Source organism: Suncus etruscus, chromosome 1 (genome assembly GCF_024139225.1).
Source record: "Suncus etruscus isolate mSunEtr1 chromosome 1, mSunEtr1.pri.cur, whole genome shotgun sequence".
Lineage (NCBI taxonomy): Eukaryota > Metazoa > Chordata > Mammalia > Eulipotyphla > Soricidae > Suncus > Suncus etruscus.
The window spans coordinates 77741445-77813533 of record NC_064848.1 but is presented as its reverse complement, the minus strand read 5'-3'; the positions used below and the strand labels follow the sequence as shown (position 1 = coordinate 77813533).

The 72089-nt window shown below is 38.6% G+C and overlaps 1 protein-coding gene across 1 annotated transcript; it reads right to left on the bottom strand.

Moving 5' to 3' along the window:
- Positions 1–25058: 25058 nt before the first annotated feature.
- Positions 25059–65405, bottom strand: TMEM38B (transmembrane protein 38B). The gene is made up of 6 exons (XM_049770897.1): positions 65235–65405; positions 55390–55546; positions 43213–43397; positions 41635–41722; positions 38543–38660; positions 25059–26098 (listed from the first exon to the last, which is right to left on the bottom strand). The coding sequence occupies exons 1-6, from the start codon at positions 65344–65346 to the stop codon at positions 25868–25870; spliced, it is 891 nt and encodes a 296-aa protein (XP_049626854.1). The 5' UTR covers positions 65347–65405; the 3' UTR covers positions 25059–25867.
- Between the last annotated feature and the right edge of the window lie 6684 nt (positions 65406–72089).

The following is a 72089-nucleotide window of genomic DNA, read 5'->3' as shown; positions in this document are numbered from 1 at the left end:
GGAGGCACAATACTACTGAATGTGAGATTGCTTTGTATAAAGGATGTGCCTCATTCTTTCCTCACATTCTTCTACCTGTCTCCTGTGGCCAACTTCAAGGTCATTTACTTGTGTAAACTCAAAAATCTCTGGTTTTAGTTATATTAAAAAGGAGGAGCTCAGAATTCAGACTATGTAAACCTGTTAACTTACTTCTCTTCCTGACTCCTGCCAGGAAGACACTCTAAGAAAACAATCTGCCACCAATAGGGTTGCAGAGGTCTCAGAACTCTCTAGGAGTCAGTATCTAAGATAACTCTTAGCTCACTTTCAGTATAATCTGAATCTTCTAGAAAAAACTTCAGGTCATCAGCACAAATGACTTTTCAATTTTGTCTAAATGTTGTTTTTAAGTTAGAGAAGAGGATTTCGAGGATTTCTTATTTCTAGAAATAAACACACACACACACACACACACACACACACACACACACACACATGCAGAGTAAGGAAATTGGCTGCCAGTAACCTGAGGTCAACTTATTGCTATTCATTGGGTTCCTGTGTCCTGAAAGGCAAGTGCCTGTTGCTAACTTAGGCAAGAAGGAATGCAGCAATACTGCTGGAAAGGATAAAAGAAAGATCACAGGCCAGCTCTGTTCCCACACCAGGCTGTGTGTGTTTCAACCATGTTTCAACCAAAGGCGGTCAAGAGCCAAGCAGCTAGCTCAGCTGGGTCACTGGCTTGGCTGCCCCTTCCCTCTGAGTGAGAATGACCCCAGGCTCTGGCAAGCTGTAAGGGGGTTTCGTGCTGCTGAAGAGCAGCTCTTCAGAAGGGATGTAAGATGAAGGTCGTTCCCACTTCGTTTAGCTCTGGCCTCACTGCAGCATTGAGGATCCTTGGCCTAGGGCCAGCTTGGATAATTGCATTTCACCTGCTCAAACTCTCCGGTGGCTTCCCCTTGTGAGACATATTCCTCTTCGATGGCTGCCATGATCCAGAACATAAATACTCTCTCAAAGGCAGTATTCTATGCTTGGGCAGCTGAGATTTTGTTCCTTAAAAGGAAAATCCTCCTGTAAAAGAGCACTTATTCTCATTCCTTCATTCCTTCAGCAAACATTTATTAAGCAACTACTTAATGAGTACTTAAGCACTATGCTGAGTCCTGGAGAAGCAAAGATGAATTAAAACAATACATTTGGGGGGCTTTAAGAAGCTCACAGTTTAGTAGAAATTCTTTCAAAAGAAGCAGTTAAAAAATGCCTTTTAAAATGGAGTATGACGGGAATGAAAATTTAGCGTTTATATCTCCTTAAAAGAATCGAGGAAAGTTCCAGGATTCAGTGATGTTTGAGCTGAGCTAATAAAACAAATGTCAATCATCACCACATAATAAAGCAGAGTGTGCACAGCAGGGCAAACACATATGCAAAAGAAGGGGATATCAAAGAGCTCAGAATTGATAGAATTAAAGACCGCAAGAGACAGGAGGAGTAAATGGTACAAAAGGGACTGGGAGAAAGGGAGGCTGGTCCTCCTTGGTTAGGCTGTGAAGAGCCAGGATTCTACAATAATGACTTTTTCTAGAGTATTGGAAGACTTTAAGCAATTGACTCACCAACTCAGACATGTTTTTGTAAAGTCAGTCTACAGCAGTTTGGATTAAAACCAAGGTCAGGAACAACAAAAATGTGACACTACCATCCTGACCTATCAAGAGATGTGGAAGAGGAGATTTGAATGGAAGGAGAAGTGGAGAAGGGAGAAGAAAAAGATTAGCATTTGGAAATGGAAGTCAGCACCTTCTTAGCAACTGACATGGATAAAAAATAAGAGTTGAAAAGTAGGCAATTGAAAGATGGTGGATGGAGGAACCACTAACCAACATGATAACCAGCTAACCAACTACTAACCAACCAAGAAAAGAAACCAGATTGGGAGGCACAAGGTTCAAGTGAACATTAGCAAAAATGCTAGAAAGAAATATCTGGGCTCATTCACTTCCAAAAGCTTGCTGAAAGACTGAAGGGAAAAACTATAAATTTGTCCCTATCATCTTATATACTAGTTATCCTCACATTGGAATTTAAGAATAACCTACATGATAAAGCAGATTGATGCACCCTAATGATTCTTATTTACTAAGTCTGTGGCATCCAGTCCAAAGATGTGTATTTCAAACAAATTCCCTGTGATGTTGATCAGCCTGACCTCTGCTCTAGACATCTATTTGGGCCATTTCCCTAATTTGTTTAAGGGTTTTCTCTGAGTAAGTGAAAAAGGCTGATACCGGTGGAAATGATCAAAAATGTTCTTTTTTTTTTTTTTTTTTTTGGCTGCAGTTTTGGGTGAATATATTTGGCCACATCTGGAAGTGCTCAAGTTTTACTCCTTGCTCTGTGCTCAGAGATCACTTCTGCCAGTTTTCAGGAGACCATATGCATTACAGGGGTTCAAACTGTTGTTGCATCATGCAATGCCTTAATCTCTGGATTATGGCCCCAAAGTGTTCCCTTTTACCAACAGAATTTCAATGATTCCATTTTAACCATTAAAAGCAAGTGTTAGGATTTGGTAGTTGATTAATATCCCATTTTTATTAATCAAATTAAAAAAATAAGACTTTAGGGGCAGTACAGGTATTAAGGCCTTTAGCTTGCATGGGGCCAATTCAGATTTAATTCCTGGTACCACATATGATTCCTTAGTAACCTCAAGGAGTGAATCTTGAGTATAGAGCCGTGAGCAAATCTTGAACACTATCAGGGGTAAACCCTAAACAAACAAAAATAAAACAAAACAAGCAAACTTTAGTCTATAATAAATAACATATCTCTTGAGATTACTATATGTGCTAAGTATTTTCCATATACTGTCTCATGTGGATCCAGCAATAGACATTATTTTATTGAATATTAACCCTTGGATTATCTCCCAGGTCCAGTCAAAGATTAATTTCATGGGAGTGTTCTGAAGGCAAAGGGGAAATTATATTTTAATAATAATATCTTTTTTTAATAAATATCTTTATTTGAATTTTGGGGGGTCACACCCAGCAGCACTCAGGGGTTCCTCCTGGCTCTACGCTCAGAAATTCTCCTGGCAGGCTCAGGGGACCATATGGGATGCTGGCATTCGAACCACCGTCCTTCTGCATGCAAGGCCAATGCCTTACCTCCATGCTATCTCTCCAGCCCCAAATATCTTTATTTGAGCACCATGATTACAAACATGTTTGTAGTTGAGTTTCAATCATAAAAATGAACACCCCCTTTTTAAGTGGGTGCTGTTGGGGCAGAAATAAACACACAGTAGTAGGGCATTTGCCTTGCATGCATGGCTGACCTAGGATGGATCCAGGTTCAATTTCCAGCACCCAAGCCTGCCAGGAGAAATTTTTTTGAGGGGGTGGGAATTTGGGCCACACCCAATGGCGCTCAAGGGTTATTCCTGGATATGTGCTCAGAAATCACTCCTGGCTTGGGGGACCATATGGGATGCCAGGGGATCAAACCATGGTCCATCCTAGGTCAGCCACATGCAAGTCAGATGCCTTACCACTTGCACCACCACTCCGGCTCCTGCCAGGAGCAATTTCTGAGCATAGAGCCAGGAGTAACCCCTCAGCACCACTGGGTGTGGCCCAAAAATCAAAATAAAATGAAGTAAAATAAAGTAGATACTGAAATAATGCTTATTTCTCAGATAAGGAAATTAAGACACTGAAATTGTTCAGATTAGCCCAAAGGCCAAATTGCCATTTGATGCAGATTCTCTGTAGACTCTCTTCAAATCCATCATGATTTCCTGAATCCTGTTTTTAAAACTCTGCCAGTACATAACTAGAAACCATCATCAAACATAATCATCATCTTTCAGCTTCTTAATAACCCTTGGGCATTGATCAAAAGAATGGAAGGGTCAAGTGAAAGACAATGCCCTGTAGTGCTATGAATGGGTTTGAGGATTCTCTGCAGTAACGCTTGGGGGATACATGAGAATTGTCGGCATATTAGCGAGTAAGAGCCTCCTCACAACATCTGTTCCAACAACATCTCTAGACAGTACATGCAGTATCATCCTTAAAAGACAATTTTCAGAAAGCCCTAAACAATTGTTAAGATTGTTGGCCACTCTCAAAGAGAAAAAAAAAAAACAAACAAAGCAAGTAATTCATGTTTTAGCTCCCAATACAGGATTTATTGGTAGTTATTTAGCCCCTAGGTTACATGCCTATAGTATGAGACAGAATGTGTCCTATGAGACCACAGGACAACAGAAAAGTGTGGCCTGGATCCCAGAATTATTTTAATGCAAATTCCTAAAAGCTGGAGAGTCTTAAGAGGCTGTGGAGGGAAAAAAATAAAACCAGGATCCCTCTCTTTATTGAATTGTAAAACTGGATCCTTGTCATAGCAGAGTGTCCTTCTTGTAAAGGGCAATGCTAAAGAAATTTTAAGGAGGGCAGGAGAGACAATACAATGGTAAGTCACTTACTTTGCATGTGGCCAATCTGGGTAAGATTTCTGAGCCTGGGGCCAGAGAGATAGCTTGAAGATAAGGCGTTTGCCTTTCATGCAGAAGGACTGTGGTTCGAATCCCTGCATCCCATATGGCCCTGTGCCTGCCAGGGGCGATTTCTGAGCATAGAGCCAGGAGTAATCCCTGAGTGCTGCCAGGTATGGCCTAACCCCCCCCCCCCAAAAAAAAAAAAAAAAAAAAAAAAACAGTGATTTCTGAGCCTTACAAGAGCAAACCCTAAGTGCAGAGCCAGGAGTAAGCCCTGAGCATCACCAAATGTGGCCCCCAAACAAAAAATAAAATAGAAAATTTGGAAATTTTTTCAAACTACCCAAGAATCATGGCTTACTCCAAATATCTCCAGGGGAGACTTGGAATTCATTTGCTGTCATAAGCAACACATTTCCAAAGCAAACCCAGACATGTACCTTTTGTGCAAAATTTCTCTCCATATTATTTGGCTTTCATCACCAACTCAGCAGCTTCTAGAATCCAACCCTTCTTGATTTATTTGGAAACACTCTTTGCCCAAGAGCTTATTTTAACTATCCCTAACACTGCCTTTATGCCTGAAGCTAGCTACCATCTCATTCGGAACTGGGCAGAGGTGTAAAATCACCCCATATCTCCAAACCCAGGTGAACAAGTCTGAATCAGGGCCGTGCATGAAATAATCCAGACCAGGCAGAGGGTGAAACACAGATAGTCTGGCCATCTCTACCTAGTATCTCCATCAAGCTGCCTGCCAGAACTGTTGGAGTTTTGTTTGTTTGTTTGTTTTTGAGTACAGGGACCACCACCAGGTAGGGTAGCTATCCTGAGCCTGCCCCACATATAAGACAATTTTTGTTTTGGGTGAAACCAAGTTGTAAACAAACAGATGCAAAGAAACCAAGGATGATCTTTGTTTGGGGTAAAATAAGATGTAACCTGACAACTGCTCTTTCTTTGTTCAAAAAATTGAGAAGGGTACATATGTAGTGTTATATTGTTCTCTGAGAGAGGCAGGAAACCCAGATCAGAACTTAACAACAGTGGTTGTATTTTACATAGGCACAGTAAAAATTGGCGTAATAGCTTTAAAGTTTAGACTGTATACATTATTCTCAGAACAATCAGCTTTTTACATATCTTTGTCTTATACATCTCACAACACTTTTTCATAGACTTCTCTAAACAAAAACATTAGAACCTTTCTGTAGAAACACATAATTGGAAAATTTTTAAACATTCTTACATCAAGCACTGTAATACAAATTTAAAACCTCTGAGTTCCTTTTCATAAACTTCGTTAAACAAAATCACAAGAACATTTCTGCATATATATACATATACAGTTTGAAAATAAATTTGCTAAAACATTCTTATAATGAGCACTGTTAGTAAGTCTATAGTATCCAAGTTTCTTTTCCATCAACTTCTTGTGGACAAAGAGATTAGAACATTTTTGCAGACATAATTTGAGAATAATTTGCTACATAATATACACAATCAAACATTATAGCAATTGGAAAACATTCATTAGGATAACTGAGAACTTTTAAAACTCTAACAACATTATACGTTTCTTCAGAATTATGCAAACTAATATTAAAGCCCTAATGTTGGATACAAAATTTTCTGTTTGCAGTGGGGCATAAAACAAAACAATAAAATCTATACAGATAAAACTCAATTTAACCAGCAAGAGATTAACCTAGTAGAAAGTTACAAGAGGTTCTAAAATCAGCTTTTCCTCCAATGGCTTCAGCTGGGCTTGGATCCTCCATCTTCTGTGGTGGCTGCTGGGGTCTCCTTGATAAACTGCTGCAGGTCGGGGGCTACGGTCCTATCAAAAGGTGCTTCTGATAGAGGAAAGATGGTAGACTTTGGCTTCTGGGACTCTGCCCAGAGTCTTCAACTCTTTCCCCTTCACTGCCTGTTTCTGTATCACCTGAGGGAGTCTCTACCACCAAAGGTGATGGGGCAGCTGAGTGAGGCCTGGGGCATGAATCTACAGAGCCTATGTCAATTGGGAGCATATCTGCTACTTTTCACTGGCATTCTGCCAGGTCTGGATACAATAGCAGTTTTTGTTCCCTCTCTCCTTTCAAAACATCAAACTCTACAGTCACCAATGCTACACAGAAACTTTCTATGATTGTTTCTATTAATATCTGTCCTGTGAACAAAGACATCTTCTTCAGTATTATTTCTGTTGATAAATCCAGAATCATTCCAGACATTGAACCATTTGACAGTGCCCAGGAGTTGAATTGGCAGCACCAGCTTGTCTACCTGACTCAGTACTTGGGGTGCGGGGTTATTTCAGACTCTGTGTCTGCAGAAATGGTAGCTAGCTCATCATTCTTGGGAGATGGGGTCTCTCTGTCTAGTGACAGTAGTCAACGATAAATTCTCAGCCCTAGGGAGACCTTTAGATCAAGAACTCGTCACCACTGGAAAGGTACTCTTCCCCTCTTGTGGCATGTGTACAGGAGAATCTCTAGGGAGCCTGGCAAGTACAGTCCAGAATGGAAAATGCAGCTAGATGGACTAGAGCAACATAAGGTCATTCAGAACAGGAGCCATGTTCACTGTTGTTCCAGTGAAAGGCACAGCACATTCAGTCCAGCTCGTGGGGCTGTCATGTTGATAATCCACCAGAGGGTCAAGTCACTCACCATCATTGGGATTTTGGGGGTCCACAAGTCACTGTTCAAGAGCCAGTTGTAAAATCACCCTACATGCCATATCTCCAACCCCAAGTGAACAAATCTGAATCAGGGTTGGGCATGAAATAATCTGACCAAGCTCAAGCTGAAACATGGATTGTCTTGCCATCTTCTACCTCATCTCTCCACCAGCTGCCTGCCAGAACTGCCATTATTATTGAGTACAGAAACCACCCCTGGGGCCTGGAGAGATAGCACAGCAGCGTTTGCTTTGCTTTGCAAGCAGCCCATCCAGGACCAAAGGTGGTTGGTTCGAATCCCGGTGTCCCATATGGTCCCCCGTGCCTGCCAGGAGCTATTTCTGAGCAGACAGCCAGAAGTAACCCCTGAGCATCGCCGGGTGTGGCCCAAAAAAAACAAAAAAAAGAAACCACCCCTGGCTGGGGCAGTAAGATAACTCAGACTATCCTTAGTCAGTTTACCTAGGCTTACAAGTAAGACAATCTCTGTTTTGGCATAAATCCAAGTTGTAAACAAACATACAAAGGAACCAGAGATGATCTTTGGAGTTTTTTTTGTTTTTCTGTTTTGTTTTGTTTTGTTCTTGCTTTGGGGTCACACCCGGCAGCACTCAGGGGTTACTCCTGGCTCTACACTCAGAAATCACTCCTGGCAGGCTCAGGGGACCATATGAGATGCCGGGATGTGAACCATCGTCCTTCTGCGTCTAAGGCAAACACCCTACAGCTGTGCTATCTGTTCGGCCCCAGGGATGATCTTTGTTTTAGGTAAAATAAGGTATAACCTTATACCTAACAGGGTGTCTTCTATTTAGCTCCTGTAACCTTATTCTAAAAATCACATAAATGTCTATTGGACATAGATGTTGTGTCCAATTTTGCTGATCCTCATAAATTCATTCATTTCGTCCTCTTCTTAAGTTTATAGCCCAGACGTTTTTGCAGTTAAGGTCTGGTGATGCAATATAGTACCATCAATGGCAAATAAAATTGGTATTCCATACCTCATCTATAATAAATTCTTAGAATTTTCTGTTACCTTCAGGTGGCTAGGTGTTAATTTTGAATAAAAGTTTCAACATATATTCAAAATGGCAATCTGTCTGAAAAAGGAATCCAAATTCACTGCTGGTGAATGCCACTTGGAACAGTTTCTATAGAAAACAATATAGAAATTTCTCAAAACAGGAATGGAACTCACATTTTGAGTCAACTATACCAATGTTGGGTATCTGACCACAACACACAAAAACATTAATTTGAAAAGATCAATACACACCCATGGACACTGCAACTCTTAGTCAATTACCAGGATATGAAAACAACCAAAATATCTAGAAACAAATGAATAAAGTAGTATAGATACATAGTGGAATACTATGCAACCACAAGTAAAAATAAAGGCATGCATTTACAGCTTGGATGGAACTAGAGGGTCTAATTCTGAGCAAAATAAGTCAGGAAAAAGAAAATACAGGATTTCACTCATATGTGGTATATACAACAAATTGAGGATCTGAGCAATATCAGCTGATAGTAAACTTCAGACATTGCAATACAGATCTAAAACTTCCAGTTCTGGGCTGTGGGTAAGGAGAAGAATGAGCTGATTGGTTGGAATTAACTCAGGAATATATGTGAATGGTCTGGAGCACATGTTGTGCTAAGGAAGTACATCATACATCAAAACCATAGATGTCCATCAACAAAGAATAGAGGAATGGGTTGGAGGAAAAGAAAGTCAGTAATCTACAAGGTTGCCTGGCTTTTGCAGGTTGCTATAATGAACTGCGAGTCTGCCTTCTACAAGGCTGCAGAGGCCCAAGGCTACCAGGGTCTGGTGCTGCTATGCTCACAGGGGCTCATGGGGCCCAGCTGCCAGCTGGGGCCTCGTGCCCACTTAGGGATGCCAATTTGTGGCAACTGCCACTGGGACTTGGGGTTGGGGGGGAAACAAGTCTCATTTTATTCCTCTGTAGTCTGAAGCCTGCCTCTGCCATCTGAGGGTTTCTTAGAGGGAGAGATAGATAGAAATTTACTGGTCAGAGGTGGTCAGAGAAGACGCTGATTCAAGAAAGAAAGAGAGCGGGATAGATCCAAAGCAGGAAGCATCTCACCGATGCTCTATCTCTGCCACTGTGAGCCAGCAGGCACTGCTCTGGTCACTATCCTGCCACCACCACCACCTCCCCCTTGCAACAGTCTAAGTTTTTCCTTTTATACCCGGCATAACAAAGGGGCATGTCCATGTGCCCAGCTTCAACTGTCATTATAGTTGGGGTATCCAAGGGCATGTCCAAGTCCAACTGCCAAGTAGGGGTATTCAAGGGGCATATCCAAGTCCAACTGCCATTACATCAACAGAATAGATGACATGGGGATAGGGAGAGGATGATAAGCACTTGATGGCAATTGTGTATGGTAGCCTGGGACACCAATACCATAAATTTGAACACTATTGTAACCTAAACTACAATAATAAGTTAAATTTAAAAAAAAAATAGAAGTCTATCAATCTGAAACCCTACTTACCTTGCAGAGTATAGCTTCCATACTAACTGGGAATGCCTTCAATTGTTTATGTGATTGGAATGTCTATGAGCCACAGTACCTTCTGGAATTTGCCTTACTGCAGTTGGATGGCCAATTTATTACAAGTGGATCAAGTCTCAATTCACTAATACCAAGAATCCTCCACAAGGATCCTCTTCATTGATGTGTTAACCTCCCTAGATTTGCACTTAGTTCGAGCTTACTAGTTTCTGATGCATGGCAAACATCCCAGCCAAACAACCCATCTTATCCACCAGTCTCATCCAAGTAATGACAGAGCTGTCTAGATATATGGTAGAATTACACAAGGAGTTGAGAGAATATGTATATACCATATTTGCCGGCGTATAAGACAACCCCCTAATTTTGCAGTTAAAACATAGATTTAGGCTGTATCAGACAGAACGTTCCTATGCTGCAACTGTATGTACCACAGTGAGCCAATCACAACAAGCAAAGGTTCAAAGGTTATACTGTAATAGACTTCCTCTCTGACTCTGGCCAATCTGAACAGCTTTTTACAGTGTAGATTCAGGTCCAGAACATTGTCTAATTTGCATGCATAAAAGCCTGCTTGGATTGGCTGAGTTAGAGAGGTGATCGGTGCAGCCTTGCAGTGATTGGTGCAGAATCGAGTTGGAAAATTCGTTTTGTGGCAATATTCAGACAATTTTCGTTTAGCAGCATATTGAAACATTTTTCAGGATATACTCGGAGTATAAGACGACCCCCGATTTTTGCTTGACTTTTTTTTGTTTCCAAAGTCGTCTTATATGCCAGAAAATACGGTACATAGTCCAGAATTCTCCTCTGTTTTACTAAGGCATTCCTTAGTAAGAAGGAATATAAGCCTGTTAACTTAAGTGTCACTATGTTGGAGAAGATCCAAAAGAATGTCAACATATTTTTTATGTCCCTTAACTTTTCTAGAATATATATATATATATTTAATTGGTTCTAAAAATAGAATATGTAAGAATTGTCTTTTTTTTTTAGGTTAGGGGGAGCTTTTGAAATCAGATGGACCTTCTCAATCCAATTTAAAAGCATTGTTTGTGGTCCAGGGATATGGCATAATTGGAAGAATACATGCCTCAAGTCTGTGAGTCTCTGGGTTTGATTACCAACACCAAATGCCCCACCATACTGCCAGGTATTTGATCCTGGCAGTGCCAGCCTCCTAAGTATTGCTGGCATGATACCCATAATTAATAGCTTAATTGAGTAATTTAATTATAGATAAAAAAATTGGGTCTTTATCATATGTGAATTTTCTGATGTGAATGCTTATGAGAGGTTTATGAGCCTGACTCCCTGAGCCAGCAGAGACACCAGAGTAACAATGGGGGTATGGTAAGACCAATGAATTATTATGAGCATAACCCCTTTATTATATTTTCCCTTGATCAGAAGCAATGCTATGAAATACCATGGTAGTATCTGATTGATTCTTTAAATCCATGGATGATGGTTTATAAAGAAACATTATTTTCTTTTTGTAAGTACTTTTCCTGGACTCTGACCTATGTACTTTTCTCCTGGCTGATTTTAACACATTGTTTCTCTTTAATAAACAATACCATGAATAAAAACACATATGTTTTAAGACACTGTGGTTTACAAAGCTGCTCATAATAGTTTCAGGTATAAAATGACCCAACACCAATTCAACAATCAGTGTGATCTTCCCTTTATTAATGCCCCCAGGTTCTCTCTCACCAGTCTATTCCCTTGGCAGATAGATGTGTTTGTTTTGTTTTGTTGTTTGGCCACACCCAGTCGTTCCTCCTGAATCTGTGCTTAGGGGTCATTCCTGGGGACCATAATCAGGGATGCTGAGGATCAAACCCAGGCCAGCTATGTACAGGACAAAAGCCCTACCTGCTGTGCTATCACTTCAGTCCCACCAGGCACACTTTTAAGTTTAGTTACTGTAAGCTTTATCTCCTTTGAGTAATGTTGTTAGCTCTGTGGCTTGATATATTTATTTATCTCTATACTACTTATGTGCTAGGGGCCCTAGCCACTGCCTCTATTATCTCCCATCTTGATACGCCTTTCTTATTCCCCATTTTGATTTCTTTTCTTTACTGTCCTCACTTATGTAATCTATAGTCCAAGTAATGTAGGTATTATTTTTGTTTTTGTTTTGTTTTGGGGACAAACCTGGCTGTGTTCAGGGGTTATTTCTGGCTCTGCACTCAAGAATCACTCCCAGCAGTGCTCTGGGAACCATGAGATACCAAGATTAGAATCTGAGCCAATTATATGCAAAGAAAGCATCCTATCCATTATACTTTCACTTATAGTTTCTCCCTTTGATACCTTGCATTCCCATAATATCCTCTAGCTCCATCCAAGTTGCAGTGAAATGCATGATTTCATTGTTCCTTACAGATGTATAGTATTCCATTGCAGATTATTCATTTGCAGCATCTTCATTATCCACTCACCTGACAGTGAACACTGGGTTAATTCCAAATCTTAACTATTGTGCTAAGTGCTATTAATAACATTGTGCATATGTCCTCTTAAATGAGTTTTTGTGTCTTGGGGTAAGACACCAAGAAGTGCATATCAGCTCTATTTTCACTTTTCTGAGAAATTTCCATACTGTTTTCTATGGGAGATGAACCAGACAACAATAGGAGTCATATCCCTGCCAACACAGATCGTTTCTGGGTTTGACATGTGCCATAGTTACTGGAATGAGACATTTTAATTATCTTGATTTGGATTTCCCTAATATAGCGATGAGCACTTTCTCAGATGCCCATCAGCCATTATACTGTCTCTGTTCATTTCCTCTCCCTATTTTTCAATAGGGCTTTTTATTTTTTAACTTTTTTCTTGCCGATCTTCATGCATGCTATCTAAATATATACATATATTTATATCTTGGGTTTAACCCTTTATCTCATAATGAATGTGAATATTCTCTCCCACTTGGTGGGTATCCTTTTGGTCCCTTTCCTTTTTCATGCAAAACCTCTTTACTTCAATGTAGTTCCATTTATTTAAGAAGTGTTATCTTCAAGAAACTCAAATCTGTGTGAAAATATCTAAGAATAAAGCACTTCCTCTTTCATGATAAAAGCTAACATGTGCCATTTTAGAGGACTAAGAGTGGGTCTCTACTGCCAGCAGATTGGGCTGTCAGCAGAGCTATAGCAACATCAGTCACGGTGAATAAACACGCATATGAATGAGCTCATATGTAATTTTCACGTGAATTCAAGACCAGCCTTTCCTGTTCTGCAAAAAATAGTGATTGCACCAAATCTAGAGATCATTCTGGGACATCTCCCCATCATCGATCTTTTTGTCTCTTATTACAACTTTGGACTTAAAATCATTTGATAAAAGTATAGCTATCTTTAATTTCTTTATATTTCCATTTGGATAGGTTATCCTTTATTTTCTTTTCACTTCAGGCGTTATATATATTTAAAACTTGAATTTCTTGCAGGAAGCATATAGTTATATCTTATTTTTCTTTTTATTTGTACAGCACTCTGATTTTTTCAATAAAGAATTTAACCCATCTGTATCCAAAATCTCTATTGATAGAAATGGGTTTATATATGACATTATTATTTTCTGACCTTCAATTATACCTTTCTCTCTTTCCTGTGTCCTTCATTTGTGAACTTACAGTTTTCACTGGTACATACTGATTTTCTTTTCCTTTATCTTTTATGAATCTAAAATAGGTTTTTGCTTTAGGCCTAATATAGACTATAGGTGTAAACACCTATTTTATGCTAAGAATTTCTCTTTAATCACATTTTTAAAACCACTCTATTATTTTTATATTAGGTTTTACATATTTTTGCTTGTTTTGAGTCCACACCTACCACTGCTCAGGTCTTAGGTCTTATTTCTGGCTTTGTGCTCCTGGAAAGCTCAAAAGACTGACCATATGTGATATGAGGGATCCAGGGATGCCAGGTGAGCCATATGCAAGGCAAATGCCCTGCCCACTGTACTATTACTAAAGTGCTACTAGCTTATATATTTTAATGAGGGATCATATTCTTACAAATGGGCATCAGCCAGATGGAGAATGCATCTTTGCCTGCAGATTAAATAATTTCTGGGCTCACAAGAATCACACATTTGCATGATAGCTTTCTGTCTCACAACTCACAGCATACATATCTCCTACAATGAACCTACAGACTCAGGAAGAGCATTGGTTTTGTCTAGGGGCAGTTTTTTACTCCTAGCTTCATTCACTAATTCCATAGGATAAAGAAAAATATCTCACAATAAAAAAGAAATCATAGAGCCCTAAACTGCAGCCAGAGGAAAGGTAGAGCCAGTGAAATTTAACGTATCCCTGTTACTGATGCCCAGAATTCAAAACAGCCATCAAAAATTTGTTGAGTTAGGCACAGTAAGGCAGGAAAAAGAGTAACACTCATCTGAACCCTTTAGGAACATGCCAGGGGGAAAGAAGCAAGCTAAAAAGATTCACCCTCATACCGCAGCAGATATATAAAAGAAAAGCTATGCAGAAATGCACCAAGCTTAATGAATAAGAATAATAGTCCAGGAAAACCGGCAAGCCTTTGCAAAAGCCGGCTCCCTGTGTGTGACACCAGGCGGGGAAAATCCACGAAAGTACACTGGCCCAGTGGGGCCCAACTGTGAAAAACTGTGAGTGTGACCTGTATATGTCTGTCTACTATCCTCTTGCATGAAACTCTTGCGAGTGGGGCAAAAAGAGGCTCCAGCGGAGCACGGCCGCGTAGCGAAGTGGAGCGGCCGTGCACTCTTTCTAGGGAAAGAACACCATTGCAACAAGAAGGAAAAATCACACTAAGAATGGCGCTATATCACAGAAGCAAACATTTCTCTCCGGACTGTCTTCTCTGTTGCATGCTCGGGCCTAAGATTTGACCCAGTGTGAGGCTTCATCCACGGAGGACTCCCCTCCCTTAGAGGCAAGTCAGCCCATCCAGAAAGGGAGGAGCCAGAGGAGTGTGCTGCCTGCACCATATAGACAATGAATACCACCACAACACGTAGAAAAACCCACAATACAAGTGTGACAATGGGGAAACAACGCAGGCCAGCATCAGACATAGAGAATGAAGATGACAATTCTGAGGACCAGATAATGACCAACCAACTAATCAATCTCTCAGATAAGGACTTTAGACTAGCAATATGGAAGATGCTCAAAGAACTCTAAGAAACCATGGATCGAGTTGAACAGAACACTAATAAGAACCAAGAAAATATGAAGACAGAAATCACATAACTTTAAACTGAAATAACATGTCAACTAACAGGACTGAAAAAGTCAGTAAACGAAGTGAATGACAAAATGGATAAACTCTGGGACAGGGTATCAGAAGCTGAGAATAGACTTGGTGCTGTGGAAGATGAGATACATAACAATTCCATACAGCAGGAGAGATTGGACAAAAAACTTAAAGCAAATGAGCAGACAATGGAAAAATTAGTCAAAGAATGGGAACAGATGAAAATAGAAGTCTATGATAAGATCAACAGAAACAACTTAAGAATCATTGGAGTCCCAGAGACCCAGGAAGAAAATTTCCAGGAAGAATCAACGGTCAAGAACATCATTAAAGAGAAACTTCCAGAACTAAAAAATATATGTGATCAAATCCTGCATGCCCGAAGAGTACCAACCAAAAGAGACCCCAGAAAAACCAACCCAAGACACATCCTAGTCACAATGACAAATCCCACAGATAGAGACAGAATTCTGAAAACAGCAAGATCAAAAGGGGAAATCACGTTCAAGCAAGCTTCCCTGAGATTTACAGCAGACCTGTCACCAGAAACACTCAATGCCAGAAAGCAGTGGTGGGATATTGTGACAAGACTGAATGAAATGAATGCTTCACCCAGAATACTATACCCAGCAAAACTCACTTTCCGGTTTGACGGAAGAATACATGGTTTCACAGACAAAAAACAGCTCAGAAACTTCACAGACACAAAACCAGTCTTAAGAGAAAAACTGAAAGACCTAATCTAAGACAAGACTACCCAAAAGACACACCAAATTTCGAAGTAAAGATGGTGTTAAATCCCAGGACAATTCTTTCTCTCAATGTCAATGGACTAAGTGCTCCAGTTAAGAGACACAGAGTGGCTAAATGGATCAAAAAACTCAATCCAACCTTCTGCTGCCTACAAGAAACGCACCTGAATAGTCAGAACAAACATAGACTCAAAATAAATGGCTGGAGAAAAATTATACAAGCAAACAACACCCATAAAAAAGCTGGAGTGGCCATACTAATATCAGATAATGCAAACTTTATACTCAGGAAGGTTGTAAGGGACAAAGATGGTCATTTTATATTAATCAAGGGGTACGTAGAGCAGGAAGAATTCACTCTCCTAAACATATATGCACCGAATGAGGGGCCAGCAAAATATTTAATACAACTGTTGACAAATCTGAAAAATAATATCAACAACAACACAATAATTGTGGGGGACCTTAACACGGCTTTGTCAACACTGGACAGGTCAACCAGACTGAAACCCAACAAGAATATACTAGACCTGAGGAGAGAAATGGAAGAAAGAGGCCTAGTAGATATATATAGGACACTCCATCCCCAGAAACCTGGATACACATTCTTCTCCAATGTACATGGGACATTCTCCAGGATAGACTACATGCTGGCACATAAAACATACCTCCATAAGATCAAGAGGATAGAAATTTTGCAGACTACCTTCGCTGACCACAAGGCTCTGAAATTATTTGTGAACTCCAAAGGGACTCAGAAGAAACACTTTAACACCTGGAAGTTAAACAGCCTCATGCTCAATAACCAGTGGGTCCGAGATGAAATCAAGGAGGAAATCAAAAGGTTCCTGGAAACAAATGACAATAAAGACACAAACTATCAGAACTTATGGGACACAGCAAAAGCAGTACTGAGAGGAAAATTTATAGCTTTGCAAGCACACATCAGGAAGGAAGAAGGAGCTTACCTGAGTAGCTTAATGACACAGCTAATAGTACTAGAAAATGCTCAACAAAAGGACCCAAGAATAGGGAGATAGAAGGAAATAAGAAAGCTGAGAGCAGAAATCATCGAAGTGGAAACCCAAAAAACAATCCGAAAGATCAACGAAAGCAGAAGTTGGTTCTTTGAAAAAATAAACAAGATTGATAGACCACTGGCAAACCTAACAAAGAAAGAGAGAGAGAGAAACTTGATAACTCGTATCAGGAATGAAAAAGGAGAGATCGCTACTGATATGACAGAGATTCAAAGGGTAATCAGAAACTACTTTGAAAAACTCTACGCCACTAAAAATGAGAACCTGGAAGAAATAGATAAATTCTTGGACTCTTATAATCTTCCACGGTTGAAGGAAGAGGATGTAGCATATCTAAACACCCCCATCACCATTGATGAAATTAAAACAGTAATAAAATGTCTGCCGAAAAACAAAAGCCCAGGTCCAGATGGATTCACTAATGAATTCTATCAAACTTTCCAAGAGGAACTACTGCCAATCATGGCAAGACTCTTTCATGAAATTGAACAAACAGAAACACTTCCAAATAGCTTTTATGAAGCCAACATCACCTTGATACCTAAACCAGACAGAGATGCTACAAAAAAAAAAAAAAATTACAGACCAATATCGCTGATGAATGCAGATGCAAAGATCCTCAACAAAATCCTGGCAAATAGGATTCAATACCTCATTAAGAAGATCATCCACTACGATCAAGTAGGTTTCATCCCAGGAATGCAAGGCTGGTTTAACATCCGTTAATCTATCAACATAATACACAACATCAATAACAAGAAAAATAAAAACCACATGATCATATCAATAGATGCAGAGAAAGCATTGATAAGGTCCAACACCCTTTCTTGATCAAAACTCTCAGCAAGATGGGAATGGAGGGAACCTTTCTCAATATAGTGAAGGCCATCTACCACAAGCCAGTGGCAAATTTTATCCTCAATGGAGAAAAACTAAAAGCCTTCCCTCTAAATTCTGGCACAAGACAAGGCTGTCCTCTCTCACCACTCCTATTCAACATAGCACTGGAAGTACTTGCTATAGCGATTAGGCAAAAAAAGGATATCAAGGGAATCCAGATAGGAAAGGAAGAAGTCAAGCTCTCACTGTTTGCAGATGACATGATACTCTACTTAGAAAACCCTAAAGACTCTATCAAAAAGCTTCTAGAAACAATAGACTCATATAGCAAGGTGGCAGGCTACAAAATTAACACACAAAAATCAATGGCCTTTCTATACACCAATAGTAATAAGGATGAAATGGACATTAAGAAAACAACCCCAGGGGGCCGGAGAGATAGCATGGAGGTAAGGCGTTTGCCTTTCATGCAGGAGGTCATCGGTTCGAATCCCGGTGCCCCATATGGTCCCCCGTGCCTGCCAGGAGCAATTTCTGAGCCTGGAGCCAGGAATAACCCCTGAGCACTGCCGGGTGTGACCCAAAAACCACAAAAAAAAAAAAAAAAAAAAAAGAAAACAACCCCATTCACAATAGTGCCACACAAACTCAAATTTCTTGGAATCAACTTGACTAAATATGTGAAGGACCTATACAAGGAAAACTATAAGAGGACACACGGAAATGGAAACACATACCCTGCTCATGGATTGGCAGGATTAACATCATCAAAATGGCAATACTCCCCAAGACATTATACAGATTTAATGCCATCCCTCTAAAGATACCCATGACATTCTTCAAAGAAGTGGATCAGACACTTTTGAAATTCATTTGGAACAATAAACACCCTCGAATAGCTAAAGCAATCATTGGGAAAAAGAATATGGGAGAAATTACTTTCCCCAACTTTAAACTGTACTACAAAGCAATAGTTATCAAAACAGCATGGTATTGGAATAAGGACAGGTCCTCAGATCAGTGGAATAGGCTTGAATACTCAGAAAATGTTCCCCAGACATACAACTACCTAATTTTTGATAAAGGAGCAGGAAATCCTAAATGGAGCAGGGAAAGCCTCTTCAACAAGTAGTGTTGGCACAATTGGATAGCCACTTGCAAAAAATTGAACTTAGACCCCCAGCTAGCATCATGTACGAAGGTAAAATCCAAATGGATTAAAGACCTCGATATCAGCCCCAAAACCATAAGATATATAGAACAGCACATAGGCAAAACACTCCAGGACATTACAGGCATCTTCAAGGAGGAAACTGCACTCTCCAAGCAAGTGAAAGCAGAGATTAACAGATGGGAATATATTAAGCTGAGAAGCTTCTGCACCTCAAAGGAAATAGTGCCCAAGATACAAGAGCCACCCACTGAGTGGGAGAAACTATTCACCCAATACCCATCAGATAAGGGGCTAATCTCCAAAATATACAAGGCACTGACAGAACTTTACAAGAAAAAAAGATCTAACCCCATCAAAAAATGGGGAGAAGAAATGAACAGACACTTTGACAAAGAAGAAATACACATGGCCAAAAGACACATGAAAAAATGTTCCACATCACTAATCATCAGGGAGATGCAAATCAAAACAACGATGAGATACCACCTCACACCCCAGAGAATGGCACACATCACAAAGAATGAGAATAAACAGTGTTGGCGGGGATGTGGAGAGAAAGGAACTCTTATCCACTGCTGGTGGGAATGCCGTCTAGTTCAACCTTTATGGAAAGCGATATGGAGATTCCTCCAAAAACTGGAAATCGAGCTCCCATACGATCCAGCTATACCACTCCTAGGAATATACCCTAGGAACACAAAAATACAATACAAAAACCCCTTCCTTACACCTATATTCATTGCAGCACTATTTACCATAGCAAGACTCTGGAAACAACCAAGATGCCCTTCAACAGACGAATGGCTAAAGAAACTGTGGTACATATACACAATGGAATATTATGCAGCTGTCAGGAGAGATGAAGTCATGAAATTTTCCTATACATGGATGTACACGGAATCTATTATGCTGAGTGAAATAAGTCAGAGAGAGAGAGAAAAACGCAGAATGGTCTCACTCATCTATGAGTTTTAAGAAAGATGAAAGACACCCTTGTAATAATAATTTTCAGACACAAAAGAGAAAAGAGCTGGAAGTTCCAGCTCACCTCAGGAAGCTCACCACAAAGAGTGATGAGCTTAGTTAGGGAAATAACTACATTTTGAACTGTCCTAATAACGAGAATGTATGAGGAAAATGGAGAGCTTGTCTAGAGTACAGGCGGGGGTCGGGTGGGGAGGAGGGAGACTTGGGACATTGGTGTTGGGAATGTTGCACTGGTGATGGGTGGTGTTCTTTACATGACTGAAACCCAAACACAATCATGTATGTAATTAAGGTGTTTAAATAAATTTAAAAAAAAAGGGAAAAAAATTCCTCAATAGGGATCAAAGAAAAAATTTAAATCAGAAGTCTGGATGTGCAAGTCCACAGGAAAACAGATGCCGAAGCAGAATCAGATGAAGAACAAGGAAAAAATGTGTTGAGGAAAGTCTGTGAATATTAAGAAGGACAGGAGCAGAGAGAAAGCAAGAGAGACTTTAGACTCTCTAGAAAATTAGATGTTTTGAAGAGATTGGTAAGGTTATCTAGGAGGATATCCTGCTCTGGCAAAGCTCTGAGAAAGTCCTAGTAATGTCACAGCAATACGACATTTTTCAGTCCTACTCCAATTCTATATTCACTGGATGCAACCAGCAGAAATTGTGGTTTATGCATGAGTAATATAAGAAAGTGAAAAGATGCAGCATGTGGAATTTGTCATGTAATTCTTCCTTTCACTGCATCTTGACAAGAGATATAGATGCCTAACTCTATGCTGGTACAATTACTGCAATTTATGTATGTACATGGTTTGTCTCTTATAATTTTCTCAGTGAATATGCAATATTTGATTCTTGGGATTCAAATAAACCATTTAAAATAGGAAAAAAAGAAAGAAAAAAAAAGAATAATAGTCCAGAAGATCCCACCATCTGCTCTATTTGTCTCAGATAACAACTTTAGAGACAGTATCAAAAGGACTTCCTGGGTTCAAATATATAACAGTATCAGTACAAGAAAGTAACGTGGAAATAAGAAAATTAGAATGAGAAGTGACAAAAACTAAAGAGAAGGGCAGGTGAAACAAACAAACAAACAAAACTTCAGTGGATGGCCTTGACTGAGAAGTAGCAGCTAGGGGGAAAAATATACATGGGCAAGCTCTGAGGTGAGATGCAGGAAACCTCCAGAAAACAACGGAAGATGGGAAAAGTCTAAAAAAAAATGAACTACACACCAGAGACTATGGGATGACTTCAAGAGAAAGGATATAATAATCCTCGGAATTCCTACAGAAGAGGACGTTTATTTTGATGAAGACTCAATAGTAAAAAAAAAATAGTAATTTATGAGAATTTTCCATAACTGAGAAGTACAGGTACCCAGATTCAAGAAACTCAAAGGATCCCACCCTGAACAGGCCCAGATAAAAATACTGTAAGACACATCATACTCATAATGACAAAAGCCAAATAGAAACAGATAATGAACAGCAGAAAGCTCAAAGAAGAAACTTTCATACAAAAGATTCTATGTGAGAAACTAAGGACCAAAAGAAAATGGGGTTGGGGGGGGTATAGTTAAGAAAAAAAAATCTGCACCACCAAACAACCCATTCAATAAAATGAACACCTCAAAAAGAACATTTCAGCTAGATTAACATTCTGATTTTAAGGAATTATACAAAGCTTCAAGGACAAGAAGAAGCTTAAGAAGTTCATAGCCTTGAAACCAGTTTTGCAAGAAGCATATAAAAGGCATCTGTGTAACACAAACTTCACAGATACATGTTAAAAAACTATCTTCACAAATATACATAGCTTGTGTAAAATTATGGCCTGAAGTCACCAACAGAGAGACTCAGAGTGACAGAATAGATCAATCAAGAAACTAAAACTAACTTTCTGCAGCTGCCTACAAGAGACGTATCAGAATCATCAGTATAAACACAGGCTTAAAGGAAAAAGAAAAGAATAATCATACATGCAAACAACTCTCTTGAAGAGGCAGAGGTTGTTTTTTTTCTTGTCAGGCTCTACCAGTGACTTATATATGCTAAGGGCCACAAAAACATAATGCAGAAAAAGCATCTGCACTCCTATGTTCATTGCAGCACTACTCACAAGTCAGATTCTGGAAACAACCCAAGTGCCAAACAGATGAGTAGAGACACTATGATACATCTATACAATGGAGTACTACAGAAAAATCATGAAATTTTCTTATACATAAATGGGTTACACTGAGCAGAATAAATCAGAAGAGAGATAGACATTGAATATTGTGCTCATTAGAGATATAAAAATTATACACCTATGGTTAATAATACTCATAATTGAGATGACGACCAGGAGGACTGGTCCATGGTAGGAAGCTTGCACCAATGAGCAGGTGAATACAGTTAGGGCAGAGAAAGGAACCCCCCCCCCCCATAAAAATGATAGTTGGAAATAACCACTCTGGGCAAGAACTGGCTGAATGGAGGTAAACTGTTATACATATTAGTCCTTCAGTAATAATATTGCAAACTAGTATCTGAAAGGAAAATACGTGTGAGTTAATAAGAGAGAGAGAGAGAGAGAGAGAGAGAGAGAGAGAGAGAGAGAGAGAGAGAGAGAGAGAGAGAGAGAAGAAAAATATCTGCAAAAGGGAGCTACGTAAGAGGGTGGGAGGAAAACCGAGGTCCACTGGTGGCAGAAAACGTGCACTGGTGAAGGAGGGTGCTGTGCACTGTATGACTGAAACTCAGTCACGAACAACTTTGTAACTATCTCTTAGTGATTCAATTAAAAGATTTATTTTTAAAAACGGGGGGGGGGGGGAGAGGAGTAAATACAGTAAAACACAGAGGAAAAAAAACAGTAGGAGTAACCATACCTACATCAAACAGCACAAATTTGAAATTTTAAAATGCTATAAGAAACAGAAATGGTCTTTATTGTTTTGTTATGTAAATAAATTTTATTATCTTCTTTATTGTCGTCTAGCCAGTGCAGCTGTGTGTGGCCCAGCAATACTCAGAGACCACCAGGATTATATACTCAGGATACCACACGGTTCCAGAGTTTGAATGTATACCACTTGACCCACACATCCAGTCTTTAGAACAAGTTCCTGTCTATTAACTAGTACTTATAGTACTTAAGAGAAAGACAGCCTATTTACCTAAATTTCTTTTTTTTTTTTTTTTGGTTTTTGGGCCACACCCGGCGGCGGTGCTCAGGGTTTACTCCTGGCTGTCTGCTCAGAAATAGCTCCTGGCAGGCACGGGGGACCATATGGGACACATGGGTTCGAACCAACCAACTTAGGTCCTGGATCGGCTGCTTGCAGGCAAGGCAAACACCGCTGTGCTATCTCTCCGGGCCCCTATTTACCTAAATTTCTAATCTTGGTTTTATAGTCAAGTACTTGTCTGCAAAAAATGGAACTGAGAATAGTTATAACTATGCAAAAGCAACATCTTAAAATTTTGAATAAATTATAATTTATAAAAATCAACATGAATGTTATTAAAATGGATTGAAATAAAAAATAATTGCATGGCATTTGTTTATTGAGCAATAATTTAACACTCTAAGTAAAGTATTTACTCATAAATTTTGTCACTGTTCAATGAACATAATAAAGAATATTGCACAGATTCAAGCATGGAAAATTAACAAAATTATCTAAGCAACAAGTATATACTTTTCATGTAAAAGATTAATCCAAACAAAACAATTTGAATTGCTTTTCTGATTTCGAGGTTGAAAGTGTTCTCTCAAAAAAAAAAAGGAGAAGAAAGTGTTCTCTCAAATTTACTTAATTTTTTCTTTTTTTTTTTTTTAACAAATTGACACTGTGTACAAAAAGCTCAAATGGTCAATAAAACTATTGCCTAGAAACTGTTGGCTTTAAGTACAGAGGTATAATTTGAATTCACATCAGAGCTTTCTAAAATAACATAAGTGCGAGCATATGACTTTTCCTTAGTATTCAAAACTTGTCAGGTTCTCCCTTAGCTAAGGAATAGAAAAGTAGACAGCCTCCAAAGTTGCCACAAGTTCTACAAATGATTTGATAACAAATGGTCACTTCTTAATGATCAAGGGATTAATACATCAAGAGCAACTCACATTCTAAAGATCTATTGTATCTATGTATTGGCATGGCTTTATTTGTTATGTTTTTGGTTTTGTTTTTCCTGATGGACCATCAAAATCTTTTAAACAACTGCAAATAGACCTGTAGAAAGATACTGACTACTGACTGCAACACCAAAGTAGCTGGAGACTTTACTTTGATATATATACACACATATCAATATATATATGTGTGTGTATATATATATCTCAAATAGGTTAAAACTCAACAAGGGGGACCCGAAGAGATAGCATGGAGGTAAGGCGTTTGCCTTTCATGCAGAAAGATAGTGGTTCGAATCCCAACATCCCATATGGTCCCCTGAGCCTGCCAGAAGCAATTTCTGCATGTAGAGCCAGGAGTAACCCCTGAGCTCTGCCAGGTGTGACCCCCCAAAAAAAAAAAAAAAAAAAAAACAACAACAACAAAAAACACCTCAACAAGGGAACACTAAACTTTAAAGAAGTGGAAGAGAAGAGCTAAGCAAACTTATCTTGTCCAGTATACCTGCAACATTCTCTCTATTTTTTTTGTTTTTGGGCCACACCCAGTGATGCTGAGGGGTTACTCCTGGCTTGGGGGACCATATGGGATGCCGGGGTATCGAACCACGGTCCATCCTAGGCTAGCGCTGGCAAGGCAGACACCTTACCTCTAGCGCCACCACGCCGGCCCTGCAACATTCTCTAAGATAGGTGATATGCTGTCTCAAGCAAGTGCATAATTGATTAACATGATGATGATCTATAAAACTGATATTACCATGGCACAGAGATTGCATGAGTTGGGGTGGAGATTCAGGGGAATATGGGGAGCTTGGCACACTGGCAAAGAGTATGGGGTTGGACCACTGTTTGCATAGACAGTATTGTAAATCAATAGGGCCCATTTAAATTTCTTTTTTCTTTTTGGTTTTTGGGCCACACCCCGTTAACGCTCAGGGGTTACTCCTGGCTATGTGCTCAGAAATCACTCCTGGCTTGGGGAACCATATGGGACACTGGGGGATTGGACCTCGGTCTGTCTCAGGTCAGCTGCATGCAAGGAAAACACCCTACCACTGTGCCACCACTCTGGCCCCCAATTTAAGCCTCTAAAAGAAAAATAATATGTAAAAATAATACTCCATGAGTACCAAGTTATTTTATTAATGTGTTTTTAATAGAAGTATAAAACAAGATTTCTATCATTTCAACTATAGATAAAACCATTTCAAAACTGTCAAGAACATTAATTTTAAAGTTTTTAACTCTATCAAATATAATACAGAACTTTTAAATGTTTAATGCATTACTATATTAGAAAGAAATTATTTTAGCATCCAAAAAATTTGTATCAAAAGTCCACCCAGGAAAAAATATTTTTAAACAAGTACAAGTATAATCCTTGCTATTATTCACAGTTAATATTTTTTGTTTTCTTTTTGCTTTTGGGTCACATCAGGTGACGCTCAGGGGTTACTCTGGGCTATGTGCTCAGAAATTGCCCCTGGCTTAGGGGACCATGTGGGACGCCGGAGGATAGAACCACAGTCCGTCCTAGGTTTGGCACGGGCAAGACAAACACCCTACCACCTGCACCACACGCCGGCCCCTACAGTTAATCTTTTTAAATATAAATTTATAGCTTAAATATGATCTGTGAGTACCTCTAACCCATCTCCCAAAGTTCTATATTTTTCAAAAATACAAAACTATAAAAATAATCATAATAGAATCTTATTTATAACTTAGAAAAACAATTTTACATGATACCTCATAACACTCAAGAATTACAAACCACAAGGGAGGATCTCCCTGAAACAGAAAGAAAGTTCTTTCTTTTTGTCACCTCCAGTCCTTAAATACAATTCTTATTTCACATCATTTACATAAGAATATTTATCACAATCTGATAGGTCAAAGAATAAAAAAGGGTTTTGTTTGCCTTTAACAGCTCGTCAAAAAATTTACTCATCTTTCTTCTTGTCTTTCTTTTTAACATCACCTAAAGTATTTTTAGGATCTTGTGTTGATAAATCAGTACCATTGGCAGATAGTTTTCTTTGACTTTTTTCTTCAGTTTTCTTTTCATCTTTCTTTTCACACAGAAAGCGAGGCATGCCAAAGAAAATCCGACTCAAAACATCTTCCAAAGGAGCTAAAGATATAGCAGAAGTGTCTGTAATCATCATGGTTATCTGGAGAAAAATAAAGTTCAATTTTAGTTTAAATATAAATTTTGTCTCTCAAAACAAAGTATAATATATTATAATATACATACAAAAATATTCAAAACATTCATTTTTATTAAGGCATAATTGACATAAAACATGAATTTCAAGTATACAATATTATTCAATATTTGTATACATTGTGAAATGATTATCATAAAAAGCCAGGCAACATCTGCCCCAATATACAGTTGAAAAACGACATGTCTTTCTTAGGATGAGAACTTTTCTTGGGTAGAAGCCAAGCCAGCAGTACTACAAGCCATTCAGAGGACACGCCTGGCTCTGATAACAAGGGTCAGATCTGCAGTGCTGAGGGACCATATACAATACCAGGCTTTGAATCATGCTATTTAAGTGCTTAACCTCTGTATCATCTCTCTGGCCCATGATATGATAACTTTTAATAATCTACCCGTAAGTAATTTTTTATTTTGTTTTTGTTTTAATTTGGGTGTCTCACACTTAGCAGTGCTTGGGGTCAGTATGTGGAGCTGTGGATTGAACCCTTGTTGCTCACGTGCAAGGCAAGAGCCCCCTCACTATTTCTCTGGCCCAGAAACTTTCCAAGCAATTTTTTTTTTTTTTTTTTTTGGTTTTTGGGCCACACCCAGTGACACTCAGGGGTTACTCCTGGCTGTGCACTCAGAAGTCACTCCTGGCTTGGGGGACCATATGGGACGCCGGGGGATCGAACCGCGGTCCGTCCTAGGCTAGCGCAGGCAAGGCAGGCACCTTACCTCTAGCGCCACTGGCCGGCCCCTCCGAGCAATTTTTTCATATGCCATTATACTATTATTAACTACAGTCAGCAAGTTGTCTATTATATTCCCATATATTTTTTTAACTGTACCTTTTCACACCTACTCTCATTTTGCCATGCCTGAGCCCATCTCTGACAACCACCAATCTGGCCTTCCTATCAGTGTTTGGTGATGGTGTTTGTTAAGATCTAGATAAAAATAAACCATATGGGGCCGGAGACATAGCATAGCGGTAGGGCATTTGCCTTAGATGCAGAAGGATGGTGGTTCGAATCTTGGCATGCCATATGGTCCTCTGAGCCTTCCAGGAGCGATTTCTGAGTGTAGAGCCAGGAGTAACCCCTGAGCGCTGCGGGTGTGACCCAAAAACCAAAATAAAATAAAATAAAATAAACCATATAGAAATCATTTGACACTAGTCTTCGACTGATGTCACATATCCTAATGACTCAAGCGCCATTCTTGTGCCAAATGGGAAGATTTTGTACTTTTAAAAGATTAAGTACTATTTAGTGCATACAAAATAAGTTATTTTCTTTATCCATTTGTTAATCAGTCAAAACTTTTTTCCCATGTTTCTACCAAATGATGCTACTATGAAGAAAGAGGTACATTATCTTTGTAATATTTTTATTTCTTCAGATAAAAAGCCAGAAACAAAATTGATGAATCTCACCGGATCCATCCGATGAAATTTTCTGATGCACCACAATTTCCAAAGTGGCATCAGTTTACATTTCATTAGCAGTATGGAGGAGTTCCCTTTACTTCATGTTCTCAGAAACTCTTGTTATTTCTTACATATTTTACATTAATAATCTCTTAAGTTATTTCTTTTTTTGGGTTTTGTTTTTTGGTTTTTGGGCCACACCCGGCGGTGCTCAGGGGTTACTCCTGGCTGTCTGCTCAGAAATAGCTCCTGGCAGGCACGGGGGACAATATGGGACACCGGGATTCGAACCAACCACCTTTGGTCCTGGATCGGCTGCTTGCAAGGCAAACGCCGCTGTGCTATCTCTCCGGGCCCTGAGTTATTTCTTATGACTTTTTTATGTCATTCAAAAAGGTATGAAGATGCTGCGGTTTTGATTTTGCTTTTCACTAGCAATAATGTCAAATATCTTTCTATACAAATCAATTAGCCATCTTTTTTATCTTTTTTGTTGTTGTTGTTTCGGGCCACACCCATTTGATGCTCAGGGGTTACTCCTGGCTAAGCGCTCAGAAATTGCCTCTGGCTTGGGGGGACCATATGGGACACCTGGGGATTGAACCACGGTTCTTCCTTGGTTAGCGCTTGCAAGGCAGACACTACTCTAGCGCCACCTTGCCGGCCCTGAAAATATGAGTCTCAATGTATTTATTTCATGCCATAAGAGTAAATGAGGGTTAGAGACATGGCTCAAAAGGTAGGACCACGGTCCGCGATCCTTCCTTGGCTAGTGCAGACACCTTACCTCTATCGCCACCTCGCTGGTCCCTCTTTTTTATCTTTTTTTAAAAACAAAATTGATTCAGATCTTCTGACTTTTACTTTTTGTTATTGAATTGTATGACCACTATGACCACTTCCATAATATATATGGTTTGAAAATACTTTCATTTTAAGTATATTACCTTTTTCATTTCGTTGGTGACTTCCATTACCATATGGAAGCATTTTAGTTCTATAAAGTTCCATTGTATGTCTCCATTACCATGTGGAAGCATTTTAGTTCTATAAAGTTCCATTGTATGTCTTTGTTGCATCTGTTTTTGATGTCAGGCTTAAAAAATAATTTATAATCCCTTGTACATAAGAGTTTTTTTGGTTTGTTTTTTTTTGGTTGGTTGGTTTTTTTTTGTTTTTTTTGTTTTTTGTTTTTGGGTCACACCCGGCAGCACTCAGGGGTTACTCCTGGCTCTATGCTCAGAAATCGCTCCTGGCAGGCTCAGGGAACCACATGGGCCGGATGTGAACCACCTACCTTCTGCAAGGCAAGGCAAATGCCTTACCTCCATGCTATCTCTCCGGCCCCTGTACATACGTTTTATAAAATGCAATGCTTCACTTCTTATTCTAATTGCTTTCCCATTTTCTTGCTGTGTCTAAAGATTTATCTACTTTTGTAGATAAATGAACTAGTTTATGGTTTCATCATCTTCATAATGTCTTGTTTTAGAAGGGTGGGTCATACTTAGTGGAGCTCAGTACTTGGAGGAATTGTAAGGTGATAAATTATTGGTGGTTTTTTAAAATCTTTTATTTAAACCATTGTCATTTACAAAATTATTCATAGGTGGCTTTTAAGATATACAATGTTTCAGGACCAATTCCACTACCAGTGTCAATTTCCCTCCTTCAATGTTCCCAAGGTCTATCCCATGCTACCAGTCCCTGTCCCAGCCTGCCATCATAACAGGCACCTTAACCAAACTTAGTTTGGTTGCTAAAGTTTGGGTCTCATGATTTCATTGTTGTTGACTTGGTGGCTTTTATATTTAGTTCTGTCTTTTTTTTTTTTTTTTGGTTTTTGGGTCACACCCAGCAGTACTCAGGGGTTACTCCTGGATCTATGCTCAGAAATCGCTCCTGTCAGGCTTGGGGGACCATATGGGATGCTGGGATTCGAACCACCATCCTTCTGCATGCAATGCAAATGCCCTACCTCCATCCTACCTCTCTGACCCCAGTTCTGTCCTTTCTTAATACAACCAAGGCATTTGAGATCCTTGGCCACTGTCCTCCATCATTTCATATGAGTCTTTCTCCTCTATTCATTTTCTTTCTCTCTCTTCACTATAATCTGGAACCTAGAGTATTCTAAACAGCTTTCACTTAAACTATTACATTCCTTCATGCCATTATGTTGTTTTATATTTTGTTGGTTTGCATACTTCCACATAAAAACCATGTTTCAGTCCTTTGAGTCAACTCTCCAAATCTCCAGTCTGTTTCATTTATTTCTAATCTGTTATTTCCTTTTCTCTGTTGACTTTGGGCATCATTTCTGTTTTTGCTAGGTTTTTTTTGTTGTTGTTGTTATTACTATTATGTTTTTGCACTTTTAAGGCCATTCAGTGCTGCTCAGTGTTTACTCCGGGCTCTGTGCCTAGGGATCATTCCTGGCAGTCTTCTGGGGATTTCATGCAGTTCCAGGGATCAAATCCAGGTTGCTAAGAGAAAAGCAAGTATCTTACTTGCTTTATCCACTAAAGTAAGTACTGTCTCCTGTCTCCTTCATTTGCTCTACATTATCTAGTACCTTGAGGTGTAACACTGTTTATTTGAGATTCATCTTGAGGTAATTTAAGCCTTTATTACTATACACTTCCATCTTTGAACTGTGTTTGCTGCATCCTATATGTTTCTGTTATATTGTACACTTTTATTTGTCTCAAAAGACACTGTTTTTCTCTTTATATATTTTTCATTTATCCATTAGTTATTCAACACTCTTCTTTTGCATCTCACATATTGTAAATTTTTTTCTATTATTTTTTTGGTTTTTGGGCCACACCTGGTGATGCTCAGGGATTACTCCTGGATATGCACTTAAAAATCGCTCCTGGCTTGGAGGACCATATGGGATGCCAGGGGATTAAACTGTGGTCCACCCTAGGCTAGCACATGCAAGGCAGATGCCTTACCACTTGTGCCACTGCTCCAGCCCCAATATTTATGAATTTTCAATCTTCTTACAACTATGTTTTAGTTTGATAGCATCATTGTAGTTGGCAAGTATGTTTGATATGATTACAACCTTCTTAAATGTATTACAATTTTTTATGTATATCTTATGATCTTTTTTTTTTTTTTTTCGGTTTTTGGGCCACACCCGGCATTGCTCAGGTGTTACTCCTGGCTGTCTGCTCAGAAATAGCTCCTGGCAGGCACTGGGGACCACATGGGACACCGGGATTCGAACTAACCGCCTTTGGTCCTAGATTGGCTGCTTGCAAGGCAAACGCCGCTGTGCTATCTCTCTGGGTTCATATCTTATGATCTTAATATAAGATCTTGGAAAGAAGTTCTATTTGGTAAGAATGTGTGTCTAAGTAAGAAAAGTTGCACTTAGTAAAATCGTGTGTTCTGTTGCTTCTAAAATATCTACCTGTTAAAACATCCTAATCTAATATATCTTTTATCAATAGACTGTCTGGTTATCCACTAAAGTAAGTGGCATATGGATGTCCCCTATGATTATTATAATTATACTGCCATTCATTTCTCCCTTTAGGTGTGTTCATTTTGCCTTATATTTGGGAATTGTTCATCATAAATGATGTAACATTTGGGGGGAGAGTTTCCTTTATGCAATATCCTTCTTTGTTCTTTTTTATGCAATATCCTTCTTTGTTTCTTTATGCAATATGCTTCTTTGTTCTGCATTAGTCTTTGTTTTCAAGTTAATTTTGTCTAATATAAGTACAGCTGTCCAAATTTTATTTTTGTTTTCCACTGCATAAAATATATTTTTCACCTCTTTAATTTTAGTAACTATGTGTTCTATCTTCAATGATTCTCTTATAGGCAGCACATAAGTGAGTTTTGTTGTTTTTGTGTTATTTTAATTGGCAGGGGGGAAGCATATCTGGGTCTTACTGACTCAGCTCAGAAAACCACATACAGCATTTGGCAATGAACCAGGGATAACATCACACAAGGCAAGTGCCTTAACATTATACTTCTACCTTTATAGCCCATTTTCTTTTTCTTTTTTTTTTTTAATCCATCCTGCCATTCAGTCCTTTGAGTAGGGAAGTTAGTCATTCATAGTTAACTATTTGAAAGTATGTACTTATTACCATTTTGTTCTTTCTGGCTATTTTGTTGTTCCTTTCTGTTCCTTTTTCTCTTTTTTCTTCTTTTATGATTTAATAGCTCTTTATATGGATAGATTCCTTTTTATATTAACATCTGTATATCTACTTTATAGGTTTTACTTTCTGATTACTACAAAGATTACAAATAATTTATTTCAAGTTGATAGCACATCCGAAATTATCCTAAAGAACTACATTTTTGGGGCTGGTGAGGTGGCGCTAGAGGTAAGGTGTCTGCCTTGCAAGTGCTAGCCAAGGAAGGACCGCGGTTCGATCCCCTGGCATCCCATATGGACCCCAAGCCAGGGGCAATTTCTGAGCGCTTAGCCAGGAGTAACCCCTGAGCATCAAATGGGTGTGGCCCGAAAAAAAAACAAAACAAACAAACAAAAACGAATTTTTACTTTTCTTCATATCTTGTCTTTTTCTTATAAATATCTTATTATAGTTATCTGTACTATTTTTGTCTTTTAACATTCATATAGCTTTATATGAAATGACTCCATTGCCATCAAGTCATAATTACCTTTGCCAGTGGGATTTACATTTTCTTCTTTGTTTATTACTAAACATTCCAGGATAAAAGTTTTTTTGTTTTTTTTTTTTTTTTTGGTTTTTGGGCCACACTCGGCAGTGCTCAGGGGTTACTCCTGGCTGTCTGCTCAGAAATAGCTCCTGGCAGGCACGGGGGACCATATGGGACACCGGGATTCGAACCAACCACCTTAGGTCCTGGATCGGCTGCTTGCAAGGCAAGCACCGCTGTGCTATCACTCCGGGCCCGATAAAAGTTTTTTTAACATTTCCCATAAAGTTGATTTAGTAATGCTGAACTCACTTCTCTCAATTATAAATACCTTGCTAAGTAAAGCAATTTTTCACTGATTTTTTTTTCCTTTTAGCACATTGACTATAACATGTTATTCCATCTGGTCTGAATAGTTTCTGTTGAAGAATCAGCCAATAATTTCATGGAAGTTTCATTTTACTTAATTATCTGCTTTTCTTTCGTTTTTAAGATTCTCAACTCTAAAAAAAATTGTTTTTAAGTCTTTGACATTTGACAATTTAGCAATAAACATGTCTTTGTTTCGACTCCCTGGGTTGCCCTTATTTCAATATTTTCTCCATTCCCAGATTAGCATATTACTTCTTAGAATATTCTGCTCTCGTTCTCTTATATCTTTCTAGAACCCCAGTAATGCATATAGTTGTTTACTTGGTTTTGTCCCATTAGTCCCTTAAACTGCCTTGACCTTTTTCTTTTTTTTTTTATTCCTAGCATCAAAATGATATTTTGAAGGAAAACATACCTTTAAGTGAAAATGAGACAAAGAATGAATATAAATGTATCAATGTATTTATTATAATGTATAATATATTATATAATGTATATATACATATATTATATATACATATATAGTATAATATATAATTGTATACATACAATTGTAGTATATACATTAATATAATATTATATAATTTAATAATATAATATATACATATACGATATATACAATTGTAATATACATTGTATATGTATGCATATATTATATAATACATACATATATTATATGTATATATGAATATATAATATCTATAATGTACTACATGTATAAACATATTATAATTTTTATAAATCAAATGCATTTATAATACTGGGTATTACTAAAAACTACTGAATTGTATATTTTCAAAAATAATTTTGTTGTAGATATAATCCCAATAAAAATGTGTGCATGTAGGGGCCGGAGAGATAGCATGGAGGATGGTGGTTCAAATCCTGGCATCCTATATGGTCCCCCGAGCATGCCAGGAGTAACTCCTGGGCGCTGCCAGGTATGACCCAAAAACAAAACAAACCAAAAAAATGTGTGCGTGTAGATCCCAGGCAGTTTTGAATAAGTTACTTAATCACTTAGTAGTCTCACCAAAATTAGTATAAAAGGCAAAAATATATTTTAAAAACAACTGTAATATAGCAATTCCTTTGCATTGGGGTTCATATAACAACTATTAAAACAATGATAAAAAAACAATGACAACAATAATAAGCAAATAAAAACTATATCACAACTATTAAAAGCAACTTCTTTGCTTTGGATTTATATAACCTGCAAAGAAAAAAATGCTATAATAAACTCTACATTTATACGCACTTTTTCTTTTAAGAAAATGTATAAATTCGGGGGCCAGAGAGACAGCATGGAGGTAAGGCATTTGCCTTTCATGCAGAAGGTCATTGGTTCAAATCCCGGCACCCCATATGGTCTCACAAGCCTGCCAGGAGAGATTTCTGAGCATAAAGCCAGGAGTAATCCCTGAGTGCCACTGGGTGGACCCAAAAACCAAAAAGAAAAAAGAAAAGAAAGTGTATAAATTCTTAATACTAAGGAGCAGAAAACAGAAATTCAAGATAGTTTAAGGCTGAAATCTGAAATATCCAAAAAGTCTAAAACTTATAAGCAACATAGTTCAAAAAAGGAGGGAACCACACGAAATGAGCCAAAATATTCATGCACAACCATCCTAAAGGAGTTTACCAACCCTTAGTTGCACAAACATAAAGCTGTTTTTTAAAAGAAAATAGAATATAAGATATCAATAGCTATAAGACCAAAGAGCTAAGCAAATGCTTAAGGTATGAAGAATTAACTGCTTGATGCAAAAAAGACAGGTTAGTTCAAAATGAAATTGCCCAGATATATACCTCAAGCTTAAATTAAGACCTCAAAAGGGTCAAATATGAAATAAAACAGCACTTAAAAAAGAAGCCAGAGGGGCTGGAGAGACAGCACAATGGTAGGGCTTTTGCCTTGCAAGCGCTGACCTAGGACCAACAGTAGATCAAATCCCAGCATCTCATATGGTCCCTCAGGCCTGCCAGAAGTGATTTCTGAGCAGAGAGCCAGGAGTAACTCCTGAGTGACTCAAGGTGTAGCTCCTCCTCACCCCACCCCCCTAAAAAAGAAGCCTGAAATCAACCATCAACAGGGTTAAAAGACTCCTTCGATTTTTTGCCTTTTTGATTTTTGCCCCATTTTATTTTATTTTTCTTTCCTTCAAACAGAACCACATAATTTGAACCATCTTGTTTTGCCTCACAAATTGAAGGGGAAATAATGGAGGGTACCAAGACCAGACAGCTGTATGAACATTAAGTAGAAATAAGAAAATGATCAGACTTAAACACCAAATCCAAAGCCAATAACAACAGAATCAACAACCAATCTACAAGCTAGACACAGAGGGGACCACTTATACTAGCAACCCAGGGGTTAAAGGAGGGGGATATGGGATGCATGATGGGAACAGGGGTGGAGAGAGGACAACATTGGTAGTGGGAAGGTTCCTGATTCAATGTCACTATGTACCTAAAGAATTACTGTGAAAGATTTGTAATCCACTTTGATCAAAATAAAAACTAAAAAAAAAAAAAAAAAAGACAGAAAAAAAAAAAGAATTGGCCTATGCATTACCACCACTGGCTGCCAAAAGAACATTGAACAATGAACACCTTCAAGAACCTTCCTACAGCAAAATGCAAGTCAATGAGTAATTACAGAAAAGTAAAGACTAAAAACAGGGACCAGAGCTATAGCCCAGTGGTAAGACATTTACCTTGCATGAAGCCAACACAAGACGAACCCAGTTCTAATCCCGGCATCTCATTTGATCCCCTAGCCTGCCAGGAGACATTTCTGAGTGCAGGGCCAAGAGTAACCAACACCTGAGCAACACCACCATGTGTGACCAAAACAAAAAAGAAAAAAGAAAAAGGACTAAAAACAATAACAGTTTGCCCATAAACACTTAAAATATATAGCTTTTAAAGTTACTCCCATACAATTTAAAGGTAAACAAAAGGCATGAATACAAATGTGTTCTTTTTAATCTGAAAAGAAAATAAATTGAGAAGATTCTACATAAAATGGTAACCTCCAATTTAGGTCAATATTGGGTAAAACTTGCCAAAATTCTCCTTTACAATAATTACAAAAAGCTGGGGCCGGAGAGATAGCATGGAGGTAGGGAGTTTGCCTTTCATGCAGGAGGTCATAGGTTCGAATCCCGGAGTCCCATATGGTCCCCCGTGCCTGCCAGGAGCAATTTCTGAGCCTGGAGCCAGGAATAACCCCTGAGCACTGCCGGGTGTGACCAAAAAACCAAAAAAAAAAAAAAACAATAATTACAAAAAGCTAATTATCAAAACTACACTAGTTATAGCTTTATTTCACAAAATGTAAGTAAGTTATAAAAGAATTCAAATAAACACAGTAATCTAATGTCAAAAAAATAGCAAACAAAATCCAAACAAGTAGAACTCAAGTATATTCTGAGAACATGAAGGATATTCAGTACTTTTCAGAATTATTTCTAATAGAATCTCCATTTCCAGAAGATTCAACATTCATCTGAGAAGTATTGCTAGCATCAGAAATTACTGGCTTATCAGATTTGGGAGTTTCAAGAACTTATGTGGATTCAGTCGCTTATCAGATCTTTTTTTTCTTTTTTTTGGGGGGGGGGGTTTTGGGTCACACCCGGCAGCGCTGAGGGGTTATTCCTGGCTCTACACTCAGAAATCGCTCCTGGCAGGCTCGGGACCATATGGGATGCCGGGATTCAAACCCATGACCTTCTATATGAAAGGCAAACGCCCTATCTCCATGCTATCTCTCAGGTCCCTGCTTATCAGATCTTAATTCAACAAGGTGATACAAATGAGATGAACCCTTATTCTTTCACAAATAAAATTTATTAAACTGGTTTGGGAAGGGGTAAAAAAATATATTAAACTGTTTCCTTATTTAGCAAACTATGTGGAGGGGTATTACTAAACAGCACTTGATTTCATGGTCTCCTGCTTACTAAAGAAGAAAGCAAAAATAAGAAACTAACAGTCATCATATTTAGGGCTGGAGTGGGAACATGCTTGCCTTACATGCAGCTGACCCAGGTTCATTTCTAGCACCACCACCCTCCCAAAAGAATAATATAAACTGACATAAATTCAATTCAATGATCCCAGTAATGTGATTTTTTTACCCCCCAATGTGATTTTTTTAAAGAAATAAATTACAAAGAAAAATACAAACCAAATTCCTTCAAGAACAGATTAAGAAGAAAAAACTTTAAGATAATTAGCAACTTGAATCCAGCAATACACAAGAAAAAGGATACATCTATTATAAATGGATTTATCATACAAATAAAAGATACAGGAACAGAGATTGTACAGTGAATGAGATACTTGCTTACACACAGTAAAATCCAGATTTGATCTTTAGTACCCCTTAGTCTAACAGGCATTACCCCTGAATGCAAAACCAAGAATCCCTAAACACCATCAGGTGTGGCCCAAAAACCAAATCCAAAGAACAACAATAAAAGATACAGTATTTTAAAGGTAAAACACGGTCATCTACTGTATTATCAGAAATATAGAGGAAAAAAATCCACAAAATTCCTAAGAAAAATTCTTCTCAATATAATGAAGAATAACTATAAAACATTGCTAAAACAAGACATATAAAGGCAAAAAGTTTTAATGCAATCCCACTTAAGTGAAGAACAAGAAAAGGATATCCACCAGAACCATTATTATTCAAGACTAGCCTGGAAACTGAACAGAGCAATGGCAAACAAAAATAGAGGACATCTAGATGAGAAAAGAAAAACCAAAAAGACAGCTCTTACAAGCTTGGTATGCAAGAATTCCCAAGTTCATTCTCTGGCACAGCATGCCCTGTCCTCAGCTCTGTTGGCTGGACTCCTGGTGTCCTCTGAGAAACACAGGGCCAATTTGATAGACCCAAAGCAGTAAAAGAGTAAAACTAATTATCTCAGCATTATTATATTTTTTAACAGTCTTGTATATTATTTTTTATTTTATCAAAAATAACTAGGCAAAGATATAGTTATCTTTTTAAATCAATTTTCTATCTGTGGACATAAAAAAAAACTCCTGATTAATAAGAATAACAGTAACCAGGATTGGCCTCATGATACACAGGCAAATAAAAGTCATAAAAATTTCGGATATAGGGGCTAGAAAGATAGCACAGTGGTAGGATGTTTGCCTTGCACGCAACCAACCGAGGATGGGCAGTGGTTCAAATCCTGGCATCCCATATGGTCCTAAACCTGCCAGTAGTGATTTCTAAGTGCAGAGCAAGGAGTAAACCCTAAGTGCTGCCAGGTGTGACACAAAATCCAATATATATAAATATATATATTGTGTCCTCACACCCAAAGAAAATGAAATTATTGCCTACCTCTTAGTTTCATGAAGACCAAAGCTTCCACCAGGCAATAATAAGAGATTAACTACAAATGTATCCCAAGATAAAAATTTTAATTTTAAAGATGTAAAGAACCCTTTATACATAGCTCATTCTATAAATCTGTGACTTTCTGAGCAACGATGGCTATTTTCACCACTCTATAGTCTCCGATATATTATTAGGCTATCTGCAAATATTACCTTATCACCTAAACATAAATCAGACATAGAAGAGCTATGTTTTATTGTATCACAAATAACATAAATAAATGTCCCCCAGATTCTAATTTTTTAGATAATACCACACCTGGCAATGCTCAGGGGTTACTCGTGGTTCTGCGCTCAAAAATCGCTCCTGACAGGCACGGGGGACCATATGGGATGCCAGGAATCGAACCACCATCTGTCCTGGGTTGGCCACGTGCAAGGCAAAAGCCCTACCACTGTGCTACTGCTCTGGCCCCTAACAGAAGAAAATTTTACTTATACTTGCCAAGCACCCAGAATTCCAGTCATACAGATTTTATAACACTGATTTATACTCTGAATTCTTACCTTTGTCGCCACAATAAAAATGGTATATAGGAACATAAGATTATGCCTTGCTATTGGCAGATACTTGGCATGCTGGAATGTGAAGACAACTGACCCTAATAGGGTTATCTTGGCAGGGCTGAAAATAAAACACAAGTTAAATTGATAACTAATAATAGATTATGTAAGTACATATGTAAGTACAGAGTATGCTATAAAATATGAACTTAATGAGTTAACAAACTAATATTTTCTGTGAATATACTTACAAAGTTTCAGAAATGCTATTATATAAAATTATCTTTCATCACTGATGAAAGAGGCAGCAGTTTGGAACTTCCACAATCTGATGAAGGAGACCTTAGCACATATCCAGGAGGCCCAGAGTGCCAAAAAATTAAAACACAAACACAACACCAAGACACAATGTCATCAAAAGGCAAGAACAAGAGAGAACAACTACTTAAAGCTGCACGAGAGAGAAGCAAAATCTCAAATAGAAAGGGAATAAAATTCACATCAGATATCTCAAACTCTCTAAAGGAATTGAATAATACATTCAAAGTATTCTATAAAAACCGGCCTTTGTTTTGTTGTGGGACCATATAAGCAGTGCTCAGAATTGACTCCTGGTTCTGCACTTAGGGATCACTTGGACTTAAGGTCCATTTGGTGTACCAAAAATCAAACCCAGTTGGGGCTAAGTGCAGGACAAGTGCCCTACCTGCTATATTATCTCTCCAGCCCCTGAGAAGAACCTCTTTTGAATCTCAGTTCAAATAGAGCAATCAAGTTTCTCTATGAATAAGACTAAGTATTAAGTCTTAAGAAAAGCATTAAAACATTTTCAAGCAACAGATGTTGCATTTAAATCAATTCTACAAGGAATACCGAATGGCATTCTAGTTGGGAAAACTAAAAACAAAGGGAAATCAATCAAAATACTCATAGGAAAATGGCAGCAAATTTATTCCCTTATATCAACAATTTCTACATGGGTCACTGAATTAAACTATCTTATTAAAAGACAGGAAGCAGCTTGATGGATCAAGAGACAAAATTTAACATTCTAATGCTTAGAGCAGGGGTCTCAAACTCAATTTATTTGGGGGCCGCAGGAGGCAAAGTTGGGGTGAGGCAGGGCCACATAAGGGATTTCGCTTACCAAATATTCACAATAAAAAATTGCATTAGTAAGAAAAAAAATCGCATTAAATATTTGCATACCCCGAACGAAATTGCTCGGGGTATGTGAATGTTTAATGCGATTTTTTTCTTACTAATGCAATTTTTATTGCGATTATTCGGTAAGCGAATAATCGCGAATACTGCGATATTTGAAGGCCGGCCGGGGGCCACAAAATGTCATACGAAGGGCCGCAAACAGCCTGCGGGCCGCGAGTTTGAGAACCCTGGTTTAGAGGAAACACACCTGAATTCACACAATAATGATAGGCTTAGGGTGAAAGGATGGAAAACAATCATACAAGCCAACAGTAAACTTTTAAAAAAGAAGGAATAACTAACTATACATTTGTCATATCAAGTAATATTCAAGCTAAGACAGTTCTAAGATATCAGGCTAAAAGGCTAAAGAGATTATTCAGCAGTAAGCCTTGAACCTGTCAGGTATCCTTGAGCCCTACCAGATATGGATCGAAAAAGAAAAAAAAAGTAAAGATAGAAATCCAACACTTGGAAACTGAATATTCTGCTAAATAACTATTGCGTCAAAGATGAAATCAAAGAACTAAAAATATTTTTCGAATGGTACAAAAACAAAGGAACACACATTAAAATTTGTGGGATACAACAAAAGCAATGCTGAGAAGGAAGTTCCTTTCAATATAGACACCCCATAAGTCCCCTGCCAAGAGTAATTCCTGAGTCCAGAGTCAGGAGTAATCCCTGAGTATTGCAGGTATAGCCCAAACCACCACCCACTGGGAAAATAAAAAAGCTCAATAACCTACCCCCCAAAAAATCAATAACCTACCCACACAGCTTAAAATGCTAGAAAAGGAACAAAAAATGAATTTCAAGTTCAGTAAAAAGAAAAAATTAATAGAAATTATGGCAGAAATTAAGAAAATAATACAAATGGTAAATAAAAAAGAGATGTATTTTAAAAGAATAAGCAAGATTAACATGTGCATAACTAGTATCATATAAAATAAAAAAGAATACACAAGCAAATTGATTAGATATGAAAGAAAATGAATTTAAATTGATACCTCAGAAATATAAAAGATCACAAGAGGTTACTATGAACAGTTCTATACCTCTAATCTGAAGAACCAAGAAGAAATGGATGGATTCTTAGAAGCATATAACCTCCCCAAAACTCACCAACAACAATAAAAAAAAAAACAAACTCATCAAAAAATGGAGAGAAGTTGGGGCCAGAATGGTGGCACAGTGGTAGGACATTTGCTTTGCATGTAGCTGACCTAGGACAGACCACGGTTTGATTCCCCGGCATCCCATGGTCCCCCAAGCCAGGAGCCATTCTGAGCTCACAGCCAGGAGTAACCCCTGGGCATCACTGGGTGTGGCCCAAAAACCAAAAGCCAAAAAAACAAGAGAGAAAAGAGATCAATGCACTTCCATAAAGATAACATATTGTAGATGGCCAATAAATATAAGAAAACCTTCATTGTAAGTTGTCCAAAAAAATGGAAATTAAAACATCCTATACCAGTGAGAGTGGAAGCTTCAAATACTTCTAAAAATAAGATTTGAAATCTGGGTGATATTGCAATTATTATAAGTATGCAAAGAGTCTGCAACTGATTCCTTTGCATCCAGAAGTCTGTTCCCATGTAGTTCTTGATCTGTAAGTACATACACTCATTCCACAAATCTACAGAAATCCAAAGTTTTTGTTTGGTTTTCTTTGGAGCGATCCTCAGAGAAAGGAATCAATATTTTAAAACTACTTTTGAGAGAACAGACTTTTAGAAGCATTGTTCTAGGTTCTCTTTTTATTATCATTGCAGTTTATTTTTTTAGCTATATTTCTTTTTTATAGCTTCCCAGTTACTCCTTAAAAAAATTTTTTTGATACATTTTAAGAATGCAATGTTGGGTCTTGAATAGTTTATAGAACTCACTAGGACATCTTCAGCCATTCATCAGCCTCTGGTTTCCAAGCTCCTTTCATTAGCAACTCAAAATTTGTGACAATGCTACCACCTGCACCTAAATACAAAAAAAAAAAGAAAGAAGGAAGGAAGGAAGGAAGGAAGAAAGGAAGGAAGGAAGGAAGGAAGGAAGGAAGGAAGGAAGGAAGGAAGGAAGGAAGGAAGGAAGGAAGGAAGGAAGGAAGGAAGGAAGGAAGGAAGGAAGGACGGAAAAAAGAAAGAAAGGAAGGAAGGACGGAAGAAAGAAAGAAAGAAAGAAAGAAAGAAAGAAAGAAAGAAAGAAAGAAAGAAAGAAAGAAAGAAAGAAAGAAAGAAAGAAAGAAAGAAAGAAAGAAAGAAAGAAAGAAAGAAAGAAAGAAAGAAAGAAAGAAAGAAAGAAAGAAAGAAAGAAAGAAAGAAAGAAACAATATTTAGTCCAATTTTCTTGAGAAAATATATGAAATGAAATCATAGTTCTATCACCTGTCTTAAAATTTCAAGACAAAGGGGCAGGAGAGATAGCATGGAGGTAAGACTTTGCCTTGCATGCAGAAGGACAGCAGATTGAATCCCGGCATCCCATATGGTCCCCTGAGCCTGCCAGGAGTGATTTCTGAGCATAAAGTCAGGAGTAAACCATGAGTGCCGACGGGTGTGACCCAAAAACCCCCCCAAAAAATTTTTTTTCAAGAGAAAAGCCAAAACATAAGACTTAGAACACACACACACACACACACACACACTCCCTGTCTAATTACAATACTGAGACAACTGCAACACTTCTCTTTCATCATAGGGCAAACAGCTACTTGACTGTAATTCAGGTAAAAATAGAGGCCTCAAGCACAGCATTGTGCCTAAAGGTTTGTGTAAGAGCTGAAAAAATAATCCTTGGCTCTGTCATCCCCTTTTCAGATATTAGTTTTAGGTACAGTATGCTAGAGAAAACAGAGAAATTTTTTCAATTACTACTTATATAATAGCATAACAATAAAGATAAGCACAGTAGAATAAACACAAACCCTTATCAATCATATTATTTTATTCTGTTATTCACTATAGATATGCATAGACACACAGACACACACACAAAGAGCTATTTGCTGCTGATTTGGTTTTTGCTTTCTAAGCCATACTCAGCAGTGCTCAGCAGTTACTCCTGGCTCTTTACTCAGGACCAATGAAATGCCAGAAATCAAATACAGGTTAGCACATGCAAGACATGTCCTTCCAGCCTGGAGCTATGCTTCTTTAATATGTGCACGACATCATTTTTTTTCTTGTCAACTTGTTTTGTTTTTATTGATGGCAGCCTATTTTATCTTGACTCCCGGGTTCTGGGACTGACAATCAAACTAATCAACAAAACTAAAAATTACTTAAACTAAAAACTTAGCAGTACTAATTATGATTTAGTTTTAAATTAACGTTACTAGCCAAACTAACAAAGTTTCCTTTAAAAAAAAAACTCTCTAAAGTCTGTTTTCTGCATTAATGTAATTAGTTAGAAGCTGTACTATTAGTAGCTGCACTAGTAGAATATTTACGAACACATATGATTAATATTACCTCGAGCCCATCCAATAGCTATCATGATTATCCAGCCATTTTTGTAATAGTTATTCGCATGTGTGACTCCAGCGATTATTTTCCAAGTTCTAGTCACTTCCTTCATGCCAGCAGCCAAGAGTTGAACAGGTAGGAAAGAATAGCCTTGGGACACTAGGTCATGTGGACAAAAAAATACAATATACCTGCGATTTAAAAATTAAATATTTTTAATATTAGAAATGAAGTCAGAGAAATATATTAAAATTTGGCACAGCAATAATAACTACTAGGTGAAACAACAACAACAAAAATTATCCATATAAGTAAAGAAGCTGACTATAAGAACACAAATTAGGTAGCTGATTTTTTTAAATTATGTGAAACATAAAATAATCTCCCATGAAGTAATTAACAGAGGAATTTCACCTAGCTGGGAACATCTAAATATGCGACCTATGCAAAAATTTTCTACAAATTTTCATGTACAACAAAAAAGTGAGTAAATGAACAACTGCTTCTAGAGTAGAGATTTCTCTGGTAATACACAGTATTCTTATTTTGGGAGAAGAATTTTAAATGTACGAGTGGTATCTAAACAAGGACTATGTTTCTACACATAAACTTCTTGACAAGTGCTCCTTTGGGCAGTTATTAGGTTATAACCTATATGAAGAAGGGCCATAATTATCCAGGACAGGGGTATGTGGAAAACATATTTTCATATAGCTAAAAAAAAATATGAAGCTTGTCCTTCAATTTAGCTGATTCAAATAAACCCTTATTAGTATATTTATCACTTTTCTGCCGACAACTTTTTTTGTTTGTTTGTTCGTTTTTGTTTTGGGGTCACATCCAGCAGCGCTCAGGGGTTACTTCTGTCTATGCACTCAGAAATCACTCCTGGCATAGAAGATCATATGGGACAGAGGGGAATTGATCCGTGGTTTGTCCTAGGTTAGAGCATGCAAGACAAGTGCCCTACCGCTTGCACCACCGCTCCAGCCCCCTCTAAAATTTTTTAACTGAAATTGATTAACCATAAAGTATTTAAAGTATAGAAATGCATTTTTTTTTTTTGGTTTTTGGTTTTTGGGTCACACCCAGCAGCACTCAGGGGTTACTCCTGGCTCTATGCTCAGAAATCACTCCTGGCAGGCTCAGGGGACCATATGGGATGCCGGGATATGAAAAACTGACCTTCTGCATGCAAGGCAAACACCTTACCTCTATGCTCTCTCTCCAGCCCCTAGGAATGCATTTTTTAAAAATATGTTTAAGAAATCTAGTTGTCAATCATTTGGTCAGATACCTTCTTTGCTCTTACTCTCTATTAACTATTTCCTATATATTTTTTTTTTGGTTTTTGGGCCACACCCATTTGACGCTCAGGGGTTACTCCTGGCTATGCGCTCAGAAATCACCCCTGGCTTGGGGGACCATATGGGACACCGGGGGATCGAACCGCGGTCCATCCGCTTGCAAGGCAGACACCTAACCTGTAGCGCCACCTTCCCGGCCCACTATTTCCTATTTTTTAAGGTCATTGATACTATGACATAAAATTTTTATTGAACATATAGCTTGGACTGAATCCTGATAGCTCTGTGCAATCATAGTGACTAATTCTTATAGCAACATAGGTTTTATGTGCTGGAGAGGCAGTACAGAGTCTAGGGTGTTTGCCTTGCACATAGGTGACCTAAATTCGATCCCTGGCACCCCATAGGATCCCCAGAGCTGAACCAGGAGCAATCCCGGAGTTAAAAAGTTAGGAATAAGGCCCAATAAAGCTGGATGTGCCTCTACAAAAGTACAAAACAAGAAATCTTTCATGTACTTTTTAGTATATAAAGGTTACCATCACAATGAATTACAGTATGTTACGATACCAGGAATCATTCAACTTTTACACTCTCACCTAAAATTCAACACGATAAAAAAGGAGTCCTGCAATAGATTATCTATAGAAGCAAAATAAAAAATATACAAATTAAAGAATCAGCTGAGGGACTGGTATGGTTCAACAAGTAATGCACTTGACCCCACTTAAATATAAGGTATCCCAAGGGTCCCTTGCCAAGAATGACTCCAGAATGCACAGCTAGGAGTGAGCCCTGAGCACTGCTGGGTGGGTGTGGCTCAAAACCAAAACCAAAACAAGAAACAAACAAAAAGCAGCAGCTGATACAGAGTTTTGAAAGAAAGGAATAAACTATAATAGTAAAGAGCTTTTGAAAATGAGGCATGATTTAAAACTTTACAGGTAATATTTTGAAAGTTGCTATGCTTTAAATACACAACAAATTTCCATGGCTAGATATTAAAAAGGTTAAGGAGTTGCTGATAGCCAAACCAGTTTGATCTGAGCACTACAAATGGTTCTCCAAGCTCTTCCAGGAATGACCACGGAACACAAGAATGGGAGCAAGCCCTGGTCGCCAAAGGTATGACCTAAAACCTCAAAAAAAAAAAAAAAAAAAAAAAAGCAATTTTTTCTGGAAACTTGGGGATGGTGTGTGTAGCTCCTGCCACCTTTTGCTAAATCTCTCCTACTGCTCTGGGCCTAATAGTAACAGGGTGGGGTATGTGTGAAGAGTCATATTTTATAAGCAATTTTTAATTGTATTTATATATTTATTTTTGTTTTGTGGGGCACACTGCGCACTGTTCAGGGTTTACTTCTCACTCTGCACTCAAGGATCACTCCTAGCAGTGATGTGGCCAGCCATATGCAAAGCCAAGTGCCTTATCCACTGTACTATCTCTCTGATCCCTTAGAATCTACTTTCAAATAAAATTAAAATATTCTGACATCCGGGCTGGAGTGGTGGCACAGGCAGCAGTAAGGCCTTTGCCTTCCAGCATCTGGTCTAGAACAGAACACGGTTCAATCCCCGGCGTCCCATATGGTCCCCCAAGCCAGGAGCAATTTCTGAGTGCAGAGCCAAGAGTAACCCCTGAGCGTCACAGGGTAACAAAAAAAAAAAAAATCTGACATCCACCATAGATTAGATTGAGAAAAGAATACTTATTAGTAAGCAAATACTCCTTTCTCAATCCAATCTACAGTGATGTTATATATTTTAATTCAAGTTCTCATAAAGAAAAACAAGAAAGTATACTAGTGATGCCTCTTTTACTTTCACATCAATATAATTAGCTTAAAGTTTAAAAACTATACTATTCTAAGAGTAATCTTTGAAGGCCGGAGAGATAGCACGGGGGCGTTTGCCTTGCAAGCAGTCAACCCAGGATCTAAGGTGGTTGGTTCGAATCCCAGCGTCCCATATGGTCCCCCATGCCTGCCAGGAGCTATTTCTGAGCAGATAGCCAGGAGTAACCCCTGAGTACCGCCAGGTGTGGCCCAAAAACAAAAACAAAAACAAAGAGTAATCCTCAGACTTTTACATTAAATTATATAATACTATGGTATAAGACCTAAATTTGCATTATTTGTGGGTGTGGAGGTAGCAAGCAATATACTGAGAGCATGGAGGACATTCCCAGTGATATTTCGCCAACAGTTCCAAATGACCAATGGTTCAATACAATACATGCCCAGCAGTGCCAGGGGCAACCAAGGTAATAATCAGAAAAGTGTGGAGGCCTCGAGGCTACATCCAATGGCAGGCAGCAAACTAAGAATGTAAACCAAACACAATTCCGTGTTAGTCACTACTTACTCAACTTCACAGATTTATAAGTAAACATATCAGACCAATAGGACCCTAAGCAACCATTCCTGTCCTATAACACAAGTCAACCTCACAAATTCCAGGAGCAAACCCCAAGTTCCAAGCTGTGTGTAGCCCCTGAGCAATGCCAGGTTTGACTAAAACACCCAAAAATTTTAAAAAATAAAATTTTAATGCAGTATCAGTTAGGCAAAAGTGTAATATATCACTAGAAGTTTAAAGAAAGCAACTGGGGGCTGGAGCAATAGCATAGCAGTTAGGGCATTTGCCTTGCACACTGCCAACCTGGTTTTGATCCCCCCAAGCCTGCTAGGAGCAATTTCTGAGCGTAGAGTCAGGAGTAAATCCTCAGGTTGTATCCCCAAAATGAGAAAAGAAAAGGGTATGGGAAAGGGTAAGGGGAGGGGAGGGGAGGGGAGGGGAAGGGAGGGGAACGGAGAGAAGGGAAGGGGAGGGAAGTAAAGAGAAAGGGACAAGAAAGGGAAGGGAGGGGAAGGGAAAAGGAAAGGGAAGGAAGGGAAGGAAGGGAAGGAAGGAAGGAAGGAAGGAAGGAAGGAAGGAAGGAAGGAAGGAAGGAAGGAAGGAAGGAAGGAAGGAAGGAAGGGAGGGAGGGAGGGAGGGAGGGAGGGAAAGAGAGGGAGGGAGAGAAAGAGAGGGAGAGAGAAAAGAAAGAAAGAAAGGAAGAAAGAAAGAAAGAAAGAAAGAAGGAAGGAAGGAAGGAAGGCAGGAAGGCAGGAAGGAAGGCAGGAAGGCAGGAAGGCAGGAAGGAAGGAAGGAAGGAAGGAAGGAAGGAAGGAAGGAAGGAAGGAAGGAAGGAAGGAAGGAAGGAAGGAAGGAAGGAAGGAAGGAAGGAAGGAAGGAAGGAAGGAAGGAAGGAAGATGCAAGACTAGTGTACACACACACACCACATTTTCCCTGGGCCTGAGAGAGTACAGCAGATAGGATGTTAGCCCTGCACACATGCACACAGCTGACCAGAATCAATCTCCAGCATCTTGTATCGTTGGTCTAAGCACTGCCAGAGTCATTCTTAAATGCAGAGCTAGGAATAACCTTGAAGAAGACTGTCCAGGTGTGGCCAATCCCCCAAAAGAATTTCCCCCAGACTTTTCAAAAATAACACCATGTAATTATTTAGCTTTGCCAACAGATGGTGCTAACCTCTAGATGTGTACATAAAGTTATTGTAATAAACAAGGTGGCCTTTCCATTATGTATATTCACAAAGCTCACTTACTTTCATTTACAAGAGTTTAAAGTACATTCCAAACATCCTCTATAAAATTAAAGATGGCAAACTTGCTCTAGCATAAAAAAAAAATAAACTTCAAGTGTAGATTGAAGGAAATAGCACAGAGTCAGAGAACATGCAATGTATGCTGTAGGAGCCCTGGGTTCATCCTTAGCAATGCTTGATACCCAGAGCACAGAGTCAAGAGTGGTCCCACAAGCGCCTCTGGGTGTGGCCCCTAAACCCAAAGAAGCAAACAAACAAACAAACAAAAAACTTTAAAAATAATAGGGATCGGAGAGATAGCACAGCAGTAAGGTCATTTGCCTTGCATGCATCTGATCCAGGACAGACGGTGGTTTAAATCCCAACACCCCATATGGTCCCCTGGGCTTGCCAGGACCGATTTCTGAGTGCAAGGCCAGGAATAACCCCTGAGCGCTACAGGGTGTGGCCCAAAAACCAAAAAATAAATAAATAAATATGAAATCTAGTTTAAGCAAAATCATCATTTTTGTATATTTAAAGATCTGTAAGGACAAAGACTATGACATACTATATAAATGAGCATGAAAGGAAGAGAGCTGAGGGCTGAATCCTGGCCCCCACATCCTGCTCTATGACACCTGGGTATCACCTCAACTGTTTGACAGAATTTATGTCTCGATTATATCAGATAAAATAGTACACCACTCACAGAATTCTTATGAAACTCAAGTGAGATTATAAATATTAAGTACTTAGGAAAGTGTTTGGGATACTATAAATACTTTATCAGTGGTTGCTGTTACTACTGTGGCTTTATAGTGCCAACAAAATAAATCAATATAAGTGCTCATCAGCATATTAAAGCTTAGACACTAATATAATTAATGGATTTTATAACAGTCAATGGCCAGAGTGATAGTACAGCAGATAGGGTGTTGGCCTTTCAAACGGCCAACCTAGTTAGATCGCCAGCATCCCATAGGTCATATCCCCAACCTGCCAGAAGTGATGCCTGAGTGCAGAGCTAGGAGTAACCCCTAAGCATCATCAAGTGTGGCCCAAAACCAAAAACAAACAAAAGAAAAAAAAGCACAACATATACAGTCACGATATTCCATTTTAGAACAGAATTTAAAATACACATAATTACATCTAGAACTATATTTATAAACGTATAAACTACAAAATAAAACTAAGTCTATTGTTGATATATTTACAGAGAGTTTTATTTTCATTTTTTAACAGACCCTCCAACAGAGTTGAATGGCTATTTCTATCTGCCACTGTCTTGGTATCCCGCCCTCCCTCACCCTTTCCACACAAAACTGGAAAGGAGCTCAAAGAGCTGGAGCACCGTGCTTTAAAAGCAGGAACCCTAGGTTTGATCTCCCCTAGCACCACATGACACCCTGAACACCAGAAGTGTTCCTGAGCTCCATACCCAAGGTATATCCTGAACACCAACAAGTATGGCCCCCAAAAACAAACAGAAGAAAAATGCAAGCAAGATAAAGGCTATCTGTAGGAAAATTGCAGAGATAGGATAGGGGAAGTATTTCTTGGCAAAGTTCAGTGAGCAAGGTCCAGCTATATTGCTGGGAAAATTGCAGTGGAAATATTAATATACTCAATTAGGAAAAGGATTTGGCATTATCTCATATAGTTTTGGCATCAGTTTGCCTATGACTCAATAAAATTACTCTAAGAATAATCCAGAAGAGGCTTTCTCTTAAAACTGTGTTCTCCCTTTAACACATATCTCACTTGTTTGTCTGTGTCTCTCTTGAATACACGCTACTTCCTTTCCCTCAGCTCAGATCTTTTTTTTTTGGTTTTTGGTTTTGGGGCCACACGGTACTCAGAGTCTACTGCTGGCTCTGTGCTCAGAAATCTCTCCTGGCAGGCATGGGAGACCATATGGGATGCCAGGAATTGAACCCAGATCTGTCCTGGGTCAGCTGCGTACAAGGCAAACACCCTACCACTGTGCTATCTCTCTGGCCCCTACCTCAGATCTTTCTAAATAAGTGTCAACTACTGAGATAAAATCAAAATTGCATAGATCAAAACAGAAATTCCAAACCAAATTCAGGAAGTAAGAGGAACCAAAAATAAGTGTCAATTAAAAACTACAAGCTGTTCAAGAGGGGACCAGTTACACTAGAATTCTGGGGGGCAAAGGAGGGAGATACGAGATGCATGCTGGGAATAAGGGTGGAGGGAGGGCAACACTGGTGGTCGGAATGCCCCTGATTAATTGTCATTATGTACCTTAAATATTACTGTGAAAGATATGTAATTCACTTTGGTCACAATAAAAACTATTTAAAAAAAAAAAAAAAACAACAAAACTATCTTGCTTCACTTAAAAAAAATCCAAGAGAATACATATCCAAGAACATTAAGGCATACAGATTATGCATATTGCAATGGCAGTAAATGTTAAAATTTAGAAACAACTCTGACACTGAAGATTAACATAGTAAAGCAATTGTTATTGGGTTTATTTTTTTTTTTGTTTTTGTTTTTTTTTTTTTGGTTTTTTTTGGTTTTTGGGTCACACCTGGAAACGTTCAGGGGTCACTCCTGGCTCCACGCTCAGAAATCGCTCCTGGCAGGCTTGGGGGACCATATGGGATACCAGGATTCGAACCACCATCCTTCTGTATGAAAGGTAAACGCCTTACCTCCAAGCTATCTCTCCAGCCCGCAATTGTTATTGTTATACAGTAAAGTCTAAGTGAAGTATTACAATTATACAAAAGGCTGAATATCGAAAAACAGACTGAGAAGCAGCGAATCATTGGAAAATACATACATTTGATCACATTTATAAAATTACCGAATACTTTACTATTTATATATAATTATGCATACAAAAAACTATCCAAAAAAGTAAGATGTAAAAGGTAATGGTTACCTTAGTCACGAACAAAGGAATGAGATCAAGTGGTTGTCATAGAGTATTAAAAGATTTCAAAATGAATAGCCAGAGTGTGGGGGAAATGGTGGCAACAACAGCTACCCATAGTTTTAAATTCTAAAAGACTGGAGCAATTTGTTCTAAAACTTATCCACGAAGGTCTCTGCTAGAACAAGTCCCATAATGAGAACAAACTACTGAGATAAAATCAAAATTGCATAGATCAAAACAGAAATTCCAAAACAAACTCAGGAAGTAAGAGGAACCAAAAAAATATTTAAAAGCATCTTTGGAATGCTACATAAAAACAAAAAAAGTGCCTTTTAAGATGACAGGCTGGGGGGGGGGGAGGGAAGATATTAGAGGGAACCTGGGAACATTAGTAGAGGGAAGTTGGCTTTGATACTGGTGGTAGGATTGGTGTTGGAATATAGTTTGTCTAAAATTTCAATAACTCTGTAACTCACAATGTTTATTAAAATAAATTAATTTAAAAACAGAAGCAAGAAGTCAGAAAACCTTCCTTGAATTCCACTTCATCCTCAGAGTTCAAAATAAATTCCAATCCATTTTCAATGCTGATATGTACCTAAAAATACTACTGTGAAAGATATGTAAGCCATTATGATCAAAATAAAAATTAAAAAACAATTAAAAAAATAAAATAAAATAAATAAATTCCAATCCATAAAAGTGGCCAACAGAAAAACAAATTAAGGTCAAATTCCATGCAAATAAGATAAAAAAGAAAAACAAATTCCTATGATAAAAGCACACAGGAAAATAAATATACTAACAAGAAACTGTTCTTACCGAAACTAGAATGATACTTGGTAAATGACTAATAGATAGTCATTATTCTTTTCTAGTATAATGATACCAACACAAAAAATAAAAACATTGTGAGGCTAGAGAGATTGTACAATGAGTAAGGAAATTGCCTTGCACATAGCCAAACAGAGTTCAATCCTTTTTTTTTTTTGTGTGTGTGTGTGTGTGTGTGGTTTTTGGGTCACACCCGGCAGTGCTCAGGGGTTACTCCTGGCTCCATGCTCAGAAATTGCTCCTGGCAGGCACAGGGACCATATGGGACGCCGGGATTCGAACCGATGACCTTCTGCATGAAAGGCAAAGGCCTTACCTCCATGCTATCTCTCCGGCCCCCAGAGTTCAATCCTTGGCATCCCATATTGTCCCCAAATACAACCAAAAGTGATCCCTGAGCACACTGCCAGAAATAAGCCTTGAGCTTTTTTGAAATTTTTTAAGTATAACCTTAAAAAAATTAAATGCAAATAATAAACAAATAGTCTAAAAAGAAAAATAAAGAATGATATGATTAGTCATAGAAGAGGTCCAAAAATATAGCTAACATGAAACTTCTGGGGAAAGAAGACTACGCAGGGGTCGACCGCAAACAGCCCTCTGTACAACATTTTGTGGCTCTGCCCTAGAGAAATCTTTTTTTGTTTTGTTTTGTTTTAGTTGTTTGGATCACACCCCCCAATGTTCAAGGCTTACTACTGACTTTGCACTCAAGGATCACCCCGACTTTGCCTCCTGTGGCCCGCAGGTAAATTGAGTTTGAGATCCCTGGCAGAACAAAATAAGTGCAATAGCACTAGGATTAAATACTTTGTGTGTTCATGAAAAAAGCAATTCCAATGAGACTAAAGCAAACTGGGTAGGAAAACATTACAACAAAGGAGAAAGAAAGATTTTGCAGTTTAGTCATGGTACAAGTTTTAAATGTCATTTTGAATATAGGATTACTGTTCAAAGTAGTGGTATGTTCTTAACATAATCACTAGCCTGTTATGTGAACAAGTATATAATGAAAAAAGTGGCTTTTTCATTTAGGAAACTACTGTAACTGTCTGCACAATAAATAGTGATGGTTAATATAAGGAAATAGAAGCATTAAGTACATAAAGGTCTCAGATTTTGCATATTCTACATCTTATATAGCTTCGGCACTTACAAAATAATTATCCAAAATGCTATTATTGTCTTTTGAAAATATTTAGAGGGTAAAAGTCCTCAAGAAAGTCTTCAGGCCTATTCTGTGTCCATCTGTGAGATTTAAGAAAAATAAAGGACAGTATGGTAATAATACCCAGACAATAGGATGAGGGCTGGAAGCCTGGCCATGATATAAAGCTTACCACAAAGAGTGGTGAGTGCAGTTAGAGAAATAACTACACTAACAATGATTATGACAATGGTAGTGAGTGAGAAAAATAGAATGTCTCAAAGACAGGCAAGGCTGGGGGAAGAAGAGAGAGGGGGCTTAGGTGGTGAGAAGGTTGCACTGGTGAAGGGGGGTATTCTTTATATGACTGAAACCCAACTACGGGGGCCGGCGAGGTGGCGCTAGAGGTAAAGTGTCTGCCTTGCAAGCGCTAGCCAAGGAAAGGACCACGGTTCGATCCCCCGGTGTCCCATATGGTTCCCCCAAGCCAGGGGCAATTTCTGAGCGTGTAGCCAGGAGTAACCCCTGAGCACATAACGGGTGTGGCCCGAAAAACCAAAAAAAAAAAAAAAAAAAAGAAACCCAACTACGAACATGTTTGTAATGGTGCTTAAATAAAATATTAATAAAAATAAATCAATTTTTTTAGAAAAATCAGAATTTGGAAAAAAAAAAGTGTTCATAAAATTGTAATAGGAAGACTATATTTTAAGAAATGCTTAAACAGGAGGTAAAAAGCATTTGCCTTGCATGCAGAAGGTAGGTGGTTCAAATCCCAGCATCCCATATGGTCCCCTAAGCCTGCCAGGAGTGATTTCTGAGCATAGAGCTAGGAGTAACCCCTGAGTGCTGTAGGGTGTGACCCAAAAACAAAACAAAACAAAACAAAACAAAAAAAAAAAAAGAAAAGAAAAAGAAAAGAGAAATGCTTAAATATGTCTAGAGAAATATTTACACCAATAGGGTTATATAAGCACCTTGCATGTGCTAACCCAGATTCCATCATCAGTGCTACTTAAAATGTCCAAAGTCCCCCTCCCAGCTTGAACCCTGAATACACTGAGGGCATATGATCTGAACACTGCCACGTATGGGCCAAAAACAAACAAAACAAGAAGTTTAAACAAACAAAATTTCTGGCTTTGATCCTAGATCAACCACTTACTAAAGATAAAAATTTTAGAAAACTTTCTTTATACCTGAACTACATTATAGGGCTCATGACCAAATATAAACTGAATATAAATAATTTAGACAACCTATGATAATTTGGTAATATTAACTAGCTATCAAATTATTATTCTACTAGTTTCCAATGCCCATTACTTTACCTACTGTTACTATTTGCAATGGCACATATTTGTTTTAAAATGATCACAATAAAAATTAATTTTACTTTTTCCTAGTATGTAAAACCTAATTGATGATATTTTTTAATCATAAGCATTGTTCAAAGGGTATGGCACACATTAGAGTACAAGCTTTGCATGAGAGAGAATGGGGTCCACTCCTTGGCATGCATGATCCCCATGTACCAAGCCAGGAGTAGCCCTCAAGCACCTCTGGATATGTCTCAAAAGCAAACAGAAAGAGTAATTTGATTTGCAGAAATTTATAAGAGGAGGGGACCTAATTTTATACATATAGCTATATATAACTCAAGGACTAAGCACTTGTTGTGCATGTATAAGGCCCTGGATGCAGTCTCTAGCACTAAAAATATTTAGTTTTGTGATATGAAATAAATCCTTAACATTTTTCACTTAAAAACAAAAATTTTAGGGGCCAGAGCGGTGGTGCTAGAGATAAGGCATCTGCCTCGCAAGCGCTCACCTAGGACAGACCTCGGTTCGATCCCCAGGCGTCCTATATGGCCCCCCAAGCCAGGAGCGATTTCTGAGAGCATAGCCTGGAGTAAGCCCCTGAGCGTCACCCGGTGTGGCCAAAAAAACAAAAACAAAAATAATTTTTAAATATTAAATATTAATAGGTTCTGAAAAGTCCAACAAAAATGATACTCAGAACAATTTTAGAGATAAATCACAATCACTTCTGCTGTTCTGTGTACATCCTTGATTTTTTTATCCTATTGTATACTATGTATGGGCTCGGTTCACAAGACAAAAATTTTTAGGCAAATATCTGATATCCTTTCATATATGAAATGCTTTCACTAAAAATGCATCAGATAATAGGTGCATAAATTGCATCTGAAAGAAAACAGGAGGAAGGATAAAAAAAGAAGACATTATTCTGCAACTACAACTTATAGTATAATTTGAATTTCTCCCACAGCATAAACACAAACACTTTTTAAAGAAAACATTCTACTTACTACTTATGAAATAATGTTTAATGTCTCATTTCACCAGAGTGGCAGCTTACCAGATTGAAGATGCTAGCAAGATATTAGTGTTGTTAGAAAGAAACCTCACTGGAGGTTCAGCAAGTAGAATACAGGATAAAATTCCTCCACCAAAACAGTGGAGCATAGCAGAAAACCAGCTTGACATAGGATTCCTCCATGCCTCTGCTGCTGCTCCTAAAATGATAAAATAAAAAAACGTGGTCTGAGATAGTTGAATACTGAAAAATTCCTAAGGTACAGTGATACTAATAAATGTAATTAGATAAATGTATTCTTTTTTTTTTTTTTTAGCCGCCGAGCCTGGCTGAGCTTGGCCGCGCTCCGGTCGGGGCCGCGACGCCTCCCCTCCCAGTGGCGACAGATAAATGTATTCTTTAATTGCATAATTTTCTACAACTTACTATCACTTATAAGTATATGATGATCACAATCATCATGAACCATATCATTGTTCTTTAAAACAAGACTGAATACAGAGCTGAGCTTATCTTGGGGATGGGGAGCTGAGACAATGCTGGACAGGAGGCAGACTCTATGGTATAGTGATGGAGTACTGTATACGTGAAACCTTGTCATAAATTGTAGTGTAAATCTTGCCTAAAATGAAAAAAAAAAAAACTGGAGAGCTGAGGATATGGTTCAAGTGGCAGAGTACATGTCTTACATATGCACTGCTCAACAATGCCATGCCTCCCCCACCAGGTGTGGTCCTGGTGGCCTCCCCAGCAACACTGGGCTACATACATCGCCAGGAGTGACCACCACGATAAAAATTCACTATAAAATAAAGTTAGAAACAAAGTAAGACTGAAAACATTTTGTTAAGCCATAGATAATAGGTAACTAAAATACTCTGGTTCAACAGCCAAAATATGATAACAGCCTAAATCATCAAGAAAGATGGCTGGATCAAGACAAGTTGGTATATATAAATAATGGAATGGCACACAGATAGTTAAAAAAAATAGATATCTTTCCAATTTTTGACAGTGAAACTTCTAGGGACTATATTAAATGAAATTACTGAGAAAGAAAAAGACAAACAATTACTGGATATCATTCAAGTGGAACATGAAGATACAGAAACAAACAAAAGACACAAAATAAATACTTGGATTCTGAGAGCAGAGCTAAGGAAGCAGGAAGAGAAAAAGAGTTTTGTAAAAGTCAAACGATAGAACAGGTTCAGCAGACGGTTGGTAGAGGGTTAATTAGTATATTCATGATATTTATGATATTAGGAAAATGTGAACCTGTACCCCTAAAACACATGTTGTAAACCAATGTTACCTTAATTAATAAAGAATATAAAGTTTTCTAATTTGGCTTTCTTTACCAATTTCTGATACATTAGAAACATTCTCCCTATATACTAGTCTTCTTTCATTTTCAACTCTATCTACGTACTCTCCCCAGTCAATATATGAAATTTTTATGTCAAGAGAAATTTATACCATCAAGTATGTTAGCAAATTAGAGCCATAGAAATGAACTAAGGTTTTATCATGACAGCTAAATTGGATGAAATGACAGGTTGGGACAGAATATAATAAACCTAGAGATAAAAGGTTAATGAGAAACATAAATTGACATAATCTCAAAATTATTAAACAAGCTTCTTATAGAAGGGAATGACTTCAAAGCAGATAAACTTGCAAGTGTCACTATAAACAAGTTATCAGGTGGCTTACAATGTACCTGAAGAATACGTCATTTCTGTGGTTTTTCTATTATAAATGTATCTAATTGAAATTAGATTAATCAAATCTAAATTGATCTGAATTGAAGACTATTCTGGGTGGGGGAATCTAGCCTGTACTTTCACAATATCTATGTCAGTAAACACAATTATGTAAAGTTTCATATTAAATGGCATTAAAAAAATTAAAGCAATGTGTAACCTAAATTATCCTGGACTAAGAAAAACTTTCTATAATGATTTTTTTTGACAAGTAGTGAAATGTAAATGAGTTGTGGCTTAGATAATAGTATTATGTCACCACTAAACATCCTGATTTTGCTTCTGGTGTCAAATACGGTTCTAAGTTCATTTCTTATGAAACTGTCATTTTTTGTTATTTTTGTTTCTTTGCTTATTTTTTTTTATGTAGCTATCCAGTTTTCCCAGTCTCATTTGCCAATGTTGATTCTTCCAATTCATTACCAGAGGATGTTTTTCCATTTCCTGGTGTCTTCCAAATAGAAGGTCTCTTTTTAAAGTGATTTATAGTTTTCACTGTATTTATCTTCCACCTCTCTTGTTAATTCCTAAGTATTTTAGTATCTGGAGTCCCTATTTTGAAGAGGATAGTCTTTTATTTTTTTCTAGTACATTATTTATACATAGGAATGCAACAGATTCTTGTGTATTAATTTTATAACTTGCTACATTATTGTATTGGTTTACTATTTCAAAGATGTTTTGTTTTGTTTGGGGTCTTGTGTGTGTCTGTGTGTCTGTGCAATTTTTAGGATTTTTAGGCATCCACCGGGAATCCTGAAACATATTCCCTGTGGTATAAGGTATGGCTACTGTATTACAAAAATAAACAGAATGAGGGGCCAGAGTGATAGTGCAACAATTAGGCACGTGCCTTGTATGCACCATACCCAAGTTTGATCCCTGGCATTCTGTATGGTACCCTGAGCACCACCAGGAATAATTCCTGAGAGCAAAGCCAAAAGAAGTCCCTATGTATCACTGGGTGTGGCAAAAAAAAAGAAGTAAACAGGGGCCGGTGAGGTGGCGCTAGAGGTAAGGTCTTGCAAGCACTAGCCAAGGAAGGACCGTGGTTAGATCCCCCAGCGTCCCATATGGTCCCCCCAAGCCAGGGGCAATTTCTGAGCACTTAGCCAGGAGTAAACCCTGAGCATCAAGCAGGTGTGCCCGAAAACCCAAAAAAGAAGTATACAAAATTTAAAAAAATCCAAATATTATATATATATGCATATATATATATATATATTACATGTTTACACCTCCTAAAAGGTGTAAACATCCCTTTGTCCCTTTATTCAGGCTCTGGCTCCATAACCCCACTCCACACGCATGTCTCTCTCTCTCTCTCTCTCTCTCTCTCTCTCTCTCTCTCTCTTTCTCTCTCTCTCTCTCTCTCTCTCTCTCTCTCCTCTGTCTGTTTGTCTGTCTGTCTGTCTCTCTCTCTCTTTCTCTCTCTCTCTCTCTCTCTCTCTCTCTCTCTCTCTCTCACACACACACACACACACACACACACACACACACATTGCCTTGGGGACACATTTTGGAAGTCAGAGTAGAACTGAACAAGAGCTGTAACAGGCCCATCACAGAACAGTGACAATAAAATTGTATAGATGCATTGTACCTGTCAAGGTGACATATGGGGCAGATGGAGAATAGAGTACAGGAACACTAGTAGAAAGAGTTGACACTGGTGGTAGGACTGGTGTTGAAATACAATATGCCTAAAACTCCTAAGTCAATTTCTAAGTCAGTTCTTTAAATATTAATTAAAAAATAAATAATAAGGTTACTGATCACTGCTGACTATCTAGAAATACTGGCTTGAGTTTCTATATTCCTTCTATATCCCTTAATATTGTTTTAATAGAAGATTTAGGATTAACCCATCAATCTCACAAGATCAGCCAAATTTATTAACAATTAGATTTTCCTTTGGCATTAAAACAATGCCAATCAAGTTTACTAAATGCTTTCACACAAGTTAATCACTGATATATTCATTTCTTATTGTTTGTCAAAAAAACTTTCCTTTCCCCTTCACTGTCACCTTCTTTTTAAGCCTACCACTCTTTAGATTTTGTTCACAAATAGTGTTAGGTCCATTATAAGATTGTTAGCCCTGGAAACACTTAAGAAACTATAGTATAAAGCAGAAGTTTTAAAAATGCTTATTTTATAACAGAACAATACGTATGAAATATTTTATAGATTCATTGCTATTAGTTTCCCTAATAACTGTCCCAAATCAGAAGGAATTATGATTTCACAATTGCATAAGCTTTGTGACCTTATGTATGCTGTTTAACTTCTCTTGCATTCAATTCACCCTTCAAAACTTGGGGGGAAAATACATACATCAGTTACAAGGATTTAAAATTAAAAATATACATAAATATTTTTTTATGTATTTGGCATAATTTTTATTTAAACATTTTAATGTATGTATATATAAATTATAGCATTTTTATGGATACTGCCATTAGTCCATGGCAACTACTGTTTTTATCTGCTAGAGTGAATTGATTAATGAAAGAAAGCAATGAAAAGTGTGAGGCAAAAAGCAACCCTTGGACTATTACCAATTCTCTGAGCCCAAAGTCTAACCATTTTGAGTTCTTAATGCAAGGCTGGTATTAGAACACCATATTAAACACAATATCAAAAAGTCTAATCTCAACTGTCTTAAATTGTTGACAATATAATTTTCTTAGTCAAAAATAAATGAGAAATTTAAGGAGAAGGCTTTCTTTACACCAGTCTCTTTACTTTGGGGGAAGGAACTGTGTTCTCCAGAAGTCTGGGAACCATAATTGTTATTATACCTTGCAGTAATCAGAAACTTTGAAGTTCCCAGACATCAAACATGGTTCCCGTGCTGCAGGCATGCATTCCAGCTCTATGAGCAACTTCTCAGGCCCTCACAATAGTCCTTCTTGCCTTAGTTCCAAAGTAATTTCTCTAACTTAAAAAGTCCTGTTTAGGGAGCTCTCTCCAATGTCCACACTACAGAAAAAAAAAAAAAGAAAAAAAAATTCTCTGACCAGGGGCCGGAGAGATAACATGGAGGTAAGGCATCTGCCTTTCATGCAGAAGGTCATTGGTTCAAATCCCAGCATTCCATCTGGTCCCCCAAGCCTGCCAGGAGTGATTTCTGAGCAGAGAGCCAGGAGTAACTCCTGAGCGCTGCCGGGTGTGACACAAAAACCAAAAAATAAAATAAAATAAAATAAAAATAAAAAAATTATCTGACCTTTCTTTTTTTGGTTTTTGGGCCACACCCGGTGACGCTCAGGGGTTACTCCTGGCTATGAGCTCAGAAATTGCTCCTGGCTTGGGGGACCATATGGGATGCCGGGGGATCAAACCGAGGTCCGTCCAAGGCTAGCGCAGGCAAGGCAGGCACCTTACCTCTAGCGCCACCGCCCGGCCCCTATCTGACCTTTCTTAAGGTGTTTGTGATAGTCTTCCAATAGAATTATTTTCCCTAAAAACACAGCAAAATTTGTCATATTATATCTGAATCTAACTAAGTATGATGTTTAAAAAAAAATATTCTTCAACATTTTTACACCTCAGAATGGCACATGACTACATACTAGTCCACATACCAGCATTTGTAACCACTTGGTAGACCAGAGTTTTCCATCTTTACACCTGCAGGCCAGTGGTTAAAGACGTCTGGATTAAAGTATATAAAAATCAACTGCGGACTTTAACATAAATATTTTCATTAGGACCAAAGCAACAGTTCTAGGTAGAGTACTTGACTTGCATGTAGCTGTCCCTGGTTCAATCCCTAGTATGACATCTGATCTCCTAAACTCTGCAATGAGTATGAGTGATCCCTCAGTCAGGTCTAAGCACTGAACTCCAAGAGGTGTGGCCCCAAAACAAAAGCAAAATTTTAAATTTTCATTATAAAATAAAACCTAAAAAAAAATAAGCTACTCCCATATGTTTACTTAAAATTAAATCTCCAAAATAATCCCACATTCTGGCAAGAAGATTTTTTTTTCAAGTAGTGTATACGTGACATTCATATTTTAGTATATGCAGTCTATGTTTATTTTAAGAACCGGTTGCACCAGAGATATTTTCTAAAGAGTTAACATTTAGCTAGCATGTAGTTAATATGACTTCCAGAAAGCAGGGCATGCTGTATATAGCCTTCTTAAACCTCAACTCCAGATTTGGGAGTGGGGAATCACACCCAGCATGATCAGGGCTTATTCTTGGTCAGGGATCACACCTGGCCAGCTCAAGGAACAATACAGTGTTCTGGGGATTGAACCTCGTGCAAGAAAAATGCCCTACTTACTGTACTGTAGCTCTGGTCCCACCAGCTGTATTTTAAGTTGCCAATTAGTAAATTTTTATTTATATCCCTTACAAAAATGGCAAAATTGGGGCTTAAAGTCCATGTTCTCCTTTAAACATGCATTTCCCTTGCTTAACTCTGTTTCTTTGCTTTTTTTCCACTTTGGAAAAGACTGTGTTCTCTCTTTAACACACGTCACTTTCTCTCCTCTCATATCTTTCTAAGCAAGTTCCATTCAATAAAAATGTCTTACTTCACAAAAAGAAAAAAAATGACAAAATTGTGACCAGAATAATAGTATTGTGAGTATGGCACACAGGTTCAATGTCCAACACCACATATGATCCCCACCAAGCTCCACCAAAAATGATTCCTAAGCACAGAGCCAGGAGTAAACGCCACTGGGTATATAATCCCGCCCACCCCACACCCATCCTAAAAAAATCTCAAAATTAAAAACATTGGCTCATACACCACAAGTATGTGTTTTTATCGCAATTATTAAAATAGGGCTGCAGATGGTAGTCGAGTGGTAGACCACTTGCCTTGCATATGTGAGGTAAGGTCCTAGGTTCAACCCCAGGCACTGCAAAAAATAAGTAAATAATTTAAAAATAATCAAGGAGAGCTAGAGATAACACAGGACTAAAGAGATTTATATTTGAGGGGTCCTAGTTCAATCTCCACAATACAGGCCCTTGACAAACACCAAATATAGCCCTGGTGACCACTAAGCATCACCTGGTTGGCTAAGTAGCATGTGAAATGGACCTTTTTGAGATGAGTATGGCTTGGAAGTTCCTTCAAAGTCCCCTCCCCAAAATAAATGCAGGCCTCAAAAGTTTAGTCTATAATGCAATTCAAGGACTGTGGGATCATGTTTGAATCACAGTAGGACAAGAAAATCTACAGATTACAGATGTGTTTACCCTCTTGTTATTTCCCTGTTTCCACAATGTAGAACTAATTATTTGGCAGGTGGGACAATCCCCATTCTGATTCTCTAACTAAGGAATAAATGTCTGTCATAGCAGAAACAGGGAGCAGTTCCTAGAGTAAAAAAGCAATGCCAGAGGTCACAAAAGATATGGAAGATGAAAAGGTGCAAATCAGCTACCACATTCCACATAATTTGCCTGTTTGTTCTAAACATAAGGCAGATGGATCTTGAACAACAGCTATGGATTACCTTAACTATAGACAAATGTTACTCTATTAGCAGCTGGTATTCAAAGTGCAGTATTTTACTAGGATAAATCAACATAATCCTGTAACATGGAAAGCAAATGCTTTTTTTCTCCCATATTAATTTGAAAAGAATACTAGAAACACTTTTATCTGGCAAAGTTAACTTACCCATAGACAAAGGATTATTAAGGTAAGAATAGTCAAATAAAAAAACTCTCTTTTAAGCCCTTTAAAAAAGACTTAATATCAAGTCAGACTGCAGGGGTTAAAACACTTGCCTTGTTTACAGCCAAACCCAGTTCAACCTAGCATCATATATGGTCTCCCAAGTACCACCAAAAGTTGACCACTGAGTACATAGTCAGGAGAAAGTCCTAAGCACCACCAGGTATGGTGAGAAACAAAATAAAAGCATAATATAATATTGGGGAATTTGAGATATTATCAAATAGATATTTGATTATACAGGTGTTGATTATACAGATGCTTCAATCTAAAAAAATTACTGTACATTTATAATTTTTGTATTTCTATGCTGCCTTTTTAGAATCTTTTTAGAACCCTAAAACTGATTTTGATTTAGTTATCACTCTTTTCATCACCTATGATTTAAAGGAAGAAACACTGGAGCTGGAGCAGTGGCTCAGCAGTAGAGCGTTTGCCTTGCACGCAGCTGACCTAGGACAGATCGCAATTCCATCACTCAGCGGCCCATATGGTCACCCAAGCCAGGAGCAACCCCTGAGTGGCACCGGATGTGGCCCAAAAACAAAACAATAAAAAAAGGGAAGAAGAAACACTGACAAACTTTCTCATTATATTTAATGATGGTGAGAAAATAATAAAAATAGCAGGAGGAGGGGATAACCATGTCAAGTGGCAGCTTATTGAGAAATCACTAAATATTGTGAAACCAAGAACATTACGTGGATATGAAAAGAGCAAAAATTAGTTAAAAACGTCAGAGTTCCGTAATTTACTAAATCATGCAACCTGAAGTAAGGTTATCTAATTCCTATAAAGCTACTCATTTGTGAAATGACTGAAATAAAAACAAGTAAAAATTACCGTCGGTTAAATTTTAAAGATATCTTTACAAAAATTAGCAATCGAATGTGAATGTAAGATTGAAGATCTGGGGAGAAGGGGGTGAAAAGATTGAAGATCTGTATTTTATTCATTTCTCTGGAGTGGAGAGAACAGTCAGTGGTGCTCAGAGCTTAATCCTGATTAGCTCTGGCACCAAAAACTTTTTCCTTATCATAGACTGATAACAGCCAATACTATGGAAGGAAAGAGTGTTATATATTGGTAAAAGCTGAAATCACACATGAATTCAATCATTTTTATTTTTCTTATAGGAGGAACACTTGGAGGTGCACAGAACTCAGTCCTGGCTCTGTACGCAGGGATCACTTCTAGAGAGTGCCAAAGAGCGTATGGGTTGCTGAGGCTAAATGGCACCTTACAGGCTCTGTAATATCTCCCTGGCACCCATTTTTACTGGTATTTAAATATGTTTCACACTATGTATAATAAATATTGTCTGAGTATTCAATGAACCCAGGGATTCTTAAACTTCTTGATTGTGGGGCTCCTCTGGATCCCTAAAAATAATTACCACATGTAAAGCCTGACTCAAAGCCTGACTCAAAAGGGCAGAACACTGGGAAGGGTAAACATCACCATTATCTTGCTGTGGCGAGAACGACATAAATATATATATATATATATATATATATATATATATATATATATATATATATATATATATATATATTTGTGCAAGATCTTATATACTTTCTACCAAAAGACTTGAATGTGATGACTGTATATTAACTTTTAGAAGGCCTGTCTTGGGCCGGAGAAGTCTAAGAGCTAAGGTGCTGGCCCTTGAAGTGACTATGGTCATCCACCACCTGTAGTTCAAACTTCAGGAGGCTCACCTGGTCCCCTCCAGGGGTCACTCCTGAGCACAGAAGAGCCAGGGAAAGCCCTAGAGTGGAGTAAAGGCCAGGAGTGGCTGGAAAAAAAAAAAAAAAAAAAAAAAAAAAACTAAAATAATAACCATCTTTAAAAAAAAAAAAAGCTAACTTGTACAATGTTACTCCTACGAGTGGCCCTGGGACCCATTCGCAACAACCTTGCACACTGGAGCACTTGAGTGCAACAGGCAACCACCACAGAGGGGTGATAGGATGTGATGTTTAGGGACAAGTTCTCCAAAATTGTCACGACCCCCCCCCCCCCAGGGACCGAATTAAATCAATCCCTGAGAGCTCAGCCGGCTTCCCAAGGGACTTCTAAATCTTTCCCACCCTGGATGTGCAGGTGGGCGCAGCAAGGGGCCGCCCGGTTCCAGGTCCTGGGGGGACCCCTCTAAGAGGCACGGCGGACCAGGCACGCCGCTCCTGCAGCCCCTGGGGTGCATCTCGGCGCACCCTCCCCGCCCGGGCCTCAGTTTCCCCCTCTGGACCAGCGGGGACGTTAACGCCGGCCGTTGAGGGGCCCCTCCAGAGCCAGACTGCCTGACTGCAGGACCCCGGGGCGCAGGGCCGCTCGCCCCGCTCCACGGCCGGGGCTGCGGGGAGGCAGGACGCACACGGGACCCGGCGGCGGCGCCCCGCACTCACCAGGCTGTCGCTTCAACGCCATCACGGACACCAGGTAGTGGGCAATGTCAAAAAAGGGGTACATGGGTGTGCGAGAGAAGGCCAAGGTGAGGTCCTCCCACGGAGACCCCATGACGACCCAGACCAGCGCAACAGCAGCGGCGGATTCGCGGCGCGAGCGCGCGCGCGCGCGCGCGGAGGGCCGACAGGGCGGGAGGGAGGGATGCCCGAGGAGCCCCGCGCCTGCTCACTGCGCGTGGGGAACTCGCACGGAGGGGGTGGGGGCCTCTGGGCGGGGCTTTAAGGGGCGGGGCTAGGTCCAGGAGTCGCAGGCGATTGGACGGGTGGGCCCAAGGGGCGGGTTCTGCCCTGCTCCTGCCCGCTTCGCTCGTCTTCTTCTCCTTATAAGGGTCCTCCGGTGACTTCTTGGCGCCAAGAGCAGTCACTGGTCAAACCCCAAAGAAGGTGCAGGTGAATAAAGCAAAGGAGATGAATAAGACAAACGTTGTTGATGTTTAACATGTACTTTTAGTAACAGCTCTCATTTTTTTTAAACGGGGGGTAAAGAGTTATTTTTCATTTCCTCGGTTAAAATTTTCTGGATGCTAAAAAAAATATTATAAAATTTCTGAAGACTAAAATACTAAATTGCTACATATATGAAAGCTCTGTGGAATCAAGAAAAGTTGGGGGGAGCTTTCTTTCTATGTTAAATTTACTCACGCTATGTTCATGCATTTTAATAGGAACTATTATCTCCAATTAGCTATTTGAAAGAAGTGAGTGAGTGAGTGAGTGAGTGAGTGAGTGTGTGTGTGGTGTGTGTGTGGTGTGTGTGATTTTGTGATGTGTGTGTGTGACTCTGTGATTCGCACAGAGGGAGAATTTTTTTAAATGTACATGAATGTCACCCATCTAGTATGGCTCAAGTAATCGCAGTATATATGACATGGAGATATTACTAGAACAAAAAAAGTTAATATCCAGACCTCAAAAAACTTGTATTGTCCCAAGATTACATATTTCTTATAGGATGATTGTGACTTGTACAAAGTTTGGTGGTAACAAAACAAAGCAATACATGTTTTTCTTTGTCATGTTTCAGTTGCTTCTTATTCATAGTTTTTTTTGTTTCCTTGTTTGTTTTTTGGGGCCACACCTGGTGACACTCGGATTATTCTGGCTGTGTGCTCAGAAATCGCTCCTGGCTTAGGGGTCCATATGGGACGCCGGGGTTTGAAACCCCGGTCCTCCCTGAGGTCAGCGCGAGCAAGGCAAAGGCCTTCCGCTGTTCTATTGCTTCGGCCCCAATATTCATAGTTTTTAATATGGTGTTGTAGATTTAAAAGCAGGAAGAATTTGAATGTTATTTCCCAAAATAGCCTTAAATTCCAAAATACGTGTTTTGTTTCTTGAACTTTAAAGAAAAAGTTGGGGATTTTGCAATACTACAATGGTTAGGGACTCAGGTCTTACACTTGGATAACTGGGTTTGATTCCCAGCAACCCATATGTCCCCCCAGCACTTCCAGGAGTGAGTCACTAAATGCAGAGCCATGTTTGCAATAAGTCCAGACCACAGCCAGGTGAAGCAATTCTTAAAACATCTCTAAGTTAAAAATATGTGTATTATAATTAAATTTATCATTTGTTATTTATTAAATTCTGAATTATAATAAAATTCATTTTTTATTTCAATGGGGCAATGTCAAAGAGAATCAGAGTTTTTATTAAGGGTAAATCAAACATTCAACTTACAATAACAAATTAATTCCAATTCCAAAGGAATTAATCACCTCATATTCTACAAGTTATCCAAAATGTGTTTCATTTGATAAACCAAAACTGTAAAAGGTACTAAAGCCCAATTCACTTACCAAGAATTAAAAGAAATAATTTAAATTTTTTTTTTTTTTTTTTTTAGTTTTTGGGCCACACCCTGCGGTGCTCAGGGGTTACTCCTGGCTGTCTGCTCAGAAATAGCTCCTGGCAGGCACGGGGGACCATATGGGATACCGGGATTCGAACCAACCACCTTTGGTCCTGGATCAGTTGCTTGCAAGGCAAACACCACTGTGCTATCTCTCCGGGCCCAGCAATAATTTAATTTAAAAGAAATGAAACATGGACTGAAGAGATAGCACAGTGGTAGGGCTTTTGCCTTGAAAGCGGCCAACCCGAGAACCAATGGTGTTTTGAATCCCGTCATTCCCCTATAAGGTTCCCCATGGCCTGTCCAGGAGAGCGATTTCTAAGCAGAGAGCCAGGAGTGACCCCTGAGCGCCACTGGATGTGGCCAAAAACAACAACAACAAATGAAACAAAATGAACAAGACAAGTCATATAAATTTTTAAATAAACATACTGCATTAAACTTGTTCTCTGATGATAATTACTTACTGTACAAGTGGTAAATCAAATAGTTTCCAAATGACTATCTAGAGTTCATGATTAGCAGGTTTCACTCATTTTAAAGAAACCAGTTACAATTCTAAACTTTAGTATTCTGGTTAGACATTTTCATTATAGTGTTCTTTTTATTTAACAATTATACCATATCAAATTATGGTATACTCATATATGACATTGAAGACAAAATATGTTTAATTTTAATTCAACTTTTTAAATACGCAGTATTATCAAGGAAAATTAACTAGAAAGCACTAGTTGCTCTTAAACTACCCTATGAGTTATTTAAGCCAGATGCTGCTGGTGCTTGAAATTAAAGTGATAACCCAGGGTCAGAGCAATAGTAAGGCAGGTAGGGCATCTACCTTGCAAGCAGAAATCCTGGGTTCAATCCTCAGTACCCCATATATTCCCTGAGTCCACCAGGAGTGATCCCTGAACACAGAGCCAGAAGTAAGTCCTGAGCACCTCTAGGTGTAGCAAAAATAAAATAAAATAATATTAATAACGTGGTAAAAAATTCAAGTATATAAACACTCACATTCTTTAGGGTTTAATATGTATCGAATAATGGTACCTTTGATCTGGTGTCTTGTAAAATCTGATTTGACTCACTTTTTTTTTTTTTTTTGCAGTAGAAACCAAAATCCTTTTCTCAAAACATCACAACTACACTATTAAGAAGTGCAATTTTGGGGCCGGCGAGGTGGCGCTAGAGGTAAGGTGTCTGCCTTGCAAGCGCTAGCCAAGGAAGGACCGCAGTTCGATCCCCCAGCTGATCCAGGACCAAAGGTGGTTGGTTCGAATCCCGGTGTCCCATATGGTCCCCCGTGCCTGCCAGGAGCTATTTCTGAGCAGACAGCCAGGAGTAACCCCTGAGCACTGCTGGGTGTGGCCCAAATCCCCGCCCCCCACAAAAAAAGTGAAATTTTACCTAATTAAAAAATAAACTACTAAGGAAATCTCAAGTATTCATCAATGTAAAGAATGCCAAAACCGCACTCACTCTCCAGTGCTACAGCTGCCAAGTTCTATCCATGGTTACCAGCTATCAAGGTTACTATTTGTTTCTTTTCAGGAATAATAGTCACCATTAAATCACTGAAAAGTAGAATTTGGGAAGTAAAAGAGACCCCTTAGAAACAGCATCATAGGTTGCAGTCAGAGAAAACAATTCTGGACAGCTAAAACAACCACTTTCTGAAAGGCTGGCATGAAATATGATAGTCCAGGATTTGTTGAACCACCAATCTTCCGGGAGAGCAAAAAGCTTGATGTTTCTGTGCTAGTAGCAGCAGGTGGATGACCTAATGGGTCGATATTGTGCAGTCTCTGTGCCCTCCCTTCCCCCCGTTTAACTCTGCCAAGAAAAACAGACTTACCTGACCCAGGACAGTTGTCTTCTCCTGGATATTCTGCACTGGAGGGAAGGTGATTAATATGGATTCATAGGAGTATATGGTCTCTGACACTTAGAAATTTTTTACATAGGATACTGAAAAAGAAGAAAGCCAAAGAGTGTTAGTAAGAGGTATTACATTCAATTTTTTTTTTCAAAATAGGAAGATCAGGACTAGAGGGAGGTCATAAAAACAGAAACAAACCAAGATTTTATTAATATCTTAATATATTCAATCTCTTCAAAGTGTTCCTTTTGGGTGTTTTTTTAAGCCTGCTCCTAACAACCAAAAATTTCTTCATTTACTTTTTTACTAACTCTCAGATCCACCTACCAACCTTGCAGCAATGTGGAAGTAACCAGATCAGAGTTTATAAATTGGGACTGTGAGTCAACAGATTAAAGGAGTTTGTAGATTCCAACATAATCAGCTGTTGAAGGAGACTGATATATCTTTCTCCAGATAAAGCCCAGAAGTATGATCCTATGTAAGATCTCCCCTTCTTTTGGGGAGATCACACATTCAACTCTGCTTAGTACTAACTCCTATCCATATACTTAGGAATCATTCCTAGCAAAATAAGGGGATAAGGGGGACTAGATGAGGTAACAGAGATTACACCTTGGTTGGCTGTGTGCAAGGTGGTACTATCACTCTGGCCCAGATCTCCCTTTCTTACCTTTTAACATTATCTCTGCAGAATCCATTGCTTCCTTTACATTTCATATAATAAAAAAATGAAGTATAAGTACACATTTCAGTTCAAGGACAGTATTTTATCTAATTCAAAATTTTACCAATGCTTCAGCTCATCTCTGTATGGTCCAGAGTCTTATTGTCAGGGGAATCCAGCATGGTATGGTCTTTAAATTTTTGTTCCCTTCTCCCTCTTCTTTTTTCTGTGTCCTTCAGGGTCAAAGTTGAGGAGAGGGCATTTTGAGGGAAAAAATCAAAGTCCTTCAAGTGAGCAAGTGTTGGTTACAGTTTAGAGTTTTGTTGTAGTTATTAGTATTTTTTAGTTTTTTATTTTAGTTTTTGTTGTGGTACACCTAGCAGAACACAGAGGCTACTCCCAGTTCAGCTCAGTTGGAAGTTGGGGCTTATTCATGATGATGCTTTGGAACATGAAGTTGTAGGGATTGAATACAGGATTCTTGAATGCTAAGTATACATTCTAGCCCTTTGAATTATCTCACTCTCCTTTATTGCTATGTTTTTTTTATGACAGTACCAACTAATTCCCAGGGTATGGATGTTAGTGAGTTTCCATGAATGCAATGGACAAAGATGGACCTCCATATAGCAAAGTTTCCCAGAGTCTACCATAAGATGGTAAGACACCATAGGATGAAAAGCTCAAAAGGTATAACCAACTCTGTGTTCATGTTGAAATATTAAATGTGGCTTTTATAGTCTCCCAACAAAGAGGTAGGGTTGGGAGGCACAATTCACTACATATGAAACTAAAGAGGAAGTCTATGGATTTACTTCTAAAAAAAAGCAAGGAGGGGGCTGGAGAAATAGCACAGCAGTAGGGCATTTGCCTTACATGGATGGTGATTCAAATCCTGGCATCCCATATGATCCCCTGAGCCTGTCAAGGGCGATTTCTGAGTGCAGAACCAGGAGTAACCCCTGAGTGCTACCGGGTGTGACCCAAAAACAAGAACAAAACAAAAAAAAAAATCAAGGAGCAAAAGTAGAGGACTAACCTTACCAGACATCAAGAGCTATAGCACAGTGGGTAGGACATTAGTCTTGTATGCAGGCTCTTATACCCAAAAAAAGTAGAAAAGAAAAGCATGTTAGCACTTTGAATATGATCTGTAAATTTTATTTCAATTTTTTTTTGAGTCACGCCCGGAACCCTCAGGGGTTACTCCTGGCTATGCACTCAGAAGTCGCTCCTGGCTTGGGGAACCATATGAGATGCCGGGGGAAGGAACCGCGGTCCGTCCTAGGCTAGCGCTGGCAAGGCAGACACCTTACCTCTAGTGCCACCTTCCTGGCCCTCCTATTTAAATTTTTAATCGTCTAAGCTGTTATTTGGAATCAAACTCTCCAAATAAGTTATCTTTTTTGTTTGCTTGTTTTTTGTTTTGGGACCACACCTGGCAGCATAGGGGTTACTCCTGGCTCTATGCTCAGAAATCACTCCTGGCAGGCTCAGGGGACCATGTGGGATGCTGAGATCCAAACCACCATCCTTCTGCATGTAAGGCAAATGCCCTATCTCCATGCTATCTCTCCGGCCCCAAATCAGTTATTATCTTTAAGTTCCCCATAAAAGATCTAACTCATCTCATTGCAATGTGGGTGCAATATCTTACTCTTAGAGGCTTTAGCTAGAATTTTGAGATAAATCCTAACATAATCTTGTTTCACCACAAAACAGAAAATAAAGCAAGATTAGAAATTGAGGTTAGGGACCAAAGAGATAGTACAGAGGTTAAACTATAAGTCTTGTATGGACCTGACTCCAGTTAGAGATTCAGTACTGCACGATAATGGGCATATCCAGATGTATGTGGCACTGGAGGCCCCTGAACATCGCCACGTACATCCTGGAGGCTTTAAGCACCACTAGATTGGCCTGGATAATCTCTTCCAATACATTAGCTGCACTGTGCCCTCATTCCCCGGCATTGAACTACAGGCTCAGTTGGCTAAGAAACATGGAGTGTAGTCTCCAGGTACTTTAAGAATCACTTGTTACCCAAGGAGAAGTGTAAAATAACAATCCACAAGGTGTGAAATCACCCCACACTCTGTGTTTCTAACCCCTTAGGCAGTCTGAAGTAGCAGGGAAATGTCGAAGGAATAATCAACCAAGCCAATCAGGAAGGAGTGATCATGTTGTTCATGGCCTTTTGCCTCCTGCTTTCTGCCTGAGCCAACAAGCCAGAACTCCTCCTTCTTTATGAAAACCAATTCTCAATACCAGGACAGGGAAGGTCAAGTAATCCTGGCGGGTCTTTACATACCATAAGAAAGATTTATGGGAAAGGAAGATGGGAAACACCTCTGTTTGGGGTTGATAGCTGGGTGTCATCTTATAGAGAAATCA

What these genes read in the sequence shown, in the direction of transcription:
- TMEM38B (XM_049770897.1), bottom strand. Translation starts at nt 65,346, where the DNA reads ATGGGGTCTCCGTGGGAGGACCTCACCTTGGCCTTCTCTCGCACACCC. An exon ending in AGCTATTGGATGGGCTCGAG is followed by an intron (nt 41,723 to 43,212) that starts GTAATATTAATC and finishes TTTTGTATTTAG; the next exon opens with GTGCAGGTGGTAGCATTGTC. An exon ending in TTTTTATTGTGGCGACAAAG is followed by an intron (nt 26,099 to 38,542) that starts GTAAGAATTCAG and finishes ATTTTTCTCCAG; the next exon opens with ATAACCATGATGATTACAGA.